Below are 72,089 nucleotides of genomic sequence, written 5' to 3'. Positions count from 1 at the left end.
ATGTTACAACAGGCCTAATGCCATATGGGTCCATGTATCTTTTGAGTCTAGGGGAGAGAGGGGTGAGGGAACGAGACTGCTATAGACTGGGGAGGGCGGGTGGCGCATGTGGGATGGGAAAAGGGACTGAGGGAACGAGACTGAATCTCTGGCTATAAATGTCACCACATGCCACTGCTTTAGCCCATCAAAAAATGTAGAGAGCAATTTTCAAATTATTCGCCTTGGGTTAAAGTCTGTTGCTACTTTTAATCCTTGGACCATGCAGCAATCTTCAAAGCGAATAAATGGGCATACGTTTGCTTTCAAGTGTGCCATGGGTATAAAAGTACCTGTATACATTTGCACGTGTCTTTTGTGCAGGTAGCAGTTTGCAGGAAAGGTAGGCAAATAGAGTCGAAAAAGCTACCTCCGTGCACGTTTATCTGACATTTTATCACAGTGTGGCTCCTGTCCCAGTTGGCTCTTGGGCACGGGGCACACGGGGAAGGTCAGGAACCACGCAAGGCCCCATCATTTCCTGGGGTTCCCTAAAAGGAGGAAAAAGCAAGTCTTTCCAAGGCCCTCAGGGTATTATACTCTCTGGGGCTCCTCTGCACACCAGTCCAGTCACACACAAAAAAATCACTCTTCACTCCAAAAACTGTTGTTCAAAATAAAGGTTTTAACTGCAAACTAGTGACAGGAAGCAAATGAAAGTCCAAGAGTACATTAGAGAATAGCGCGCCACACTGTACCCAAAATCCCAAAATCCAAAAACACAAAATCTCAGTCTCTTCCCAGTACCTTTTTGGTGAAGATATTTTCCTCTCTGTTCCCCTAGATCTCTCTTATCTCTTAATACAGTGGTTCTCAACAAGTGTGTCTGGACACACTAGTATGTTGCGAAGTCCCGGGAGGTGTGTCGCAATTTGCCCCCTCTGGGAAACCTCCTCTGTGGTGCAACATGCCCATTTTTAGCTGCATTGAGGAAGGGCAATTTTCAGATGGCCGATTTTATAGGAGTAAGATTCTTTTTAACTAAGTAAATGTCTTTGGAAAATTGCCTTCCCCCTGTGTATTGGACTGACCAGTCTATACATTGACCTGAACAGACACTTTCAAGAAAAACGAATCTCAGAGAAGTGGATTTCTTATAGCTACATACTTTAGACAATATTTAGAACATTTAGTTTTCCCTAATTTAAATGATAAATGAATCCTTCAGTGAAAGATGTTATCAATAGCAAATTACATCATCTTACATTATGGCTAAAAAAACAAAATGATGAAAAGGTCAAGCCAAATTCTAGAGAAGGGATAGGAGTACTGCTTGTTCTCTGCAAAAGCAGAAAGCAAATTTTGTTGTGGTTGAAATTCAATCGGCGTTCATTTGCAAGCCTAGCTCCAACACCTGCTGGTGGGTGGATCTTAATCTGAGGTAGTTTAATGGAACTTAGTTTTTTTGCCAGTTTCAGCTACAGAGGAATGAACCCTCATCTGGTGGAGGAAAATCAAGTTCTGTGAGCTTCCTTATTCATGCACCATCAGCAATTACTAATAATCACATTCTGAAATCAGAATCTTGATTTGCTCCATTTCAAATCATGACATGGGAACAGAGAGAGAACGCAGCCTATCCTATAATAAAGACATGCTTCCACTTGCTATCTGGCCAAAGTGCATATACTGTACTGGCTGCTGAATACTGTAGCTAGTGCTGAAAGTATTTGTGTTGTATTAATTTGCTCCTCTACATATCTCCCCTCTGATTCTCTCCTTTCCCTTTCACTTAGGGCTCTATTTATCCAAATTATTTTTGACCAGAGAGGCTGAACAGTGACACATGATCAGAATTTGGTGAATATCAGCTGCCACGTATTACCATGGTTTTGAAAATATATTTTTGTTATGTATGGGGAGGAGTAATCAGATGCACTTCACTAATGCCTTCAATTCTGCCTATGGACTCGCCTATCTGGAGTGACTTATCTAAATGGGTAACATTTGCAATATACTTGGAGGCCATTAGATCCAAATATATTTACTTCTGCCTCAGATAGGACTAAACCCAGCTTGGAAACTGCCTCGGTCATTTCTGTGAGCACATTTGTGTTATTATTTATTGTTATTAATCATTCATAGAAAAGACAGTCCCTGCTTAGTGGAGCTTACAATCTAGTCAAGACATAGAAAGAAGACAAATTAGAGGTTCTGGTTTACTTAGAAATGTTTGAAGTCTACTTGGTTCTGATTATGAATTTTCTCAAAAAGTCTCAGTAGCTCAAAATGTCTTTGGTTTCTAACCATACACAAAAGCCTTTTAATTTGCCTTGACATTCTTGGTTTTTAAAATTTGTTCCTACAGTACTGTTTTTTGTGTGTTTCCTACTTTGATCATATCATGCCTCTCTTCTAGATATTATGAGCTTGCCATTCCTCCTCAAATGCATTTTAATACTTAACTTTCAGTTACAGGCAACTCCTGCTTTTGCTGTTTGCGTCATGTACAATTGTCACTAATGCACACAAACCAGGGAGGATAACGTTCAAAGAAATGTGTGCAGCGCATATATGCGCATATATGACTGCAAGCAGATCTATGCTAGTATTTTATAACCTGCACATATGATATGTGTGCTTTATAAACTACATGTACCTGTTGCGCCCGTTGGTCGCAGGTGGCTGTGACCTCTCATGCTCACCTCTTTTTTTTCCCTGCACCGTCAATCATTGGAAGAATGGTGGCCTCCGCCAACCAACGCTGACTTCCCTGGCGTCCCCGGGACAGTGTGGGCACTGCCGACCACCATCTTTCTTCCGGCATCACCTAGGCACGCATGCGCACAGGGCCTCCTTATGAATACGTCATGGTGGGAATCTTGGGGGCGTCCCCTACCGATGACGTTAACACCGCTAGTGTACTTATACGGACTGGCCCATTGCTAAGACAAGTTAGCAAGGAGTTCTCTCGCTTGTTAAGCCGCTCTACTTGGATCTTCTGTTCCAGACTACCTTCCTGGCAATTGGACGCTCTGAGTACCTGCTCCTTGGGAGCTCTTCCATGTCTTGGCTATCTGCTCCTTGGAAGGCCCTCCTGCCTGGGACATCCTGATCCGCTCCTCGGATATCTCTACTGGGACTTTTGTGTGAGTACATTCTCCAACTTCTATCATCTCTACTGAAGATTCCACAGCGTACCCCATCCTTGGGCCACTACCGTTCCTCAGTCCATCCACGCTACTCTATCTGGGCCTCAGGATACTTCATCTACTACACTGGGTCTACGGCCTGGTTCCTGTATCATCGACCTCTGCCTCTTTAACTTCTACAGTACAGCTTCCTCGGCATACCCCCGTGTTGCGGGCCACTACCGGATCTGCACTCAGAGGTATTTACATCAACCTACAGGAATCCCCGGATGTACATCACGCTGCGAGTCACTACCAGGACCTTTGTGTATACTTCACCATCCTGACCATTGTATTTGCTATAGACTGTGTTTATCACATTTCCCGCTCCTCGGGTTATGTTCTATCTTTCTCCTTAATAAAGTCTCTCTCACAGTTGTGACCTACGTCGCTGAGACCACGCCCACCGACGGTGAGGTCCACAGGGCTCCTCCCTGTGGGCAGAGACATCTTTCACCTCGGCCCGGGGTTCATTAATTCATCAAAACCATAACAGTACCTCTACCCCCGCAATATACACATGGATGTAGGTTTACACGTGAGTACATGTAATGCACTGAAAGAGCATATATCAAAGCATTGAGCGCATGTAGTTTTCTTACCTATTTTAAAAATATACGTGAAGTAGGACTCACTCATTGATGCATGCATTTTAAAACATGCACGCATCGGGGGGGGCGCTGTTCGCATCCAATGTGAGAGGACGCACGTTAGCTCAGCTCCGCTCCCTCCGGGCCCTATAACCCTCTCAAAGGCACTCCAAAACCCTGCTAATTTCGGCGAAACTTGCCTGAAATCTTTATTGGTTGCACCAGCCTCCTACACCATGACCAGCAAACGGAAAACGCTGGATTTAAAGCAGTATTCGTACGGTAAACAAGCTCCGGGGGTAAATCAAGATGGCGCCGAGAGTGGCGTTGCGGAACCGAGCGCGCCCGGAGAGCCGGTGGCTGAGAGAGGGGAAGCCCCGGACCCGGATTCGGATCGTGAGACCCCAAGCACAGCTTTATCTTGTGAGGAAGCCAGACGCTGGTTCACGGAGCTGAGAGCTGATATGAAGCAATATCGACAGGATATCATGGCCTCGGTGGCTGATCTCAAAGAAGACCTCGCTGCTCTGGGGAATCGTGTCGACGAGGCAGAAACCCGCATGGACAGCCATGGGGATGCCATAAACAATCTAGTGACTCGCCAGGACACTGTATCTGCCGAGATGAAGGCTTTACACGACAAGATCGAAGATTTAGATAATCGAGGCAGACGTAACAACATGAGGCTCAGGGGTGTGCCAGAAACCCCTGAATATGCCGATGCGCGGCAAACTGCTGCTCAAATTTGCAACTTTATTCTGAGCAGGGGAGCTGAGGGCCAACCAGAGGACGCGGACATGACCTCTGCAACCAGCTTTGAAAGAGCCCATCGGGCGCTGGGTCCTCGCCGCGACCAACAGCCGCGTGATATTATCCTCTGTTTTACAAGCTTTACTCTAAAGGAACGGATCCTTAAGGCAGCCCGCATGCAGAAATCTATACAGTGGGGTAATTGCCAAATTTCCTTGTATCAAGACTTGGCACCGAGCACTCTTAAAAAACGCTATGAGTTGCGGGAAGTAACGGCGGCCCTGAGAGATCGCGATGTTAGATATCGCTGGACTTACCCCTTTGGGTTAACTTTTTCACATCAAGGGATTGCCTACAGAATCGCCTCCTTGGAAGACGCTGTGGACGCCTTTCAGAAGGCCCAATTACCTCTTTCGCTTGTGGCTACCAAAATGGCGGATCGGCAGTTGAATCGGGACTCTGCGCCCCGCTGGCAGAGAGCAGGGAAGGGCGGTAAGCGGTTGAGACGCCAGTCTGGCGGAGCGCGGTAGGGATGTGAATCGTGTCCTCGATCGTCTTAACGATCGATTTCGGCTGGGAGGGGGAGGGAATCGTATTGTTGCCGTTTGGGGGGGTAAAATATCGTGAAAAATCGTTAAAAATCGTTAAAAATCGAAAAATCGAAAAATCGAAAAACCGGCACATTAAAACCCCCTAAACCCACCCCCGACCTTTAAATTAAATCCCCCACCAAATAACTTAAATAACCTGTGGGTCCAGCGGCGGTCCGGAACGGCAGCGGTCCGGAACGGGCTCCTGCTCTGAATCTTGTCGTCTTCAGCCGGCGCCATTTTCCAAAATGGCGCCGAAAATGGCGGCGGCCATAGACGAAAAAGATTGGACGGCAGGAGGTCCTTCCGGACCCCCGCTGGACTTTTGGCAAGTCTTGTGGGGGTCAGGAGGCCCCCCACAAGCTGGCCAAAAGTTCCTGGAGGTCCAGCGGGGGTCAGGGAGCGATTTCCCGCCGCGAATCGTTTTCGTACGGAAAATGGCGCCGGCCATACGCGTATGGCTGGCGCCATTTTCCGTACGGAAAATGGCGCCGGCAGGAGATCGACTGCAGGAGGTCGTTCAGCGAGGCGCCGGAACCCTCGCTGAACGACCTCCTGCAGTCGATCTCCTGCCGGCGCCATTTTCCGTACGAAAACGATTCGCGGCGGGAAATCGCTCCCTGACCCCCGCTGGACCTCCAGGAACTTTTGGCCAGCTTGTGGGGGGCCTCCTGACCCCCACGAGACTTGCCAAAAGTCCAGCGGGGGTCCGGAAGGACCTCCTGCCGTCCAATCTTTTTCGTCTATGGCCGCCGCCATTTTCGGCGCCATTTTGGAAAATGGCGCCGGCTGAAGACGACAAGATTCAGAGCAGGAGCCCGTTCCGGACCGCTGCCGTTCCGGACCGCCGCTGGACCCGCAGGTTATTTAAGTTATTTGGGGGGGGGTTCGGGAGGGTGGGGGATTTAATTTAAAGGGTCGGGGGTGGGTTTTAGGGGGTTTTAGTGTGCCGGCTCACGATTCTAACGATTTATAACGATAAATCGTTAGAATCTGTATTGTATTGTGTTCCATAACGGTTTAAGACGATATTAAAATTATCGGACGATAATTTTAATCGTCCTAAAACGATTCACATCCCTAGAGCGCGGCCACCCTTATCGGACCCGGATTGAAAGAGACTTGCATTGGTGGTTCTTATTCCTTTCAGATGAGACTGTCAGTTTATACTGCTACTACAGGGCTGGAGCAGGTGGGGCACTCTTGTGCTGGGTTTTGGGTTTGAAAGAATTGCTTGTTGCACTGTTACATGTTTGCGCTTCTATTATGCTTTACTAATAATGGAGGGTTAATGTTGTGTACTTCTACAGTTACTTAATCATAAGGGGCTCGGGGGGGGGAGAGGGGCGGGGACTCTTATGTTCATTCCTCCGGTTGGATGGCCGCAGGCTCTCCTAACTTAGTATCCCATAGTACGACGTGGGATGCTGTAGGACCTATAGACCTCATGACAGGTTACATTGGCAGCGATGCTAGTTGGCAGAGAATTCAGGGGCAGTATAGCTACATTTGGCAGGGGCTTGAAGCATACAGGGGCGGAGACTGGAGGTCCGCTGTAGCTGGGGGAATACGGGGGGCCCTGGGGACGATAGTCTCATATCAGCATGGCGGTTAAATTGGTATCCATAAATGTGAAGGGTTTAAATTCGCCTCAGAAAAGGCAGCTGCTGCAAAGGGAACTCACCCGTCAGTTGGCTGATATTGTCTTTATCCAGGAAACGCATATTAGACAGTCACATGAACATTTGCTTAAATACCCTCGATTTCCCACTGCGTTGTGGGCTGCCAGCACGCTAGCACATAGATACACGGGTGTGGGCATTTTGTATTCTCCGTCACTTGTCCATGAGCAAATCCTGGTAGTTAGGGACCCTCATGGTCGTTTTATACTCAATAAGATCAGAATAGATAACAAGGTCTTCACTGTCCTCAATGTGTATTTTCCCCTACAGAATCAGGTATCTTTTATCCGCCGTGTGCATACTCTCTTACAGCAACACGCGGAGGGGGAGGTGATTGTGGGAGGTGACTTCAACCTGATTATGGACCCAGCCAAGGACTCTAGTTCAGGTTTCCAGGCCCACAAGGCGGAGCGCAAGGCTTGGCTGGGGGTGTTAGAGGACTGGGGATTGGTGGACATATGGAGGGCTAAACATGAACACTCCCGGTCTTATACGTTTTATTCTACCCCACACTCTACGTATTCACGCATTGACTACCTCTTTGTTTCGGCCACTATGCAGGCCAGGGTAAGGCAGGCGGATATTGATATTATTACATGGTCCGACCACGCCCTGGTGTGGATGGTCTGTACTATGGGAGAACATGGGAGTGGGCTTCGCACATGGAGACTTAATGACATTCTCCTTCAAGATCCTGCCTTTGCCGCATCCATTTCCCAACAATTGCAGGAGTACTTTCGGCTTAACCAAGTGGAGGGGACGTCACCTCTCACAGTGTGGGAGTGCTCCAAGGCTGTGATCCGTGGCTCTTGCATAGCTAGGGCGGCTTATTGTAATAAGGAAAGGGAAGCAAAACGAGTACAGCTCACTCAGGAGCTCACTGAGCTAACTCGAAAACATTGCTCCACACAGTCTGGGAGGATCTACCAAAAAATTTTAGCAGTGCGGGGTCAGCTTAGGGCTCTGGAAGATACAGCCATTAGTCATTACCTGACCCTTCTTAAACAGAAATATTTTGAGGGGGGCAACAAGGCGGGTAGACTTCTGGCCAGACAACTGCGAGCAGCCCAAGCCCAGACAATCATAGCTAAGATAAAGGATTACCAGGGTCAGGTGGTTACTTCCTCTGCGGATAAGACAGTCATTTACTGACTTCTATTCCAAGCTTTACTCTAGGGATCAGTCCATAGAGCCCACCACAATTGATGAGTACTTGTCTAATATTGAATTGCCACACCTTACCCCGCTACAAAGGGAGGTACTGGATAGGCCTATATCGCAGCTGGAAGTGTTGGCAGCTATCAAGCTGTTGAAGGCGGGAAAGGCACCGGGGCTGGACGGCTACACGGGTCTTTACTATCGTAAATTCGCCCAGACTTTGGTTGGACCCCTGACCCTTGCCTTTAATTCAATGTTGGCAGGATCAGACTTTACTCAGGATGCGAACACAGCAGGTATCACTGTGCTGGCAAAACCGGGCAGGGACCCAGAGCTCTGTAGCTCCTATAGGCCGATCTCCCTAATCAATATCGACCTGAAGATCCTTGCTAGGGTCCTAGCAGCTAGGTTGAACGGGGTCCTACCCGGGCTTATCCATAATGATCAAGTGGGATTTGTGCCGGGAAGGTTGGCGGCAGACAATGTTCGTCGGATAGTAGATATTATTGATCTTGTCCACCGGGAGGCCCTTCCAGCCATACTTTTGGCATTGGATGCAGAAAAGGCCTTTGACCTTGTTCATTGGGATTTTCTCTTTCGCACACTCCGGATTATGGGCTTTGGTGATTGCTTTATTGAGTGGATTTGTAAAATGTATGCCAATCCAGCGGCCAGGGTAAAGGTTAATGGGAGTTACGGTCCACGGTTTTCGATCCAAAGGGGGACTCGGCAGGGTTGTCCACTCTCCCCTCTTTTATTTGCCATTTTTTTAGAGCCTTTTGCCAGACGGATACGAAGCAATACAAATGTGCGTGGCATAGTCAAGGGTACAGACAACTTTAAAATATCGCTCTTTGCTGACGATGTAATGTTCACCCTCTCTGATCCCGAGCATTCGTTACAGGGGGTCATGAGCGAGTTGGATGAGTTTACGTCCAGATCTGGTATGAAAATTAATTTTGAAAAATCTGAAATCCTTAATTTGACCCTGCCTGCTGATTTGGCCGTGGCCCTCCAAAAGAAGTTTCCTTTTAAATGGGCCGAGAAGTCTCTCAAATATTTGGGGGTTCAGTTGGGGATGCATAATGATTCCTTATATGACTTGAACTATCGCCCCTTATTGGTCAAAATACAGAAGGATCTGGATAAATGGTTAGCCCACACACACTCCTGGTTAGGCAGAATGGCCATCCTTAAGATGAACGTGCTGCCACGCTTTTTGTATTTCTTCACCACGATTCCTATATATCTCCCTGATAAGTTGCTTCGCCAATGGCAACAGATTTTAGGGCACTTCATCTGGCGGCGTCGACCCCCCAGGATAGCCAGAGATACTCTTTACCAGACTAGAGCTAGGGGTGGCCTACAGGTGCCTAACTTAGTCTGGTATTATAGCGCTGCGCAGTTGAGGGCGCTGGTTGCTCTACACGTCAGCGCTGAGGTACCGCAGTGGGTTAAGTTGGAACAAGCTCTTTTGGGTCCCTTCCCGGTGGCTGCTCTCCCATGGCAACCCCAATCTTCCTGGGGCGTCTCCACGCAGTTGCCATTTGCTCTTCGCACAACCATGCGGATTTGGCGTAGATGGAAACCGGTATTGGTGGGACCCGAGTGTTTCTCTCCCATGACCCACTTGTTTGCCAATGTAGTGATACCCCTGCAGGACTGTAAAGGAGCCCCTCGGCAGTGGATGAGGGCGGGGATCTATAAGATGGGGCATGTCTATCAACAGGACGCCCTGTTGACATGCGCACAATTAAGAGATAAATATAACTTAGACAGAGTGGATTTTCTTTTATATGCCAAGGTATATCACTTTATCAAACAGGGGTTTCGTAATGGTAGGATTAGAACCAAGGGTACCCTTTTTGACATGTTCTGTAAATCTGCCAATTCCCTGAGGGGAGTGATTTCTAAGATATATGGACTCCTGAACGCTCGTAAATTGGGTGCACTTCGACACCGTTCATTATGGGAACAGGACTTCCAATATTCCTTAGCCGATGAGGACTGGGAACACATCTATACTACAGCCCATAAATGCTCAATCTCTACGGGCCTGCAGGAAAACTGCTACAAACTTCTCTACAGGTGGCATTATACGCCTGTAGCCCTACACAAATTTGCCCCAGATATCTCTGACACTTGCTGGAGAGGGTGTGGTAATAGGGGCACTTATTACCATCTTTGGTGGATATGTCCCATTGTAGCCCAATGTTGGAAGATGGTGTTTGAGTGGTTATGTCAGATACTGAACCATAGTTTTGCCTTTGAACCTTGGCATGCACTCCTGGGTTCACCAATTCCCGCCACATCACAGACTGTACAAAAACTGGTTCTGCAAGTTTTTATTGCTACGCGGGCGGAGATAGCATTACATTGGAAGCAGAAAGCTGCACCATCTTTAGCCAACATTTTACATCGCTTACATTCCTACTACCAGTTGAATCGGCTTACAGCGGCACATCAAGATCGCCTTCCTGCCTTCCAGAAGATATGGTCTCCATATTCAGCGTGGCTGGAAAATCAACAGGCCAGTATGGAGTGACTGTTGACAAGTATCTGGCTGGCATTCCAGGGGCAGACCCCGGAGGCGTTCCACTGCTTCCCGGAAAACTTCTGGTGGACATGCGTTTTCTGCTCGGCTTTGTTGCCCATTCCTTGCCTGCGGGACTACTATACTGGACTTCTCCAATATTTGTGCCCCAATAGACTTGTTACTTTTCTGTTTTTTGATTATTGCAATCAGTTTTCAGTACTGTAGGCTGCTTTCTGTATATGGTGATAGTTGCCCTGTGATCTGTTCATGGAGGACTGGGGGGGGGGGGGGGGAGGGAGGGAGGGAGGGTGTACTTCAGAGGACTAAAATTTGGTATGCCTATGGTGCTCTCAAGCTGCCGGTTGTGATCAACATTGCTCTTAACGAGTGCTTCTATTTGTGGAACTGTTCTGTTGTGCTTGATTGTGTTTTCACTATTATGCTGTTCCAATATGGCTGCCAATAAAAATTGTTTATATATAAAAAAAAAAACATGCACGCATCAATGAAATCACCAGTTTCACTAATTAGTCCACCAGTTTGCTGAGTCCTTCTCCAGGTCATCAAGACCTTCCCGATTCTTCAGCCTGAACTCTCCTCCATTTCGTCCTTACTTCTCAGTCACTCAGTACTACACATTAAACACATTTAATATCTGTTATGACCACACCTTTAGTACTGTGTGCAGTTCGGGTCTTCACATCTCAAAATAGATATAGCAGAATTACAAAAATTACAGAGAAGGGTGACAAAATGATAAAGGGAATGGAATGATTTCCCTATGAGGAAAGGCTAAAGGGGTTAGGATTCTTCAGCCTGGAGAAGAGAGAGCCTGAGGGAAGATATGATAGAGGTCTAAAAAATAATGACTGGGGTGGAACGAGTAAATGTTAATTGATTGTTTACTCTTTCAAAGAGTACAAAGACTAGGGGACACACAATGAAATTACTAGGTGATAAAATTAAAACTAATTAAAGAAAATATATTTTTACTCAATACAAAATTAAGTTCTGGAATTCATTGCCAGAGGATGTGGTGAAAGCTATTGTTGCGCTGGAGGTGGACCCTTGGCCTGGTGCAGGATTGGTACGGTACTCTGGTCAGACCCAGAGAGCGTCTGCCACCAGGAGGTGGAGCACAGGAGGAGACAGAGGCTAGCTGGAGCTTCGCCAATAGCAACCCTGGGTTTCCGCAGGTTGAGCCCTTGGGTACTCGGGCTGCCTGGTCTTAGGTGGGTCTTGCAGGGTCTCCTAGAGAGGAAGCGCACGGGAGTGCCCACCACGAACAAGGGTGCGTGGTCAATGTCCAAGCAAGAATATCCAGAGGACGCAGGAGGCCAGAATAGAGTGTCGATTGGATAGCGAGGATCAAGGCCAGAGTATCAGTCCAGAATGGTCAGCCAAAGCAGGGGTCAGTACCTGTAGTCAGTCCGGGAGTAATCAGGTTAGGCAAAGGTCAAGTTCCAGGCAGTGGTCAGACGTCGTCGGTAGACAAGCAGAGGTCGGTTCCAGGCGGCGATCAGATGTGGTCAGTGGACAGGTAGAGGTCGGTTCCAGGAAACGGTCGGACGTGGTCAGTGGACAGGCAGAGGTTGGTTCCAGGCAGCGGTCAGATGAGGTCAGTGGACAGGCAGTCGGTTCCAAGCAGCTGTCAGATATGGTCAAGAGCAAGCAAAGGTCAGTACCGTGAGATCAGTCTGAAGGGTACTACCAGGCGAGACGAAGGAACAGGGGATGCTGGAACAGGAGACACTGGACCAGGCAAACAAACGATACCAGAGTGTATGACCTGATTGCCAAGGCGAGGAACAGGAAGCAGGGCCTTGCCTTAAGTATCCGGCCTACATGACGTCATCGGGAGGTGCCCCTGCGGGTTTTCCCGCCCTTGGCCCTTTAAAGTGCTGCAGATCGGCTGCGCGCGCACGGGGCCGAGACACCGATGACACGGAGCCCCAATGGGAGCTCTGCTGTGAGGCCTGCATGGGAGACTGCGAGCGGGGGAGCCAAGGATGCTGCGAACTGGCTGCGGCTGCGGAGGAGGAGAGCCCGGAACTCGTAGATAGGAGAGCGAGGTGAGCAGGGCTGGCCACGAAGTGGACACGGCTGGGATGCGTAACAGCTATTAGTGTATCTGCATTTAAAAAAGGTTTGGACAAGTTCCTGGAGGAAAAAGTCTATAAAGCATTATTAAGGTGGAGTTGCAGAAATTCACTCCTTATCCCTGGGATAAGCAGCATGGAATCTATCTATCCTTTGGGATTTTGCCAGGTACTTATGACCTAGATTAGCCACTGTTGTAGAGAGGATACTGGGCTTGATGGACCTTTGGTCTGACCTGGTATGGCAAATCTTATGTACTTATGTAATTAGGAGCAGTGTTATAGCTACAGAAATGGAATCCTGGGCTGAAACAGCAGGAAGCACCTTCACCTTTAGCCAAATGAGTGGCAATAACAGTTCAATCACCATATACCATCTCTGATAGCTCAGTCTACATCCTGCTTAAAGAGGTGCTCTATACCACCGTACTATCCGCACCCCACTAGCTTTAACCTTAGTCAGGAGGTTGTGATTTAGATGGATGAAGTAAACCCAGAAAGCGCTCTGAACATATACCTAACAATTGCCTAACATGCGCCTAATATACCTTTAGCACAATCTCTGAGAGGGTCAAGAAAGTAAGACCTATCATTACTAATAGTCTTTCCTCTTGACCCTAGAGCATCCAGTCCCAAGCATGTAATAGTACAAATTACCTGACAGTGACTGCATGCACGTTCATGACTGAATTTCTTTATGAAGAATGTATGTTGTCTTTACATTATTCTAGGAAATACACATTGGAATCAGAAAGATATATATAAACATAAGAAGGGATCATGGGAATAAATATTTTAAAAAATGTATTAATCAAGAAAATAACTGTGCAATATATCAAACTTCTAAGGACTAATTTAAATATTAATGAATAATTTGAATACATAAAAATAAATGTATAAGTGATAAATTATTATTTAAAGTGCGCTTAGAAACTGAGTGGCCAATGATAAAGGTGAATCTACACTATAAAATGCGTATGACAATCAAGCAATAGAAAACGGCACAACATTTGATAAAGGTAATGGTATGTAGACAAAACCTTAAAGACCTCAATATGCAAAGAAAAATCTTGGAAACATCATGGAATAACTTCGGAGACCTCAGCACCTGTTGTGGTTTATGCCTGTTTCAAGAGGAAATGACTGAGGTGTGAAAGATATATGGAAATCCACAAAGGGATGTGAATACAATGTAAATGATACGAAAAAAGCACATTTGCAATGAGTGCATTAAGTGAACATATTAAATAAACTAAGTGAGGTGCAAATTTGTTTATTTCATATCATTTTTCCCTTGATCTCATCATCTTCATTATTCCTACACATGATTGGTACATTTCGTACATGCCCATGAAATGCTGCCTAGGCACATCAGATGTTACGCCTGTCGGTCGCAGATGGCTGCAACTGCTGCTGCTCACCTCTTTCTTCACTTCCCTCACTCCATGGGGTAGACTGGCAGCCTCTGCCAGCTGCTGATGGCCTGCTCCCAGGCCTCCCGAGGTGGCATGGACAGTGCCGACTGCTATCTTGCCGTTGGAATCCTCATGGCGGGAACTTCGGGGGCATCCCCTCCGGATGATGTCATCCCTCCAAGACATTTAAACCAGCTGGCCCTGCCTACCGATGACTTGGGAAAGAGATCCCTCCTTGCTAAATCCACCTCGCTCTCAGAGGACCCTGTGTTCCAGTTCCTGCTTCCTGGCGTAAGACGTCTCAGGTACTCGCTCCTTGGGCGCCCTCTCCACGTCTTGGCTATACGCTCCTCGGAGGGCCTATCGCTTGGGACTTCAGCCTGACCCGTTCCCCAGGGCTTCCCTGCAACCATCACTACTCTTTTCATGAGTACCCCACTCTGCGGACTACTTCCTGTTCTACCGAGGACCTCTCTGGTGTACCCCGCCTCGCGGATCATTACCATCTCTACAGAGGATCCCCTCGGGTGTATCCCGCTCTGTGGGCCTTTACCAACTCTACTGAGGACCTCCTTGGTGTTCCCCGCTCTGCGGACCACTATCATCTCTACTGAGGACCCTCACCAGTGTACCCCACTCTGCGGACCATTACCATCTCTACTAAGGACCTCACTGACGTACCCCGCTCTGCGGACTACTACTGTCTCTGCTGAGGACCTTCTTCGGTGCACCCCGCTCCGCGGGCCACTATCATCTCTGCTGAGGACCTTCTTCGGTGTACCCCACTCCGCGGGCCACTACCGTCTCTACTGAGGACCATCCCTGGTGTACCCCACTCCGTGGACCATTACCATCTCTACTAAAGACCTCACTGGCATACCCCATTCTGCGGACCACTACCATCTCTGCTGAGGACCTTCTTCGGTGCACCCCGCTCCGCGGGCCACTACCATCTCTACTGAAGACCTCATCTGTGTACCCCGCTTTGCGGACCATTACCAACTCTCCAGAGGTATCCTCTCTGGGTATCCCCCATTCCACTGACCCTGTGTCTCTGGGTCTGTGGGACCTCCTCTCTGGCATCCCCCACTTCAAGCGTGGTGCCACTCTATTTCTTTAATAAAGACTCTAGACTGATTCTGTGTCTGACATCAGCTGAGACCTCGCCTCCTGATGGAGAGGCTCATGGGGCTCCTCCCTGTGGGTGGTACCATCGCTCACCTCGGCCCAGGGCCCACACACTAACTAACCCTAACATCAGACACATGGTGGCAATGGCAGACTATTGTCGAGCATGATTAGAGAACACATCTCAGTGAAATGTTGAATCTGCTGTTTCTGGTGAGAACTCAGGAGCTCAGCTTGTTGGCTCTGCTGAGCCTGGAAACATTCCACATATCTCCTCTCAAGGTCCCATAAAATGATGAAAGTTATAATGGACAGATTCTCTGACAGGACCCTTTTGTGCCCTTCTCCTTCTCCTTTTGACTGACTTGAGACATACAGAAAGGGAGGACTGCAAACTGGGCAAGCAGAGAGTCCTTACTATTCGAGAGGCCTGAAGAGGTTCCAATTACTTCTCTTCCTGCAGTGATTTTGTGACTGCAGGGTTGCCAACTGTCTGGAATTTCTTTGTACAGTGTGGATTTTAGGAGTAGGTTCTGTAAGATAGAAGGAAGGATAGCATTTCTGGAAAATGGTAACATGGACATGCCGTTCCCCAACCCAGGTCCTTCCATACCACCTCTTCTCCATCTGACCCTGTTTTCATTTCTTCCCCTCCCCTGCCACTCCACCCTTCCTCCACTTTACCCAACCTGTCCTTGTTCTTGCTTTTCTGGACAGCACGAGGAGTGCTTTACTTTACCAGTTATAGTCTCCTCTGTTGTTTGCAGGCAATTCTAGCAGACGTTTGACTTGAACCACGTAAGACTCCATAGATTTCATATTGTCAATGGAAAATACGTTTATGTTTTAATTATTTACAGATCAAAAGAGCCCTCCTTGTATATGTTATACTTACTGTAATGACCATCAAAATCCACTCAAGGAAAAAATGGGATCATCATATTCAGAGCCATGAAACATATATGGTCAACAGTTTCTTTGCGTAATCATCAGTTCCAGTTAGTAACTGAAGGTCATGTATCTACATGAACCATAGCCCAAAACATATTTTTTTCATAGATCTTTTTGGTATGCAAGTAAAAGACTATTCATTTTAACTTAACTCATCCTGATGTTTCTCAGCCCTGATACAGATCTATGTTTTGATCAAGTCTGTATCTGAGGGTACAATATTCATGCTGTAAGTACTCTGTGGTTACTGGGCATCCATCTTCTTGCACATTTCATTCCTATACATATAGTTCAAGAGAAAAGATAGATTGCTAGATTTAAACAGAACAGCATCCAGTCTTGTGCATGCCTAACAATAAGCTTGTTATTGGATGAGAATAACAACATTGCAGGAATATAAAACCATCAATGAACAATCTTCCATCAGTGTTTTAGCTCAAAAAATGCATATCTTGGTATAAGAAATGGAAATCATATAACAAAAATTAGATAATAGAATGTCAGTCAATTCCTTTATTTGAATCTGCAGGCTGATGACTTAAGATCATCTTCCAAATGTCTTCTTGAGGTACCAAATATGCGAGAGCTACATTTGCTAGAAGTGCACAATCATGCAATTTCATCTGTTGGCCCAAAGTTATGGAATGCTTTACCGGATGACCTTAAAATCATTTCTGATCTTGGGGTTTTTCACAAAAAGATTAAACATAATTTTGTTTAAATAAGCCTTTTTAACTGTGTTGACTTAATTTTATCCTTTTATTGTTTGTTTATTGATGTTTTAATGATGAAGTTGATTTGATGTATTGTTTGTTGTATTCTTTTGTTTTTATCTGTAGGTACTCCGTTTAGCATGATTCATTATAAGCGGATTATAAGTATTAGTCCTGCAGGCACATAGGCAACTGGCATAAATAACAAAGATAGTTAAACAGTTGGTATTTCTGAGCTGAGGAGTAAGGATTCAGTGGCTTATCTTAATTATTGGAAAGTGTTTTGAGGACTTGGTGTAAGAAGAAGGGCATGGATGGGGGAGGAGAATGGGGACTGGGGGGGGGGGGGTGAGCACACAGCAGCACCGGGGACACTGAGGAGAGAGCGTGGACTGGTGGAGATGTTTGGTGACTGGGATTTGGTATAGGTGAGCAAAGAGAGTGGGGACTGGGAGATTTGGAGGTGGGGAGAGAGGGAATTGGAATGAATGTGAGCAGCTACTGGAACATGCATAGGTGGGGGCATGGAGAATGGATGCTGGGGATTGAAGGGTGGGGTGAGCTGGAGGTTGGTGGGCCCAGCATGGGAGTTTGGAAGTTGTGAAACTACAAGCTGGCAATGTAAGTGGTAATGTGTGGCACAGGCAGCTTATAGTGAGAGTGCGGTATATGATATAGAGCTAGGGGATATGACTGTTGGGGGGGTGTGAGACAAGCTAGTGGGTATTAGTAGTGGTGTGTGAGATGAGGCTAGGGATGTGAAATAGGGGTTGAGAGGTAGGGAGAGGGCAAGAGATGGTGTGAAAGAGCTGAAGGGTTGGGGAGGAGGTGAAAGATAGTGAAAAGGAATGGGAAGACAGTGTGAAAAATGGGGGGGGGGGGGGGGGGGCTAAGAAAAGGGTGAAAGTGAAGAGGAACTGGAAACTGGATAGATAAGAAATATAAAGAAAGGACTGGAGCCAAGGGAGAGGGTGACATGGAATGAGCTTGAACTAGTGAGGGAATAAGAAGCAGAAGAAAATAGATGAGGGCAGGGGATAGGGGTGAGTACAGAGGATGGACATGGGGGCCTAGGGAGTGGGTGAAATAGAGGGGAAAAGTAAGACTGCGGAAGGATTCAAAATGGGAAGGGAATTAAAGGACTGGGGAGGAGGTGAAAGATGGGAAGGAGGGTGCAGGGGAGATAAAAAGTAGAAATTAAAATAGGGATATTAAGGGCTATAAAGACAATGGGGGTAAGAGAGAGATAGGATGGGGAGGGGTGAGGGAGGGTGCAAAACAATAAAAGATATGGAGAAATGGTAAGGAGGGAGAGGAAAAGAGATGAGGAAGAAAGAGCTTGAATGAAATGGTTGGGAAAATGAGAGCCAATGGTTGGAGAAAGAGCTAGCTTGGGGATGGTAGGAGTTGAGATGGTGAGAAAGGAGCAGCAGTTGGGTGAGGAGGGGGAAGAGGGAGGGGAAGAAAGGAACCAAGGTCAAAGGAAACATGTATCTGGAAATTGGTGAGGAGGAGATGAAGGACTGGGAGACCAAGAGGGAGGGGAAAGTGGAAAGCTGAGAAAACTAAAGGAGAGAAGGGGTGAAAAAACAGTTTGTGGAAAATAGAGAAGCGGAAAATACTGAAGGCAGGAAAAAATACCAATACCAATACAAATAAAAAAAAGATGCCCAGATACAAGAAAAAAACATTTTATTTTAAATTTAGTGTTGGAAATATGTCTGCTTTGGGAATGTTCATTTCTGATACTTTCCTATTTTGCATATGTAAGGAACCCTTGGTTTCCATACCAAAGGATTGTACTAGTTGAGGAGATTCAGAATGATTTACTAAACGGTGGGTTGGATTTTACAACCCCTTGTGGAAGGCTGAGATGGTGTTGCCTTATCTTTTTTCAGTACTAGGCATAATTTTCGGTGATGGGATTTTTAGTTAGATTTACTGGAGGCAGGAGCTCTCTGCCTTCTGTTTGTTAATTTTTGTAACTTAACGAAGAGAGAGGCTTGAGACCTCGGATTAAAGACGAGTTGGCAGCTTGTGAATTGCCTCATCTCTGGACTCTGATTGACCTCACAGGGCGCATCAACTGTCGACTACAAGAATGCACTCTTGAATCCAGAGCAGTCTGGAAGTCTGCACCAGGCTTTTCCCAAGTCTGGCGTTCTTCCTCTCCATGAGTCAGCACCCCACAGAATCCATCTGAGGAAGAACCCATGAAGATGGGTAGGAGTAGACTTTCTCCTAAGGATCGACGCCGTCGACAACAATTCGGCCTCTGTCTGTACTGCGGCCAGCTTGGACATGCGTGCCCAGTCTGTCCAGGAAACTCCTGGGCCTAGGTTCTGATGGAGGACTATTCCTAGGCCTGACTTCACCCTCTCCTCCACTGATTGTTCCCGTGTCCATCAAGATGGGTTCACGACTCTTTGACCTCTGGATATCCGGGTCAGTCCAGGACTCTTTCCACTCTGCAGCAATACTACTGGTGGCCTACCATTCAGAAGGATACCCAAGAGTACGTTGAATCTTGCCCCACGTGTGCCCATCATAAACCTCCTACAGGAAGATCTTGGGGACTCTTACAGCCACTTCCCATTCCGAGCGAACCTTAGACCCATATCGCTACAGACTTTATTGTGGATTTGCCCGTCTCCAAAGGGAATAACACCATATGGGTCATGGTCGATCGCTTCTCTGAGATGGCACACTTTGTGGCTCTACCCGGTCTCCCTTCGGCGCCCCAGCTAGTCAAATTATTCTTTCAATATCAGAGAAAAAAAACCTGTTATTGTGAGAAAAGAAAATAATATATATATATATATATGTAAAGATTTCTCACGAGTGATGGGACTTATAAAGGCAAATTTAACTGTGATGATAGCCCTGCAACCATCATAATGCACAAGGTTCTAGTATGTGTGTATCTGGTAACCTATAAGAGCTTTTATACTTCTATGTGCTGACAGGTATAATCATCGGTTGCTTAGGGCCTTTCAAAATTATTCTTTCAGCATATGTTCCGGCTCCAAGGTCTTCCCAAGCATATTTTCTCGGACCGTGGGGTTCAATTCACTGCACACTTCTGGAAATCTCTTTGCAAGAAGTTTAATATTTCCTTAGACTTCACCTCGGCTTACCATCCTCAAGCCAATGGCCAAACAGAGAGGACCAATAGAACTCTAAAGCAATTCTTGCGAGTCTACGTGAGTTTGCGGCAGGACGATTGGGCTGACCTCCTTCCCTGGGCGGAGTTCGCATTAAACTCCCATCTGTCTACTTCCATTGGGTCGTCACCTTTCCAGGTGGTCTATGGGTGCCAATCTTTGCCTCCACTTCTGCTCCCATTCTCCGTGGCCTCCCCAGCAGCACAAGCTACTGCTCAAGAATTGCATCAACTATGGCAGAATACCCAACAGCTACTTAAGCAAGCTGCTCAGAAATCGAGGAAGGCCTTTGATGCTCACTATCGTGCAGCACACCAGTTCCAGCCTGGGGATAAGGTATGGCTCAGTTGAAGAGACTGGGTGTCTCTGGGTCAGAGGCCTTGTTCTACCAGAGCCCACTGTAATTCATTTTTTCCTGGGTTTTAGAATCCTATGTGGAAGTTGGCATTAATATCCTGGATGCTGTGAGGTGGATTTTTGAAGTCTAGATGAGTGTTAGATTTAATTTTTAAAATGGTTTGGGAGGTATTTATTTCGTGTTTCCCTACTTTCGGAGTTAGTGCACATTAACTAGTTTTCCTAATTTCAGAGTTAGTGATCTGGAAAGCGGTACAATGAGTGAGGTGATCAAATTTGCGGGTGACACAAAATTATGCAGAATAGTTAAATCACAAGTGGATTATTTTAAATTGCAGAAAGACCTTGTGAGACAGAAAGATCCAAATGGCATATGAAATTTAATGTGGACAAGTGCAAGGTAATGGATACAGGGAAAAATAATCCATGCTGTAGTTTCACGATGTTAGATTCCATATTAGGAGTTACCACCTAGGAAAAATATCTAGGCATCATAATGGATAATACATTTAAATTAACGGCTCAGTGTGCAGCTGTGGTAAAAAAAAAAGCAAACAGAATGTTAGGAATTATTAGGAAGGGAATGGTGAATAAAATGGAGAATGTCATAATGCCTCTGTATCACTCCATGGTGAGACCGCGCCCACCGCATCTTAAAAAATATATAGTTACACTGGAGAATGTACAGAGAAGGGTGACCAAAATGATAACGGGGATAGAATAACTCCCCTATGAGGAAATGTTAAAAAGGTTAGGGCTGTTCAGCTTGTAAAAAAAGACAGCTGAAGGGGGATATTATAGACATCTATAAAATCATTAAAGGTCTTGAATGGGTAATTGTGAATCGGTTATTTACTCTTTCAGGTAATACATAGACTAGGTGGGCTCTCCATGATGTTAGCAAGTATCACATTTAAAATAAATCAGAGAAGATTCTTTTTCACTCAACACACAATTTAAGCTCTGGAATTCGTTGCTAGAGGATGTGGTTAAGGCAGTTAGTGTAGCTGGGTTTTAAAAAAAGTTTGGATAAGTTCCTGGAGGAGAAGTCCATATACTGCTATTAGTCAAGTTGACATTAGGGAATAGCCACTGCTTTTTCCGGCTTTAGTTACAAGGGATCTACTTGCCAACTACTTGTAACCTGGATTGGCCACTGTTGGAGACAGGATGGATCTTTGGTCTAACCTAGAATGGCAACTTCTTATGTTCTTATATAGTATTCAGTGCAGAAAAGGTGAAGAGCGATGCTATACTGGTGAAATAGGGCCAAAGACAGATACACAGTTAACAATTAACATATCACAGAGAAGAACAAGTCAACACTTCCACAGAGGAACATTTTTGGGAACCAGATCACTGCACCTTTAATCAAGATACTGAAAGGGAAGTTTTGAACAATTCAGGAATGTAAGACATTTGAAATTAAAATGATCAAACATGTGGGAATTGAAACAAAAGGACTTAAGAAACTTGGAGTTTTTAATTCACTACTAGAAATAATTCTACTACCTTTCTGTCACCTTCTTATCAATAACACATGAAACCCATCAATTCCCCTTCTCCTTCACATACATATTGTATTTTATGATTCACTTGTATTTTCTGGCAATGTAATCTATTGCTCTGACTTGCTCATTCTGCTTGGTCCTGAGGAAGTGAGTTTTAACTCTAAAAGCTAGTAGACAGTTAATTAATGAAAACATGTTGGAAACTGGGGTTTGGAGTACTGGCTGGGAAAATCTAAATCCTTCCACTATGAGTAAGCTATTTTTTTTAGCGGAAAGGTGAATCACATGTTAGTAACAACAGTACAAGAGAAGGTGCATTATTGCCATGGGGTGGTGCCACTTGTTTGTATTGGACCCTTGGCTTTACCATTCCCTTTACAATGTACATGAAGTGTGATAGTATTCTTTGGCTTTGTCTATAGCCCTATCGTGTTATTGCTTCAGTAATATATTTTTACAACATTTATGTTGTTCCCCATATGATCCATCACAATGTATAAAGAATCTAAATCAGTGCAGAAATCCAAATATTGCCTTGTCTGCATTCTCCTTTCGAGAAAGGTAATTTTGTTTCCCTGTTCAGGAAAGAAGGGAAACCAATTAAAAATTTCAAGGGAGCTCTCATAAGATTTTGTTACTCTTGTAAAGCATCTTCGTACTGACAGCTGTAAACAAAATGTTCAAGACCATTCACAAAAGAAGGATAAAGCTCCTCCTCACCCTCACTGTCTGAGGTTGGCATATCACCCAGCATCTCCTTCCTTCTTAAGAAGCTTTCAGCTTTCAAGAGAGACATGAGACATGAAAGAAAAAAAAAAAAAAAGCAATGCCATAAGGTTGATGACAACAGCTGCCAGCACATCTTCTGCCGCATACGAGTGAGGGCTTGATGCAAATTCTAGCCAGCTGGTTTGTTTTAGTAGCATCAGTGACATGCCTGTACGGGTTAGAGGCTCAAGGTGCATTCCTTAGCACAAGTTCTCAGTCTGTCTCTGGACATTGTGTTCTCAGTGGCCATCTGCCAACAGCACTGTTGTAATGAGCAAAATAATTGCAGGATATTTAAGAAAAGGCTGTTCCTTCATGTATAGTATAATATCACCTTTCCAGTAAATCCAGCATTAAAGTTTAAAGAGAGGAAAGAGATGAGCCTTCTTTTCTGGTTTATAGGCCCAGAAAAGTCATAGTTGACTAAGGGAACAGTGATATACCTCAGGGAAGCACAGGCCAAGGCAGGTCCCTCAGAAATGCTGAGTGCAGTGCCACACCATGCAGTAAAATACGGCACAACACAACTCAACACTACGCAGCCAAACACAATGCAACAAAATACAAGCAGATCCATTTTTTTCACCATTTGATCTTAGTTGACTATTTAATGATGGCAACAAATGTAAACATTTTAAATTTCTAATTATTTAACTTTTTTTTTTATCAGTACTGCTTTCTGTCGTAATGATTCAACTGTCATGATTAAGCAGATATGTATTGTTAATACTGGGCCATCTTAGAAATGACTTCAACAAATAATAAAATATGAAACATATAAACATAGTCAGGCCGATGCAATATCGGCTTGCGTAGAATGCCACCTCTCCTGGGTGAGTGATGCATTATTTAAATGAAGGGTCGTGCTAAAATGGATGCGCTAGGGGTAAATTGTGCGTCCCTAGTGCATCCATGGCATCGGGCGCCCAGGAGAACTAGCTGTGCGCTGGTTAGGAAGACGGACGCTCAATTAATGAGCATCCATTTTCCTAACCCGCTTACTGCCACGGGTTAGGAAAACAGACACTCAATTAATGGGTGTCCATTTCCCTAACCTGACCGCCAACACTTTTTTTTTTTTAATGTTGCTTTCTGTGGTTCCTCCTACTTAGTATCAGGACAATACTAAGTAGGAGGAGCCATAGAAAAGCAGTATTTTCGGTTTTTTGTGGCTTTGTGTGTGTGTGTGTGGGGGGGGGGGGGGGGGGTTTAGACGGCTCAGTGTGTGTAAGACTTAACACCAGCCCTAGGGCTAGCGTTAAGTTTTCCATGTTAAAATGTGCGCATCGGGCACACGGTGATTTTTTGCATCAAGGAGTATTAGCCAATAGCCTCATCTACATGCATTTACATGTGATGAGCGCTATTAGCTACACACTGGTTTGGACGCACGTTTCGGATGCGCTAATCCCTTTATTGCATCAGGTGATAGCCTAGCACAACCAAAAGCTCATTAGCCTGTGCGATAGGCTCAGCGCACGATATAGCATCGGCCTGTTTCTGAGAAGACCTAGAAACATGTAGTTAGACGTCCTGTTTCATTGCCTTACAGCAGGATATCTTAAATCTGACCAGGGAACCACACAGTTTTCTACAGTGAATATGTATGAGATAAATTTGCATATACAGGATTTCCAATGTATGCAATTTAACTCATGCATATTCATTGTAGATGTTCTGGCTGTGGGGCTCTGGGGTCCAACTTGCTTTGAGGTTCCCAGGACAGGTTTGGGAATTCCCATCTTACAGGAAAGAAAGTATGCAGCAAGATTTGCAAACAATATATTTATCAAGGCAATTTTTATGTAGGGATCTAGAAATAAAGTACACAATAATCCTAAGGACATAAAATTGCTGCTCCAACACTTTTAGTGTATTGTAAAAAGCATGTAGCCACTTTAGATTTTGTGATGTTTTATATACATAAACACTGACCAGTATAGTCACAATGTTCTACTTTAAGGTGGATGAATATCTTAATTTACTGTATATTTTCATAACAGAATATATACTTTGAGGGCCTGAAATCATATAAAATGAAAATAAATCAAATGATTGAACAAAATCAGAACTGAAAAGCTTACTTTGGGAAACCAGTAGGACTTTTTTTTTTTTTTATAACTATCTGTGCAAAGGAACCATGAAAACCTTCTGAAAGATAAATGAATGTGGGGTTTACACTTGGAATGAGCTTCAGCCATAGAGCAGATATTTATATTTAATGTCCCATAAACTCACTTATCTTCTCAGTCATCAGTGGCCTGGGAATCAGAATTTCTCTGGGCTTAGAGATCAGTCACTTCTTGTGGGGCTATGAATGCCTCACTGTCATGGTAGACAGAGGAGAAAACAGATGAGTGAAATTCCAGCCCAGACGATACGCGTAAGTGATCGCACCTTACATGAGCCGAGCGGAATGCCTTTCCCTAAACATTGACAAATGCATTTTTCAAATTAAAAAGAATACCTTTGGTCCAACCCAACAAAAACGAAGCCAGAAATGTGTATGCTGCTAGGAGAAATGGAAGTTTGATTGTACAGCTGAAAATTACTCTTTTTGCTTCTATATTAAACTGAATCTACAGAATATCCTACTCTATGCATCTATAAAACAGAATTGCAAAATAGCACCAGAGTAACCAAAATAAGTTATATGAGTGACTCCGGGATACACTGAATTTCTACAATGCTAGAAATGTTTTCCCAAAAACATTCTAATGATGATATTTAAAGAAATTTTAATTTCAACAGCAGTCTCATACAACATGGGATAGGAAGGAAGAATACAGTAGAGAGCTAGAAATGTCATCTCTTTCTTACCTCCCCAACTGATTCCCCCTAAAAAACCAGAAAGCAAATCCATAATACAGTCTCATGCTTTCAGCATAATTTTGTATTCATTCTGGTAATATATTTATTGGTCAATGAGTACAATCATCAAACTATAAATAATACATTATGGGCTTGATTTGTCAAAGTGGCTTCCAAAAGATATAAAATATGGAGAAAACCTTCGACAAAGCAGATCCAGTGTTTGAAGAGATATTGCAGTCTTTTACTAGGTTTATGCCAATGGGGAGGCAACTAACTCAATGTAATTATTATACCGATTCCAATATCAATTCTTGCTGGCAACTGGAAGTAATCTAGTAAGATTGAATGCATTTGAATTATTCTGTAGCTTTAAATTTCAATGGCACAAGGCCATTGACTGATGACCATGACTGAGATACATCTAAACATATGCCAGAGCCATTATCTTGGTGGTATAAATTCCCACCATGTTGGGAGTAAAAAATTATTTTAAGAATAGAACATTAATTACTATAGTAATAAGAAATTAAAATAACAATTAGGCATCTGAGCTGTAGAATCAGGATATTTTATTCCTCAGATGAACACAAGCAAACAATGTTTGCGGAATATTGTTTTTAATTGGTCAAAGAAATTCCACTCCCAAGGTTCCAAGATGGCTGCATGGAACAGCGGCTGTTAGGCTGGGCTCTGCACCTCTCTTTGAATAATTGGCTATCTTTCCTTCTATGAATTTGTTTTGAACCGTGATGGTAAAGAGGATGGTAAAGATGGTAAAAAGGCTTCTCTTCTGCCAGTACCGGGAGTGATGGATGCCTCCGTAATTTGGCTGATGGCAGGTGTTTTGAACTCCAATGTACTTTGGGGAAGAGTAGAGCTCTTCCCTTCCCTGGATTTTAATAATATTGTATTCCCAGAGCAACAAAGACCACAGAGACCAGTCACACCTGGACACCCTGGGAATATAGTTGGGTCAAAAGAACCCAAAGTTGTGCTTGTGTTTTCCATGAGCAAATGGGACACGCCAGCAGTAAGCTCTCTCTATAGCTATCAAACTTAGACAAAAGTTGTAGATCTATGATGCACTGATGAATTCCCTAATGCAGAGATCGTCCCTTGAAACACTGAAGTTGGCACATTTTTGGTAAGGCAGTTATATGAGAAGTCTGGAACCATGCCACCCAACTTAAAAAAAAAACTGAAGACTTGGCTCTTCACTCAAACCTTCCCTGACACCTAATCTCTGCCTCAGACTGTTTTAACAGCCGTGCCCCTCCCCATTCTTCCCTCATCATCTGGGTGTCTGCGATTATTACCCCTTCAGCTTCCATGAAGCTTTCTACTTCACCTTCATTTGTCTTCTGTTACCTTTCTCTGGTAGTAACCCCTCCTCCATTTCCTCGTTGCGATTCCCCAATCTGGTCTCACATTTGCTTGCTGTACTTTACATCCAACTCTAATACCTGCCCTGACGCTAATACCTGCCCCCTGCTATATTTCCTCTCATTTCTAGATACTAACTGGACCAATTCTTGTATTCCTCCCTAACAGTTGGCATCAATTGTACCCGTTGTACCAGCTTTTGTCAATTCTTGTTTTTTTTGTTATCTGCTCCGCCTGCGAACGAAGTTTTCTACTGTTTTGTTTTCTATTGCTCTATGTACAGCCCATGAGCAAAGTTAATGTACCCGTTGTGTTGCGATTCCGGGCCGCCCCCGGAATCGCCACTCACCGGCTCGCGGGTTGGCGTGGATCCCGCGCTCCCCAGGGCCCCGGGGACGCCGCCGACCGCAGGCCCGGCGTTCCCCCAGCTCGCCCGGGCCTACAGCCGCTTCTGCTGCCGCTCCCCTGCCTCGCCGGAGCAGCCGGCGCCTCGCGGCGCTAAGCCCCGCCCCCTAGACGCACGCGCGTGTCTCTTTTGATTATTTAAAGGGGCCAGCACGGGAAAGCCTTGGGGACGCCCCTGATGATGTCAGACGCCTCCAGGGTACTTAAACCCTGCAGCCAGGCCTAATCGTCGCCTTGCAACGAGGTTCCCAGGCTTGCTCCTGTCTCCAGTTGCTGCGTTCCTGCTGTCTCGGCTTCCACTTGGTTCCTGACTCGGATTGGCATACGTTTCTTCTTGGCTTCTGACCCCGGACTGGTAATTGGATTTCTTCTGGCTTCTGACCTCGGACCGGCTTCCGTTGACCCCCTGGCTTCCGACCCCAGACCGGCTTACGTGGATTCTCTGGCTTCTGACCCCGGACCGGCTTACGTGGATTCTCTGGCTTCTGACCTCGGACTGGCTGACGGTGATCCATCGGTTCCTGACTCCGGATTGGCGAGCAAAGACCCTTCGACACTCAACCTTGGACTGCAGCGGACCAGGCCCCCGTGGGCCCTCCTAAGTCCCAGCGGCCGGGTTCCTACGGGCTCCTCCTGGGGGGACTCCGGCTTCCAGGGTGAATCTTCTAAGTCCCAGCGGCCGAACTCCTACGAGCTCCTCTCGGGGGAGGATCGGCTTCCAGGGCGAAGGTTCTCTCAGCACAGTGCCAGCGCCTTCATCACCGCCTTCCTCGCCCGAGCTCTTGGTCGCATAGAGCTCCCAGGATTCCACCTTCGACCAGCCACTAGTCTGTCAGCTCCGCCTCCCGGTCGGGGTCGCTGCTACAGACATCTACAGCAGCTCCTCTTCCGGCTCCGATCGGCCCAAGGGTCCACGAATCCAACAGATTGCAAGGCCATGGACCCGGCGGACCTTGCCGGCCTAAAAGCCATTCCGGGTATTGCCCAGAAGCTGCAGCAACAGCAATCCTGCCTGGATACCTTGATGTCTGCCGTCCAACGCCTGACGGACCGGGTAGGAGGGACTTCTGCAGCTCACTCCGCAGCTTCCACGTCTCAGATCCACTCAAATTCCCCTGTTCCGGTACAGATGCCAGCACCTCCTAGGTACTCTGGGAATCCGAAGACCTGTCGGGGATTCCTTAATCACTGTTACATTCGTTTTGACCTCCTGCCAGCACAGTTCACCACAGACCGAGCAAAGACGACATACATTATTTCTCTGCTGGATGGGAAACCTTTGACTTGGGCTTCCTCCCTTTGGGAGCGCCAAGATTCCCGTTTAAATAACCTCGTGCAATTTGTCAAGGCTTTCCGCAGGATATTTGACGAACCATCCCGTGCCTCCACAGCTGCCTCAGAGATCCTTCAACTGAAGCAAGGAAATCGCCCCCTTGAAGAATTTGCAATGGAATTCCAAACCCTGGCCAGCGAACTGGGTTGGGGCGAGGACAGCTTGCATGGGATCTTCCTGGAGGGTCTGTCTTCTCGGCTCCAGGATGAACTGGCGGCCCGAGATCTTCCGGACGACTTGCAGGAACTTATTGAATTGGCCGGGCGCGTGGACCGGCGTATCCAGCGCCGGTTCCGAGAGCGAAGGCCCGCCCAGGGGCTCTCCGCCCGTCGGACCACTCCGCCTCGAGCTCGGCCTTCACCACCTGCAGCCACAACTCCATCTACAGAGGAACCTATGCAGTTGGGCCGCGGCCCTCTATCTTCCGAGGAGCGCAGACGCCGCCGTACCTTAGGACTGTGTCTTTACTGCGGGGCCCAGGGGCATTTTCTGGCCCGTTGTACCGAACGGCCGGGAAACGCCCGAACCTAGAGCTCAGCGGGGAGTTGACTCTAGGCAACATTTCTCCCAGCTCCCCATGCACCGTTCCTGTATGACTTTGCCTTCCAGAGGGAGACTTCGACACCCTAGCCCTAATCGACTCTGGATCCGGGGGGAATTTCGTCCTCCAGGAGCTGGTACAGCAGCTACAGCTCGAGGTCCGTCCGCAGGAACCGCCTGTGCGGGTTTCTTCCATTCAAGGGAACCCCCTTCCTGGGTTAATATCCACTCGCACCAGTCCTCTGAAGCTCCAGGTTGGAGCCCTCCACCAGGAGGAAATCTCGTTTCTTATTCTCGAAAAATCCATCCACCCAGTCATCCTGGGTCTACCCTGGCTTAGGGAACACTCCCCGGTGATTGATTGGAGGTCCCTTCAGATCGTCTCCTGGAGTCCGGCGTGCCGCCGTCATTGCCTTCCCGCACGCCCACTACAACCCGTCTCACTCTGCACAGCCCCGTTAACGGTTCCTCCCCAGTACCATGCATTCCAGGATGTCTTCTCCAAAGAAAAGGCAGAGTTGCTCCCGGAGCATCGACCATTTGATTGCGCAATTAATTTACTTCCAGGAACTACACCGCCCCGTGGGAGAGTTTACCCTTTGTCTCTGCCGGAGACCCAAGCCATGTCAGCCTATATAAAGGAGAACTTGGATCGGGGTTTCATCAGGCCATCGAAATCCCCGGCCGGAGCCGGGTTTTTCTTCGTGGGAAAGAAGGATGGGTCTCTTCGCCCCTGTATAGATTATCGGGGCTTGAACCAGATCACTCGCAGGGATCGTTATCCGTTGCCCCTGATTCCGGAGCTGCTGGACCGCCTCCAAGGCGCTCGCGTCTTCACTAAATTGGACCTCCGAGGCGCCTATAACCTCGTCCGCATACACCCTGGGGACGAGTGGAAGACCGCTTTTAATACCAGGGACGGCCATTATGAATACCTGGTCATGCCTTTTGGCCTCTGCAACGCCCCCACGGTATTCCAAAACCTGATGAACGAGGTGCTCCGTGACTTCTTATACACTTCCGTCATCGTATATTTAGACGATGTACTGATATATTCTCAGGACCTCGAGGCACATCGGCAACATGTGCGCCAAGTTCTACTGAAACTAAGGGAGAATCGTTTATACGCCAAACTAGAAAAGTGCCAATTCGAACAGGAGTCTCTGTCATTCTTGGGGTATATTGTCTCCTCCACTGGCTTCCGTATGGACCCCGACAAAGTGAGCGCCATCAGGACCTGGCCACAGCCGTCGGGGGTGAAAGCACTCCAACGATTCTTAGGATTCGCTAATTTCTACCGACAGTTCATCCCGCATTACTCCAGTCTGGTAGCCCCCCTGACGGCCCTTACACGAAAGGGTGCGGATGCGCGAAACTGGTCCCCCGCTGCTACACAGGCCTTCCAGGATCTCAAGGATGCCTTCTTACAGGACACCTGTCTCCGTCATCCAGATCCTCAGCGTCAGTTTATCGTGGAGGTGGATGCCTCTGACGTCGCGGTAGGGGCGGTGCTGCTCCAAACCTCCCCGGCAGGCAAAACCTGGCCTTGCTCATACTTCTCCCGTAAGTTCTCACCGGCAGAGAGGAACTACGGGATTGGGGACAAAGAATTACTGGCCATAAAGTTGGCCTTTGAGGAGTGGCGCCAGTGGTTGGAGGGAGCTCAACATCCGGTTCTGGTGTACACCGACCACAAGAATTTACAGTATTTGTCACATGCACAGAGGCTCAACCCTCGGCAGGCCCGGTGGTCTCTCTTTTTTAGTCGGTTCGACTTCTCGCTTCGCTACCGACCCGCAGCCAAGAATGTTCGGGCGGATGCTCTCTCCCGCACTACCGAGGTTGAAGATGGGGAGGAAACTCCTCAATACATTCTAGATCCAGCTAAAGTGCTACTGGCGGCCACGGAACTGGGTCCCGAAGGGAAGACGGTGGTTCCGGCTCGTTCCCGGAGAAGAGTCCTGGCATGGGCACACGACTCCCTGACGGCGGGCCACCCCGGAGTTACCCGAACCCTTGACTTGCTCACCGAGTTCTACTGGTGGCCAAGAGTGAGGGAGGATGTTCGGCTCTATGTCCAGTCCTGCCCCACATGCGCTCAACAAAAGCCACTTCCGGGCCGCCCCTGGGGCCTGCTCCAGCCACTCCCTATTCCCACGGAACTGTGGTCCCACTTATCCACAGATTTTGTGGTGGACTTGCCGCTCTCTGAGGGGAAAACCGTGATTTGGGTCACCGTTGATCGGTTTTCGAAGATGGCTCACTTCGTCCCGCTTCCCAAGCTACCTACGGCCCCTGAGTTGGCTGATCTATTTGTTCAACATATTTTCCGATTGCATGGCCTACCGTCGCATATTGCCTCAGATCGAGGCCCGCAATTCACAGCCAAGTACTGGAGGGCGTTATGCAGGAAATTCGGGGTACAACTGGATTTTACCACGGCATTCCACCCCCAGGGTAACGGACAGGTGGAACGAACTAACGCTCCCTGAAGACATTTCTCAGAGCCTTTGTAGATGAGCTTCAAGACAACTGGGCCTCTCTCATCCCCTGGGCGGAATTCTCCTATAATCGCCACAAGCACTCCGCTACACTACAGCCTCCCTTCCAGCTAGTTTATGGGAGGGTGCCTAGACCTCCGTTGCCATTACCAGTGCAGGTTACCTCCCCGGCGGCACAACTAACAGCCAGTCAGCTCCAACGCCTCTGGCTTACTACTCAGGAAAAACTTCGCAGGACGGCCACCCGCTTTAAGGCTTATGCAGATAGGGCTCGACGGCCCGCTCCGGTCTTCCTACCCGGGACGAGGGTATGGCTAAGCACTAAACACATCCAATTGCGGACTCCGTCCATGAGACTAGCGCCGCGTTACATCGGACCTTTCCCGGTGGCCGAACGCATTGGGGCTGTATCCTACAGACTGCGCCTGCCATCCACGCTCAAGATCCATGACGTCTTCCATGTGTCCCTCCTCAAGCCACTGGTGCTCTCCCGATTCCGGCCATCTCCGCCAGAACCCTCCGAAGTTTCCTCAGATCCGGATACCACCTACACGGTACAAGAGGTGCTGGATGTCCGGTTTCATCGTCGTCGGTGGGAATACCTCCTGTCCTGGGAGGGTTATGGCCCTGAAGAGAACTCGTGGGAGCCCTCTACCCACATACTCGACAAAGCGCTCCTTCGTCAGTTTCATTCGGCCCATCCGGATAAGCCACGGCCTCCCGGGAGGGGGCGTAGGAGGGGGGGTACTGTTGCGATTCCGGGCCGCCCCCGGAATCGCCACTCACCGGCTCACGGGTTGGCGCGGATCCCGCGCTCCCCAGGGCCCCGGGGACGCCGCCGACCGCAGGCCCGGCGTTCCCCCAGCTCGCCCGGGCCTACAGCCGCTTCTGCTGCCGCTCCCCTGCCTCGCCGGAGCAGCCGGCGCCTCGCGGCGCTAAGCCCCACCCCCTAGACGCACGCGCGCGTCTCTTTTGATTATTTAAAGGGGCCAGCGCGGGAAAGCCTTGGGGACGCCCCTGATGATGTCAGACGCCTCCAGGGTACTTAAACCCTGCAGCCAGGCCTAATCGTCGCCTTGCAACGAGGTTCCCAGGCTTGCTCCTGTCTCCAGTTGCTGCGTTCCTGCTGTCTCGGCTTCCACTTGGTTCCTGACTCGGATTGGCATACGTTTCTTCTTGGCTTCTGACCCCGGACTGGTAATTGGATTTCTTCTGGCTTCTGACCTCGGACCGGCTTCCGTTGACCCCCTGGCTTCCGACCCCAGACCGGCTTACGTGGATTCTCTGGCTTCTGACCTCGGACTGGCTGACGGTGATCCATCGGTTCCTGACTCCGGATTGGCGAGTAAAGACCCTTCGACACTCAACCTTGGACTGCAGCGGACCAGGCCCCCGTGGGCCCTCCTAAGTCCCAGCGGCCGGGTTCCTACGGACTCCTCCTGGGGGGACTCCGGCTTCCAGGGTGAATCTCCTAAGTCCCAGCGGCCGAACTCCTACGAGCTCCTCTCGGGGGAGGATCGGCTTCCAGGGCGAAGGTTCTCTCAGCACAGTGCCAGCGCCTTCATCACCGCCTTCCTCGCCCGAGCTCTTGGTCGCATAGAGCTCCCAGGATTCCACCTTCGACCAGCCACTAGTCTGTCAGCTCCGCCTCCCGGTCGGGGTCGCTGCTACAAACATCTACAGCAGCTCCTCTTCCGGCTCCGATCGGCCCAAGGGTCCACGAATCCAACACGTTGTACCAGTTTGTGCCAATTCCTGTTATCTTCTGTATTGGTACCGCCTACGAGCGAAGTTTTCTACTGATCTTGTTTTCTACTGTTCTATGTACAGCCCATGAGCGAAGTTAATGTTTACTGTAAACCGAGGTGATCTGTATCCCATACAGGAACCCCGGTATATAAAACCTAATAAATAAATAAATAAATAAATAAGTGATTGGGATATTTTTGGTAAAGCAGCTGGAAGAGACCAGGATATTTTTGGCAAAGTAGCCTAATGTGAAGAGACCTGTGCTGGTTATAAGATACACTTGCATGAAGATTCTCAAGCTAGATATTCTTATGTTTCATCATTCAAAATGATTCATGGCTCATCTCTTTTTGTTGGCCCAGTACATGGCTCATCTCTTTTCGTTGGCGCATACAGGGGGTTACGTACGTAGCCAGGCCATTTCTAAAATGTGCTCGACACGCACACAGCCCGGCTACACATGTAACCCCCGGATTTTACGTGCGCAATGTTTTGAAAATTCAGGCGTTTGTAAACTAGTTCTATGGTGGAACCTTCCCTTTTGCTATGTAGGATGTGGCTGGCTGGAGCTTATGGGACAGCTGGAATAGTGGTAAAACCAGAAAGCAGCTGGAGAACCATCTGTAGATACTTTGGTCTTTGGAGGAGAGCTGCAAGAGATGGCCATTGCAGCAAATAGACCTGGAAAAGAGAGGAACAAACTTTGGTGCTGTTTATGCTGCAGCATGTAACTCTGGAGGAGATTTGGAAGATGCTAGCACAGCTGGAACTATTCAGAACAGATCGCAGTGATTCAGCTGAAAAATCTTTGGTAGAATTTAAGTCTGCTGTTAAGTCTCAGGAGGTTACTGCGAAGGATCTATGTTCTAGAGTGGAAGTTCTCAAAGATAAGATGTCAATAGTACAGGACTTAAATAAACCATTTATTAAGATTTAAATGATCATTACGAAGAAGGTAGAAAACCTTGAAAAATCTGTGAAAAACAGTCTGAGATTTATTAATTTTCTCCATTTATCCAATGTCCTCCCTTAAGCATTGTTTAAATGTTACCATCAAGAGATTTAGTGCTTTGTGTCCTGGGGTCATTTCCTTGGAAAGCAAATTTTTTCCTGAGCTTCCCCTCAATGGTGCAGCCAGAAATTATTTTTTGGGGAGCCCAAAGTTAACGTGGGTGGGCAGTTGACAGGCGAGTCTAGGCCCTACTATTTGTACTCTTATCAATAAACAATGCCTTAGAGTGCATCTGACAATAGATTTCTGAGTAGTTTAATCACGAGTGATGTTTTAACATATTTTAATTCTATTACTTCAAGCACTTACCAGCATTAAAAATATCTTATTCATCTATATTAATTTATTTTATATTTATTGCAGTTTATAAATACACATCATGTAAAAAGTAAAGTTTAACAGAAACATCAGATCCAATTATGTAACAAAACAAATATAAATGTATTCTTTTATGAATCCTCTTTCTAAAAAATGCAGAGAATATCATAACTACAATAAAACAGCAATAATTGTCATAATCATCATAAGAACTCAAGATTTGCAACAGGTGCAGAACAGAACTAGGACATGCAAAAAAAAAAAATATATATTCAAATGCTGGAGCCACCTCAGTGACAGCAAAACAGATTCCCTCCAATGCCAAACACTTTGTGAAGTAAGACAAGACCCTACAAAATAAAAAAGCCAACACCTAGAACCGTCCCATGCCAAACCATAAGAGCAGTGACTCTCAGGACTCAAACAGCAGCAACCTTATCTACAAAAAAGGCAGCAAAGGCAAACATAACATAGGTAGGCAAGACTTATAGCTCGCTGACATCTCCCCCACCCCCTATACAAAAGACAAACTCAGGTATGGCTTAAAACATTGGGCCGCAGTTTAGTACAATAAATTAAGCCGAGCCCTTAACTTGTTAATACAATAAGGTAAAAAAAAAAAAAAAAACCCAGCTCCTTTTCCCCCTCCCCCTTCCATCTTTGCACTTCACTTACCACCGCGTCCCAATGGGTAAGGCAAGTCGTCACCCCTCTCTCACTTACCCCGCCACGGCTCCAGTGAGGGTATGCATGTGGCCTGAGCATCGCTCCCCCCCCCTTGCTCATCGGCCGTCCCGTGTAGCAGCCTCAAACTACATGAGATTCTCCCCCCCCCCCCCAATGTCCTTTACAATCCAATACACAACTTATAACTTAGGGCTCGGGTTTCCGCCACCAACAAAGCACTGGGTAACTCTGAGTAGGTGGGCCTAAGCGCGGATGCTTCGCCACTGCTTCTCATGCAGATATGTTATTAAATATCAGGAGAGTGCATATATATTCATGGAACCTGATCATCTTGTAGATTTTGGAATAATAGAGCTAGTTTATCTTCCTCTACCTTCCAGGATTAAGGAAGTACTGTTCAATTTCTAAATCAGCATATCCTGGATGGATTGTATATTCTATACAGTTTCTTCACGATATTAATAGTTTTTGACTTGCTCTGTCATGGTCCGTTGTCTTTTTTTGTTTATTTATTTATTTTTTTTAACTTTGATTTTCTGCAGTTATTCAGCTAGGAGTAATTGTGCTTCATCTCCCCCTTCTCCCCTTAAGTTGAAGACTTATTAGACATTAGACTTGATATTTTAGTGACTATAAATGTATATTTCCTGATAATCATACTTTGTAATTATTCTCTAATGTTGTGAGTTGCATTTCACTGCAAGTTCTACTTGTTACATTGTTTTGGAAATTGTAAACAAAAATGTAAAACCAAAACAAACCAGAAATTCTACTCTCATAAAATAGATTATAATCTGTCCTTTATTGATTGTTTACTGCATTTACTGGCTATGGCATAGCAAAAATTTACATGCATAACACAATAATATTTATTTCACTTTTTTCTTTCTTTCTTTTTATTATATTGCAAAAACATTTTACGCATGTCTCTTTTTGTTGCGTGTAGGCGTTAACCTAGTATAGCTGGTATTTAATACTCTTCTGTTTTAAACCTGAAGTGGACCTTTAAACCTTTTGTCTGACTATTTTAGTTCGGCATAGGAACATCCAAGAGCCTGGCACAAGAGGAAGGAACAGGTAAGGTTTTCACAGGAGAACTAATACAGCTCTGATCCAGCAGCTGAAAGGCAAAACTCCAAACGACCCAATTAAACAGGTACAGAAATTACATAACCTATACCGGTATCAGAATGTAAGATTATCCTGATTTCAGAATGAAGGTCAGTGACACTGAAAATCCAAATAATGGAGTTTATTTGGGTATCCAGAGATATGTGGAGCCTTAGAATCCCATTTTTAAACACAGGATGCAAATATATTTCTTTGCTGAATTTGATGAATGAAGAACTTTCTGTGGGATGCTTTTCTAAGACCCGATTGTATTTCAGCAGGGGGAATAGGGCCTGAGGGCATGAACAACTGGAAAGTGTAGAGAGAATAGGGAGATTTCACATTTTCTCCTCCCAAATCCTGTTTGTCCCTCCATCTCTTCCTCTTCATTCCTTGTCCCTTCTCCCTTCTATTCCCTGTGCTTCATTCCTCCCTTACAAAGTTTAATCCAATTTTACCCCCTCAAGGCTCTGTACATTTTGTGAGCTGCTCCTTCAGTCCTCTTGGCATGGCTGACTCGAGCAGCACAATTTCACAATTGATGCTATTTTCTGATTATATGCATTTCTTGGGGTTTCTTTTCTTAAAGCAACTAGTGCTAAGGGTAGTATTCCAAGTACACCTGGACAATATATTTTGTTGTAGGCTACTAGATAGCCTCATTTCATTATAGACAGGCTAAGGGCCTGATTTACTAAGGGGTAGATTGTAAAACATACGCGGGGCTCCCAGCGCACACACATGGATGCGCCAATTTTATAACATGTGCGTGCCAGCGCATGCATGTAATAAAATCTGTTGGCTGCGCGCACGTGCCCAGTCCGCTCCAATTAAGGAGTGGACTGGGAGGGAACTTCCCTAACCCCCTGCCTAACCTTCCTTCCCCTTCCCCTTTCCTCCCCTCCCCCTAAACCTAACCTACCTTTCACCATTTTTTAAATTTTCTTACTTACTGCTCCTCAGGAGCAGAAGTAAGTTACGCTAAAGGCCACTGTCCCGGCTGGCCTCTGTCCTGCCCTGCCCGTCCCTGCCCAGACCACTCCCCTGGCCCGCCCCTTTTTTAGGGTCCAGCACTTGTGCGCGTATCGCCACTTATGGGCGTGGCAATTTAATTTATGCATGCTGGGCTTTTAAAATCATGCCTTAAGGCTTTTCTCCCACTTTGAGGTAAGTATTCAAACCTAAACATTTAAATGGATAATTTGGCGTTAGATGGATAAATAGTGAGTTATCCATTTAAATGGCTTTGAATATTGACCTCTGGGTTTATGGGGAAAATGCTTAGTAAATGAGGCCCTAAGTTAGTCTTGCGAGTTCCCCTTTGCATGTTTGAACTTGTAGTTTTGATTTTCCCTAGGAGAGCATAGTAACATAGTATTGTCGGCAGAAAAAGATTAAAATGATCCATCCAGTCTGCCCAGTTAGCTTCTCAAGGCAGCAACTGCTGCTCCATACAGGTTACCCCCATGTGTCTGTTAAGAGTAGTAACACCCCATGCCTTACATTAAGAATAGCATACTTACAAGACCAAGCAACTGTCAGTGTATTAGTACCTCAGACCGTAAAGTCGGGACACAGTGTTAGCGGTCTTCAGAATCCAATACTCTTTTTTTATCCCACCCCGCCATCAAAGCAGAGAGTATTTATTTATTTATTTATTTATTTATTTATTTATTTACTTTTATATACCGGTGTTTGATTTTACATATCACATCGGTTTACATTTAAACAAAATTTGCAGGAACTTATGCGTTACCTTTGTCAAATACATTAAATATTTAAATATGGGGATTGTTAACAAGGGATATAAAAGAACATGGGGAATGGCTAACACTACGGGATGCACGAAGGGATGCACAAAGGGGAGTGCCCCTTCAGTGCGCGACGCCTGGTGTTCTGGCGCCGTTTAATGTCCGTCACAGTCCTCAGTGACATCAGAGGGGGGACGGGTCTCCCAATCAAGGATCACACACCGCCCCTCCCCTCTCAGTTCCAGATGGATTCTTTCACTTTTTTTTTTCTTTCTGTCTTTCTCATCACTGTTAGTTATTTATTAATGTTGCAATTGTGTCTAAAACATCAAGGCTAATTGGTTAAGGGTAGTAATCACTCATGCCTTCTGGTTAAGTGTACTAACTGCAGGTTACCCCCATGCACCCTTTTCCTCATTATCATCCTCGAGCCTTTAGGGATCCACAGTGTTTATCCCATGCCTTTTTGAAGTTTCCTGTTTTTGTTCTCACCACCTCTTCCAGAAGAGCATGCCAGGCATCCACCACCCTCTCCATGAAAAAATATGTTCTTATGTTGATTCTGAGTCTTCCCCCCTGGAATTTAATTTTGTGACTCTTACTTTTACTATTTCCAACAAAAAGGTTTAAAGTTTGTGTGTTGTTAAATCCTTTGAGGTAGCTGGATGTCTGTGTCATATTCCCCTTGCACCTCCTCTCGTCCAGAGTGCACTTATTCAGATCCTTCAGCCTCTCTCATACATTTTCCAGTACAGACCCCACACCATTTTCTTTGCCCTTCTTTGGACCACCTCCATCCTATCTTTAGCCTTTTTAAGATACTGTCTCCAGTACTGAACAAGTACTCCAGATGAGAACTCAACAAGGACCTGTACTACCTCCTTTTTCTTACTGGTTATTCCTTTCTCTATGCATCCCTAAGCATTCCTCTCTCAATGCCTTATCACATTGCCTCGCTGCCTTCAGATCGACAGACACTGTGCCCCCATGGTACGATGCTGCTCGCGGAGCCCATCCCACGAACAGGCCCTTTACTCACCTGGCCCGATGCTGCCAACTCCGGGGCTTTGCTCTGCGCGGCTGAGTGCCACCAATGTTCCTCTTCATGGCTTGCAAAGCTGCCGCAGATGTCCTCTCCAAGTAGCTGGAAGCCGCCACCACCGCTGCCTCCACCCACGCGGCCTAAGCATTGCCACCGGAATCCTCTCTTCATGGCAGAAAGTTGCCTCCGGCCTTGCTCCATTGCGGCTGGGATGCCGCCAATGCCGATCTGCCTCCGGGCTCCTCTAGGTATCGGTGCGTGCCTCTTCATGCTATTTAAAGGATCAGCAGCGGGAAAAGCCCACGGCCCCACCAGATGATGTCATCATCTTGCTCCTTAGTCTAGCCCTATAAAAGGGCTCAGATTCATTTCTTCGGGGCCTTTGAATTGGGTTCCATGGTCATCCATGTTCCTTTTCTCTGGTCAAGGTCTTCCATTATCTACTCCTGTCCAGATGGTTCCGTGTTCCATGTTCTTCACGTTCTTGGTCTCCTTCGTCTGATGTTCTTGATCTTGTTCCTCGTCGGAGCCTTTGTCATCTGTTCCTTGTCCAGAAGTCCTGACGTTCTGGGTCCAGAAGTTCCTGATGTTCCATGTTCCGTGTTCCAGATGTCCCTGGTCCAGAAGTTCCTGATGTTCCATGCTCTGACCTCCCTGATGTTCCGTGTTCCAGTCCTGGTCCTGATGTCTTCGCCTTCGGCTCTTCATCCTGCTTCTAAATTTCTTGCTTGTCCACCCTTCCTAGCGTGCCACCGTTGTGGTCCGTCGGGTGCATCGTGGCACAAGGCCTACCTTCACGTCTGCAGCACAAGCCTCTGGAAGTCTCCTGTTTTTAATGCCAAGTTCTGAGTCTGAATCCTGTTCCCGGTCTTCGGGGTACCTTGTGCCTGCTTCTGTCCATGCCCAAGACTCTATCAGAACCTGCTCCGCTTCAGTGTGGTCCGCGACCAACCACAGGCGACTGTGTAGGGCGCACTTCGGTGCAGGCCTCTCCTGAATCTTCAACATGTTTCCAGCCTCAAGTTCCACTGCTTCGCCTGGAATCTGCTTCGCTTCCGGTGCGGTCCGCAACCAGCCATGGGTGGCTAGGTAGGGCGCGCTGCGATGCAGTACTCACCCAGTACTAATGCCTGAATCCTGAATCCTTGCCTGAGACTTCCTAGTTCCTGAATCCTCGTCTGAGTCTTCCAAGTACTCTGAGTCTTCCAAGTATCCTGAGTCTTCTCTGAGTCCTCCAAGTATTCTGGGTCTTCATCCGAGTCTTCCAAGTTCCACATAATCTTGTTTGAGTCCTCCAGTTCCGAGTTCCTTGTCTCATCTTGTTCCTGCCCTCAGCCTCTGTCTGGCCTCACGTACTCGTCATTCCCAAGTGGCAGGTCTGGAAGGGCTACCAAGTGGGGACCAGAGGGCTACTCCTGAGATCAGCATTGCATTGCTGGGTCTCATTGGTGCGTGTAGGTCTTACCAGCTACCATGCCACCCCATCCACTTCCGGTGCCCTAGGTCACTGCCTATCCCGCCAGCCCTAGCTATATGATTTCATTGGGGATCAATACTCTGAGTGGAAGGTAGATTCTGGGTGGGGTGTTATGTATTTGATCAGTTGAGTGGGAGTGGGATAGGAATGAGGGAACATTTATTATGCTTAACTTCTAGTTCGGAGGGTTGGAGGGAGGTGGCTGAGGACCTACCCCATTCACATAGTAAACTGCTAACAGGTTAGCTTGGCATGCTAGCAATTTACTGCAGATCTTGATAGAAGCAAAATGTAAAGTACTCAAGGGGTGCTTTAAATGCAACTTCTGTTCAGAGGCTGTTAATGACATCATTAACATGCTATATACCTGTTTAGCACAAGCTGATATATTAACATTTAACAAACTGGTATACTGGCTAAAGAGGGGCATTTTTTAAATGGGAGCTTTTGTATATAGTATATCAATTTTAATGCACATTTGATACATCTGCCCTTTTATATTTTCGAACTTCATTGGCCTGTAAAGGTTGACTGATGGAGTGATTTTCCCCATCCCTACTGGAGTTCAATCTATGAAGTGGATTTTTTTCTGAACTACAGTGATAGCAGAGAATCAGAAGCCACTATTTTAAGCTGTGTGGGACTAAAGACTCACTTATGACCAGTGCTGTTGCGCTCGATGGTCTGTGGGTTACCCCCATGAACCGCCGTACTCATTTCCCCCAGCTGGGCAGACCTTGCCTCGCCATTGTGCGGCGGGCACTGCCGGGCTACTGCATGCCAGGACACCATTCCTTGCCATGATGGGATGCCATCAACACACACGGCACGATGCCACCATCATCAGAGTGTTGTGCCTCTCCCTAGGTACGCACGTCTCTTATAGGCACCTAAAGGGACCGCGGCGGGAAAATCCCTGTGGCCTCTACTGATAATGTCAAGACCAAGGCCCTAAAAAAGGTCAGGTCTCCAGTCACAACTTGCCTCAGCAACAGGTCCAGCTATGCTTTGTAGTTGTGTTGCTTCCCAGCATCTTGTCTTTGCTTCAGTTCCAGTCTTGTTTGTCTTCAGTTTCAGTATTCCTTGTCTTCATCCACGTGGCCTGCATGTTCTTCTCCTCGCCTACCTGCCTATTCATCCCTCCTCCCTTCCCTTGGATGGAAACCTGGTTTGACTTCGGCCTGGTCTTCAGATAAGATTGACTGCTGCCTGCCTCTGACCATTGCCTGAACCCCAGATATGCTGGCTGCTGCCTGTCTACGACCCAGCCTACTATGGACCTCTCCTGCCATCAGCAGAGACCCCACCTAAGTCCTGCTGGCTCCAGCACCTAAAGGCTCAATCTGAGGGGAAAGAGGGCTGGTATAGTTAAAGTCCTGATGGGTCTCTGCTTCCTCCTAGTCCGCCTGCCGATGGTAGGAACCTGCAGGGTTCCCCCCTGCAGGTAGAGCCAATCCTGCCTTGGCCCGCTACAACATGTGCAAGGCAATCTGTGATACAAGAATAAGGACTAGGAAATCATGCAATGATGAGTGGGCTTTTCAAGGGGATCACATTCTTGTCTCCTTTTAGTGGCGTGAATTAATCCTGCATAAAATCAACAAGTAACCCCTGGACCACCTTTGTTTTATTGTGTGTAGTTTGGGCCATTGTTTTTGATGAGTCGTATATTCTGGGCTTATTCCCATAATTATTAGGGGTGTGAATCGTGTGATCGATCGTCTTAACGATCGATTTTGGCTGGGGGGTGGGGAGGGAAATCTGATTGTCGTGTTTTTTTTTTTTTTTTTTAATCGTTAAAAATCGTAAATCGGGGGAGGGCGGGAAAACCGGCACACCAAAAAAACCCTAAAACCCACCCCGAACCTTTAAAACAAATCCCCCACCCTCCCAAACCCCCCCAAAATGTTTTAAATTACCAGCGCTACCTTTGCCCTCACTATGTCATACGGGCGACGGTCGCCCGTATGACATAGTGAGGGCAAAGGTAGCGCCGGCACCATTTTGAAAATTGGCAATATGGCCCGCGTGCAGGAGGTTGCTCCCGGACCCCCGCTGGACTTTTGGCAAGCCTTGTGGGGGTCAGGAGGCCCCCCCAAGCTGGCCAAAAGTCCCTGGGGGTCCATAAGAACATAAGAACATAAGAAAATGCCATACTGGGTCAGACCAAGGGTCCATCAAGCCCAGCATCCTGTTTCCAACAGTGGCCAATCCAGGCCATAAGAACCTGGCAAGTACCCAAAAACTAAGTCTATTCCATGTAACCATTGCTAATGGCAGTGGCTATTCTCTAAGTGAACTTAATAGCAGGTAATGGACTTCTCCTCCAAGAACTTATCCAATCCTTTTTTAAACACAGCTATACTAACTGCACGAACCACATTCTCTGGCAACAAATTCCAGAGTTTAATTGTGCGTTGAGTAAAAAAGAACTTTCTCCGATTAGTTTTAAATGTGCCCCATGCTAACTTCATGGAGTGTCCCCTAGTCCTTCTACTATCCGAAAGAGTAAATAACCGATTCACAACTACCCGTTCTAGACCTCTCATGATTTTAAACACCTCTATCATATCCCCCCTCAGTCGTCTCTTCTCCAAGCTGAAAAGTCCTAACCTCTTTAGTCTTTCCTCATAGGGGAGTTGTTCCATTCCCCTTATCATTTTGGTAGCCCTTCTCTGTACCTTCTCCATCGCAATTATATCTTTTTTGAGATGCGGCGACCAGAATTGTACACAGTATTCAAGGTGCGGTCTCACCAGCGGGGGTCCGGGAGCAATCTCCTGCATGCGTGACATCATGAGCCAGGAACCAAAATGGCGCCGGCGCTACCTTTGCCCTGTTATATGATAAGGGCAAAGGGCCACCGGCGCCATTTCTCAACGCAGCCGTGGCCAGAGAGAGCTGGAGATCGCGCCGGGACCCCCCCCCCCACTGGACCCCAGGTAATTTAAAACAATTTGGGGGGGGGGTTCAGGAGGGTGGGGGATTTGTTTTAAAGGTTCGGGGTGGGTTTTAGGGATGTTTTGGTATGCCGGTTTTCCCGCACCTTATTTAACGATACGATACAAATGCCCCTGACGATAAATCGGGGGCATTTGTATTGTATTGTGCACTCTAACGATTTTGGACGATTTTAAAATTATCTGACGATAATTTTAATCGTTCAAAAACGATTCACATCCCTAATAATTATATGCTTGCTTACAGGCAGAAATGTTTTGTCTACATCAAGCCTAAAGGTTTTCTCACAAGTTCTGCTCCTGCAAAATATCCTGAAAGAGTAAGGTCCTTCTACTTTTATAAATAGTTTTCTTTATCAAAGCAAGCAGTAATTCTCTGAGTCAGAAAGGGTGCCTACAGCTTGGCTTGTTTTGTATTTACTTTGCTCTTACATTCATGGGAAACCTCTTCAAGACGTCAGAAACAATTGATTCAGTGTGAAGCTTAACTGGGAAGGTATTTGTTCATGCATCCATATCACTTTAGGAATGTACCCAAGATGGGGACATTATACCCAGCACTTTTGCTGAGCAAGTTGCACAACTTTCCTATGCCAGTTTCCTGCTGAAAGGCTTCTAAATAGACTCTCCTGACAGCTGGATATTGAGATTTTGTAGAAGTATACTTGTTGTTAGTACTGTGACATTTCCAGCTGGGGTTTCCTAAAGCTCAGAGTCTTCCTTTGGATCTATGAACACAGCCTATGCTTCCACTGGTTGTTCTCAGTCTAAGTGGGCTTTATATTCAGGGATTGACCCTTGATGTCTTTACCTTAGTCCTCTAAAGAAGGTCTGAATTATTGTTATCTTGAATCCCAATACTGTTCAAAACAGTTTCTTTAGCTGGCTAAAAAACTCAGTCAATGTAGCCAAGCACAGATTTCCTCCAGCTTCTTTTGCTGGCTGAAGACTAGGTCAGTGTAGCCCAGCACAATGATTCAAGTGAAGTTCAAAACAATACCTTAGTTTCACCAGCCTCAAAATGGCTCCCCAATCTCTATGAGTACCTCTGTAGATCCTGTTGGAAGGAGCTCAATCTTCTTCTGTTCAGACAATGGCACTTCTGTGGAAGGAACTGCAATATCTCCTCTTTCTGTTCCAGACTGCCTTTAAATGCCTCCCCTTTCTGATTGGGGCCCTTGGATTCTCCATTCACTCTTCCCTTAGAAGTCCCTCCTAGAGTACCCTATGAGATGTTCCAATACTGGTCCTCACAGATGGGTGGAGGAATCCACTCCTTTCTCTGTTCATTACCAGGGAATGTCCTTCTCTTAGGGACTATGAACCATTTCCCTTCCTCAGAACTCTTTCTGTTCGGGCTTGATGAGCTTTCTCCACTTCATTACATATGACTATAGCACACTGATTGAACAAAATCCCTCTACCTCATAGTTCCGGATCATCAGAAAACAGTTATATCTATAAAAACAGGAATATAAGTTCATGAATACAATAGGATCGAAGTTTAAATTCAACATTGGCTCAATCTAGCTCAAATAACTCTACTACTTTCCTTCTCCTGTCTCCTGAGTTTACAGTTTTTTTCTATGAAAATGGACCTGGGTTTTTGTTCTAGTTTGAAGAATGTAATTTCTGGCCCAAGATGGCTACTAGGGCCTCACTGCAGGAGCTCCAATATTAGACTGGTTTGTACCACTGGATCATGCTTTTAAGCTCCCTGAGCATTGACAAGTTATGTTCTTATCCTGCTGAACCATTGTTCACTGCTGCAGAACTGACAGATTCATTTGTGCAGTGGGCAGCAAAGCTGCAGCTATCGGAGGTATAGCCAGATGAATTTGGGATTCTTCTGTTGAATCTCAAGGTCTCCTTTAGATTTGAGGAGCATAACCCACCCCTACTGTGAGCTTCAGCAGCAATTAATTTACTGCTGAAGCCTGCATCCTTGGTTGCAGCAAGTTGATGAGGCGATCAAACAGCTGAGGAAAATGTGGAGAATGTGCCTGTGAGGGAAAAGGTTGTTTTTGAGTCAAAGCTTGGACTAGATCTCATGGAAAGCAATTATCTGGAGGTGGCTGAAGTGGTGGAGCAGACAAAGAAAGGGACTGAGCCTGCAGAAAAGTCTGTAGGAGTGTCACTTATAGTGGGAGCTTGGACCCAGGTTAGTGGCTTTATGGAAGGGTTTCCTATGCCTCATATTGTGCAAATATTGTCTGCCCCAATGACTGCAGCCACAGCTGTTATAACTTTGGAGGAGATATGGCAGATTTCCTCGAGAACTGAGGCCTCTCTGAAAGAGTGTGTTAACCTATTTTGTTTCTTTTAATAAAAAATGGTTCTGAAATTGCAAGATCAGGAGGCAGAACGTAAAGATCAATAAACTTGTGTGAGAGGGACAGAGGCAACTCAGCCAGTTCAGTCCCTCGGTGCTTCTTCATTGAGTCACCTCTGTTCCTTGACCTGGCCACCTCCTTCTAATTATTCTACCTTGCTTTGCAGCCTACCCAGGCCTTCTGCCTTGCCTTGTGGACTACTAGGCCTCTTGACTTGCTTCTTGGCCTCTTACCTTGCTCTGTAGCCTCTTGCCTTGCTCTGCGGCCTCCCTGTCATGCTCTGTGCCCTCCTGGGCTTTTCTGTCTTACCATGAAGACTTCGGGCCTTCTAGGTTCGCCTAGCCATTCTTGTGTCCTGTTTAGGCTTTCTTGTTTCCTGTTGCTTGTCTAGTCCTGTCCATTGTCTAATCCTTGTCTAGTCCTGTCCTTTTTGGTTCTTGTTCAGTCCTGTCCTTGTCTTGCCCGGTCCAGTCACTTGTATATTTTCCCAGGCCTTGCCCTTGCCTCTGGTTTTGGCCTTGCCTTCAACTCCAGCCTTGTCTTCAGCCCAGTCTGCACTTAGTTCCAGCTCCCAGTCTGTACCTAGTCCCATCTTTCAGTCTATACCTAGTTCTAGCCCCACTCAGTTCCTGCATCCTGCTCCCAGCCTGTGCCTGCATCAATTCCCAGCATGTGCCTGACCTGAGCATTCAGCCTGTGCCTGACTCCAGCTCCCAGCCTGTACACAGCTCCCATTCCTTGCCATGATGTTCTGCAGATGACACGTCCTACCAGCCCCCAGAACCACAAGGGCTCAGTTTGCGGGGGATGGGGTTGCTTCGGCAGAAGACCAATTCCAGTCCTGCCCTGCAGGGGTGCTTCCTGACTCCAGCTTGCTGTTCTGAGACATACTCTAAGGCCTCCCGCTATCTTCTGGGCTTTTTTTTTTCTAGACTTTGCCATCCTCTGTTGCTGTCCTCATCTGACATGGGACAGGCTCTGTGTCGACCTATCATGCCTCAGTTGTATCTTTGGCTGCCATGGAACAGGCTTTGTGGAGGCCTACCTTGCATCAATTGTGGTTTTTGGCTGCTGCGGGACAAGCTCTGTGATGGCCTGCAATACCTCAGTTTGTAGTCTTCATCTGCCGCATGGTTGGGCTCCAGAGTGGCCTGCTGGGCCTCAGTAGTAGTCTTTGGCTGCCATGGTTATTTGCTCGGGGATCAGGAAGGTTTATGCAGGTAGGCAGTGCAATGGCTTTGCTCTGTGTGTGGGTTTCTGGATTTTTGTGCACATAACCATGCACAGCATAGAGGAAACAGTGGCTGGGAGTGAATAACACTGCTCTAGCACTTCACCCTAAACCCCAACCAGTTCGCCCAGACCTCCCACCCAAAAACTACAGACAAAAGACAAGTGCAATGTTAATCGCAAAAATCAATTAGCAGGTGAAAAAATGTTTGGTTAAGTTCAGTAATATATGCCATGTATATCTCTGACAAAACAGAAACTTGTGCATGCACTTTTGAATCCACCCCAGAATGCCCAGGCCATTCCTTTTTCCCTACTTAAAATGTACATGCCATACTGCAAGTACGCGCATTCTCTCTAGGTTTATACAATAACATATACGTGCATACATGCTATTTATTGGCGCACATGGTATTTGTATATTTGAAACCCTTTTGAAAATTCACTCCCATGTTACTTGCAAGCAACTACAGGTAGGAATAATGCTGGGTTCCATTTTAGGAATCACCACCCAGGAAAGGATCTCGGAGTCCTTGTGGATAATACTCTGAAATCCAACGCTCCGCGTGCTGTTATGAAGAAAGGTTAAACAGGTTAGGGCTCTTCAGCTTGGAAGAGACATAACTGAGAGGCGTTATGATAGAAGTTTATAAAATCATGAGAGGGGTGGAACGGATAAATAAAGGACAGTTATTCACTCTTTCAAATACTAAAACATGGGCACATTCCATGAAACTAACAGCCAGCAGATTTAAAACAAATGATAGAAAGTACTTTTTGACTGAACGCACAATCGAGACGTGCAATTTGTTGCAGGCGGATTTGGTCAAGGCTTCTAGCATAGCGGGGTTTAGAAGAGATTTGGACAAGTTCCTGGAGGAAAAGTCCATAAGCAGTTATTAGCCAGGTAGTCTAGAGAGATCTATCCCTGGGAGTGAGTAACAAGAAAAAGATCTATATTTTTGGCATCTCTTGGGTACTTGTGACCCAGATTGGCCATGGTTGAAGACAGGAAGCTGGGCTAGATGGACCTTGATCTGAACCAAGATGGTTCTTATATTCTTATTGAATGGATATCTTTATCCTGGTATTTTTTTCTTAAAACTTGCACTTTTCTTTCTTTTTTGTGGGCTTGAATGTGGTGGAAAAGATTCTGGCTTGAGCTTTTTTTTTCTTGTGGTTGTAAGAAATTCTTTATATTTCTGTATGATATATTGACAGATTCTTTCTGTCTCAAGTGTTTGTATGTGGCCTATATTGGAAATTATATCAGTAGAAAAAATAACAACAAACAATGAAAAATCTAATTTCCAGAATTTGCAATGAAAATTAGGTTCATTCTTATAAAAGTTACAGATTAGTAGGCAAACACTATAAATATACTGTACTGTAATCATCACCTCATTAAATGTAGATGGCTTATCTAGTTCAAACTTAATAGCTCTACCACCATCTAGTGACAGAAGAAAAGATGAACCAGAATCCCCACACAGTTAACCGTTAATTGCTAGTAGTTTTGATGTGATTAACATTGTTGATTTGCAATATTTTTTTCAATCTGAAAACAAAAGAAAGAACACAAATGCCTTTCCACAGACAAACATGTAAGAGGAGGAATACAATTGCAACAGAAGGAAAACTAACAGTGATGCATTAATAGAATGTGGTCTAGGTACTGCTTAGGAAAATGAATTCAAACTTAAGATGAGAATGCTACTATACATTGCAAACCCAGTTTCACTACAGAGGGGAAGACTGGTCCACAAGTTTCAGGACATGAAATAATTTGTATTCCTTTGTTGAAAATGTATTGTGTAAACACTTACACGAGGGCCTTGTTAATATATGTAATGTCTTAGCATTGGCAGAATATAAATGAAATAAATAAATACCCATAGCGTCCACTCAAGGCTAACTCTGTGGATACTTGCCAAGCACTACTCAGGCCCTGCCTGCACCTGTGCATGTGCCCCTACACTGGCAATTTCCTGACTGCCAAAATGCTGCTTTGCTTGCAAAAACAACAAATAGTGCACAATCTTTGTGATAATACACTAAAACGAGTGTGAAGTGACATTTGCAAAATTTTTCTTCTTCACAAAATGTAAAATTTCACATGTATAATTTATACTTGCAAAATTTTTTATCAAATTAAGTTAATGATTGCTGGGATGCAAAATCATGAAAAGCAGCTCATTAATTATTAATATATAGCATAACTACATGCCAAATTTGCATTGTAGGTAAAAATGGAAACATAATTCCAACTACATGTACACAATGCTGGGTTCCATATTAGGAGTCACCCATGCAGGAAAAGGAGCTTTCAGTTATTGCAGTCAATACATCAAAATCATAGTAACATAGTAATGAAGGCAGAAAAAGACCAAATGGTCCATCCAGTCCTCCCAGTAAGTTTCTTATGGTAGTAACTGCTGCTCTATGTGCAGCAGCAGTTTAAAAAAAACAAAAACAAATAGAATGTAGGAATGATTAAAAAAGGAATAGAGAATAAAATAGAAAATATCATATTGCTTCTATATTGATCCATGGTGTGATCACACCATGAGTATTATGTGCATTTCTGATCACCCCATCTCAAAAAATGTATTTATTTTGATTTTAGCTTATGCCTTTTCATTGGTAGTTAAGGATGAGTTACATTCATGTACAGTAGGTATTTCCCTAAAAGGCCTATTTACTAGGGATGAGAAAAGTAAAAATGTGGTTTCATTTTTTGTTCCATTTTTGGGGGAGGTCCCCCCACAAATATCAGTTTGTTTAATGTTTATTTCATTTATTTAGTTTAAAAAATGAAATAAATATTTAAAAAAAGCAAAAACCCAAAAAAAGAAAAAATGCTGGGGCCAGGATGTTCCCTGGCCCAGACTTACCTGAGGGATCTGACGACGAGGCCTAGGCCCAAGCTAAAGCCTCTGCCTTGTACTTGCCGAGGCCGCGGTAGGTCGCCACAACCTTGGCCTAGGCCCTATGCAAGGCCCAGGCATGGAAGCCTGGTTCCAATGCCGGGGCCTAGGCTTAGGCCAAGATTTGGATCCTGGCCCAACACTGGTGCCTGTCCTGAGGTGCGGTCCCAACACCTGTGCATCGGCCTAGACTAAGATCCAGGCCTAGGACGGGGCCTGGACCAGGCCCGGAGGTTAGGTCCCAATGTCTGGATCAACCTAGGCCAGGCCTGATGCTGGGGCCTTGGCCCAGAGTCAGGCCCAGGCCAGGCCTTGGGATCCCAGGCCTTGTAGGTCAGCTTGATCTTTATTCTCTCTTGAAATGATGCTGTCTTCTGGGGATGCACCAGAGTAAATTAACTCTACCACATCCTTCTCTGTGGAGGGCACCATTTTCTAGAATGGCAGTTAATGTACTCCGGTGCATCCCCAGCAGGTAGCTTCATTTCAAGAAATAAGAAAGAAGACAACAGAGCTTCGAGGCCTGGGCTCCAGCAGCTGGACCTGGGCCTGACCCTAACCTGGGCCAAGGCCCTGGCATCAGGCCTGGGACCAGGCCTCGGCCTAGGCTGAGGCCCAAGCATTGGGACACAGTTTCCAGGCTGGGCCCCGGCATCTAGCCTGGGCTTGGGCTGAGACTCAGATGTCGGGACCAGGCCTGGATGCAGCATTGGATTCTAGATAGATAAGGTAAGTGGAGGTCCCGTTAAGTTCCCGGGCATTGACCTTTGCTAGGGTCTCGGCAAAGGCCCTGGCATCAGGCCAGGGCCTAGGCCGTGATCCTGGTGTTATGCTCTGGTATAGGCCACGACCCCTGTGTTGGGCCTAGGCCTAGGCCGAAGCACCAGTGTAATGCTCAGGTGTAGGCCAGGGCCCCTTCTTGGAGTCTTGGCCTGTTGCCTACGCGAGGCCCTGATATCGGGCCTAGGTGTAGGCCTGATGAGTGACTTTTTTTCCCCCAATTCTCAAACAGGATGAAATTCTGACATTTTTGTCAGAATTTAAATCATTCTTTTTGAAAATGACCTAAAATGAAATAGGAAATTTCATCTGATTTCCTATTTCATTTCTCCTGAATGCCCATCCCTACTATTTACTAATTTTTCTCTCATTTTGGGTGGATGGGAAAAATTCTTAAGTTTGCAGCTGAGGCAATGGATGGTGATGTGGCATGATGTGCCCAAGGGGCATCAGCAGGATTTGAATTCTGGCTTCTTTGCTTCTCAGTCTCATAGAGGACCCTCCATGAAAATAGCAAATGGTAGATTTAAAACAAATCATAGGAATTATTTTTTCACTCAGCGCACAAGCAAGTTATGGAATCTATTGCCGGAAGACGTTATCAAGGCAACTTGATACTGTGCTTGATGGAGCCTTGGTCTGATCCAGTATGGCAATTCTTATGTAACATTGTGCAGTTTAAAAGGGCGGGACAAATTCCTGAAGAAAAAGTCCATAGTCAGATATTAGCTATGTAGTCTTGAGAAAGCCAGCACTCATCCCTGGGAGTGAGATACAAGACATGGATCAACTATTGGGGATCTTATGGATACCTGTGACCCAGACTGGGCACTGTCAGAGACAGGATGTTGGACCAATGGACCTTGGTCTGACCCAGCATGACATTTCTTATGTTCTTATGAGTGTAGTATAGCTTTGACCTTGAAAATGGGAGAATTTGATGCATTTAAGGATTCTGTGGCTAAGGACAGTGTTATTACTTAGTAACATAGTATATGATGGCAGAAAGCAACAAAAAGGCCCATCTAGTCTGCCCAGCAGTGATTTTATGTACATTTTCCCAAAGTAGATCAAATTCTAACATGGAACCCAAACCCCAATTCCAATGTGTCCCCTTCAGAGTTGTAATTGCCACTTCATGCAGGTTTTCCTATGCCATACAGGACACGCTGCTGGGCTGCAATCATTGCTCAGTGAAGTCTGTGCATTTCCCTCATTACCATTCTCTTGCCACCACAGGCCCTCTGTACTTATCCCATGCCTTCTTAAATTCTGCCACTGGCCTTGTATTTACTACCTCCTCTGGGAAAGCATTCCAGGTATCAACCATCCTCTCTGAAAAAATACCTCCTGACATTGTTTTTAAATGTATCCCTTTGGAGTTTCATACTGTGACTCCTAGTTCTACAGTTTTCTTTCTATTGAAAAAGCTTGGCTTCATGTGCATTAACACTATTCAGGTATTTTAATGTCTGTGTAGAGACCCCCAGGTTTCTGCCAGGTGGCCATAGGAAATAGAAGCAGAGAGGGAGACACCATCCCATTAGCACCTCCCCAAAAGGATGCCTGAGATGGCTGGGTCCCTGCCTAGAAGTGGGGGCTAGGAGCTTAGTGTGTGTGGTTAGTTTGAGTTAACCTTTGAGGAGTGAGGAGCTATTTTGGATTACCCTGCTGAGTTAGTGCCTATCACCCTGACATGATATTTTCTGTTAGAGGAGATTCCTGATAGTGCATTTCCTGCATATGAGGATCTGCCTCTCTTTTGGAATAGAGGCTTTTGTTAAGATTTTGTACACTTAAGAGGATTTTGACTGGAGGTGAAACCTGGGTCCTTCCTGGTGATGGGCTTTCCTCAGATCCAGAGACAAGGGAACTGAAGACCTTCTAGCCCCTTCAAAGGGGCATGGGATAAACACTGTGGATCCATAAAGTCTAGAGGACGTGAATGAAGAGTGGGTGGCTCGCGGGAATGACGGCTACTACCTGGAGATAATACCCTTATTCAATAAACATACACACGGTTAATGAAACTCCAACATTGCTCTAAGCTTCAACGGCAAGAGGAAATGTGGAAAAAAGGATTTGCATTCACATAAAAGCCGGGAGTAGCTTGCTTGTTACAGTAGTTACTACCCCAAACCAAATAAGCCTGATACTTTACTTTCAATGCATATTCAGCATAACTCTCTGCTTCAACGGCAGGGGGAATGAAGAAAAGTGGATCTATATAGAGACAACAACCAACAAGAACTGAATTACATAGCCTGGGTAAACAAGCAATGGTGTAGCTTGCTTATTGCGGCGGTTACTACCCCTATCTAAGCTAGATATTTCACTTAGATGCAGTTCTAATACTGCTCTCTACATTAATGGTGGGGGTGGAAGGGAAATAGAACCAAAAGATTACTAAGAGCCAAGAGAAACAGATAAGTATGAGAAAACAAAAAGTAAAAAACTTGCTGGGCAGACTGGATGGGCCATTTGGTCTTCTTATGCCGTCATTTCTATATATGTTTTCTATGAGAAGAAGCTGCAGTGACAGTCTCAATCCAGAGGAGATTTTGGAGATAGTTTCCCATTTTTGGTTTGAGAGGAGGATTTGTGCTACCCTTCTCCCATTGGAGCTGGGGCTGTGATAGCCTGCTTCCTGTTTTCATCAAGCTTTTCCTTCAGAGAGGTCACCTCAGGAGGAGTTGAAGAAGAAGGAGCAAGGTCTGGGCACCCACAACTGGATCTCCATTATATGGGATTGAGGAGACTGGCTGGGGTAAAACGGCTGAACTTTTTGGACTCAGGTTTTTCAGGATATAGGGGATTCTTTCACCAATAGGATTTCCCTGGCCCACTGGGACAGCTTATGCACTCAGTACAGGAGTGGTAAGCTTTATTCCCAAGGAATCTGAGATTTAAAACACCTATACAAAAAGAAGTAGTAAGCGAGTTCAGTGGAAGAAACAGTGTAAAAACAACCCATCTGTAAATGGACCAAACATATCTACTGATTGGACATTTATTTTAATGTTGAAGAATCAAAATAAATTTTATTTGAGCACCCAAACGGTGTCCGTCCCATTTGTCCCAGCAGCACATCATCACTAAGCAAGAGAGAGAGAGCGAGAGTGTCAAACACACTAAGGGGCCATGAAGGTCTGCCTTCACCCCCACAGAAAAAAACCTACATCTTGGGGACAAGCAAGAGGGGAAAGAGTGCTTGCAAAGACATCCCCAACATAAATTATTTTGTGTGCCCTTTGGAAACAGTCAAAATCCATGGAAAATTGGTTACATCAGTATCATATCCCCCCCCCCCCCCCGTCTCGTCTTTCTTCTAGGGTGTACATATTTAGTTCCTTCAGTCTCATCTCATAGCGCTTCCCACAAACCCTGCCCTTCTCTGGACCGTCTCCATTGTTTCTATATTCTTTCTGAGAAACGGCTCCAGAACTGAACACAGTACTCCAAGTGAGGACTTCTAGAGGAATTGAGACTCTATAGAATGTGGTGCATCAAAAGAATGTTCTTCATTTTGCTAATTTATCTGAGTTGGAGTTATTTAAAATTTATTTAATAGAGTGTACGTTTAGGCTTTTTCTTGTGAAAGTTTGCCACCAATTGTTAAGGCTATATATGTTTCTAAAGTTTCTTCTCCCATACAAATACTCTCTGTTACTACCTATGAGATGAGCTTTTATTTGTGATTGCAAAGTCAAAGGGAACTCTACTGGTATCCCTTATCTTGGAACCCGATAAAAATACTATAATGCAACTTTTCTTCCAATTGTAATCACACCATCTTTGTGTGGTAGACTGAATAAAGGGGGCCACACAGTTCGCAGGATGCTATCAGTGCCTTGGACCTCTTATTCCCTTTGCTATCACATCAAACAAATAACTCCTGGGATACTGGGGTTCACTGATGGGGAAGAGGTATAAGAACATAAGAAATTGCTATGCTGGATCAGACCAAGGGTCCATCAAGCCCAGCATATACTGTTTCCAACAGAGGCCAAACCAGGCCACAAGAACCTGGCAATTACCCAAACACTAAGAAGATCAATGGATAAGGTATAGGCATCTTAGGGCCTTAGTGTGGTGGTGGGGCTGCAAATTACAGTCACTCAATCTCACCCACATCTCAAATCAATGACCAGTAGATACTCACTGAACAAGAGTTCATTAGGCTGGGAAAGGCACTAAATAACACAGCAGGGAACCAGTAGTGTTGCTCAACAAAAAAGAAAGAATTTAATTCAACTTGAAAAATAAAATCCAAGCCAAGATTGTAAAGATCATAGACAATAAAAGAAGGATGACTACTCCGAAGGCACTGCCCTTTTGTCCATGGCGTGCTTTATCCCTGATCTCCTTCGCTGGTCTAGTACCCCCTTCCTGTAAAGGGTGGAGAAATTTTCCTCTCTCACTATCATAAGCCAAAGGGAAATCTGCAAAAAAGGGAAGAACTCATTGGCTTTAAACTGGAATTAAAAAACCTCCTTCCAAACCAGCAAGCTCTGACCCCATGGTTAACTTAGCACAGGGACAAACACTGGTCTAGCCATCCCATTCCACTGTTGGGAAACTGATCAAAAAAATCACAAAAATCCCAACTTTGTGAAACAAATCACAAATCTTCAAAAAACGTCTGAAGTCTCCCACTGATAAACTGTGAGGTCTACTAAAACATCATCTCCTAAAACATTCCTCCTTTCCAATCTCCAACCTAAGAATGCCTAAAAGGGATATCTCCTTGATTATGCACAGAAAGAATATATATATTTCCTGAGCCCAACCCAAAAAGAGAAGGTAAAAAATGCAAAACTCTCCTTTAGCCTAGAAAAGTTTTGGTAATAGTGCAAGAATCACCATTACACATGCAATGGATAAGGAACTTATGGGAACTAAGATAAGAATGTACACAGATATTTCCCAAATGACTCAACTAAAGCAGAACATGTTTTTTTTTTTTTATCAATGCGAAGTGCAATGCAACATAATGGGGCAACGTTTTCCTTTAAATAGCCTGCTAAACATTATATAGTTTATGAAAATTCACATTATGTGTTTTGGGATCCTAATCAACTTTCTGAATTTCTTGTTAAACTTCAAGCACCTCCACCAGCATTCTCTACCAGCTTAGTTCTGGTTCAGTTTCTAAAGACGTTGAGTACATTTTCTGAGTGGCATCATTGATATTTGATAGTATTAAGATTATTTTAACCAAATGTATTCATGCCAACACCCTAATATTTCTTAACATACCGGGATATAAATCTTTTGTGCAAACAGTCCAATAATCAAAAACAAAGAATTTAAAAAAAAAAAAAATTTAAAAAATGTTTTTAAGAAAGAGAGTGGTAGTTTCATATTTTGAACTCTTCATAATGTACTAAATTAATGGTGCTATTACTGATCTAATGCTTTTTCATAATCATTAACATAAAACTGAACTATAACCTTACACATGTTATCCCCTTTGCTTAATAACAGTTTGTACCTTGAAACCCTTGTTTAACTCCTCCCTTATCCCTGTAATCTTATATTTTGTAAACCGTTATGATGACATTATTTTGACGTTTCCAAATGATGGTATATAAAACTCATTCAATAAATAAATAAATAAATACCAACTTCCTCCCTTTTCAAAAAAGCCAGAAAATCCCACTAATGACTACTTGAATACTTTTTTACTTATTTTTATGTGTACACATCAAGTGACATAATCTTCTTGTGAAAAAATCCAAACCTTTTTTATCTATCATTTTTTATATAATTCAAAACTGTTACTCAATCTTAAAAGTATGTTTGAAAATCTTCCCGTGCTTAGCTTTAGTAATCTTTCATTCTGCATGAAGGTCCTCCTGACACAGCCATGTTTTCGAAATCTGTAATTCCTTCATCAGGGGAGACTGTATTCTCCTGCTTCCTTCCAGAATTGTCTTCCAGAATTCCTTCCAGAATTGTCTGTTAATTTCTTGACTGTGAGCCTCACCTCTCTCTTTCCTTTCTTTGTCTCCCTGCTTACCAGAATAGTTATCACTATCTATTCCAATGCTTTACCATCCCAAAAAAAGCTTCCTTCCCCCTATCCACATTACCCTTCCTCCAACCTTCCTTTAACTAATACTCATTCTTCACCATAGTAACATAATATTTGACAGTAGAAAAAGAAAAAAATGGCCAATCCAGACTGCCCAGAAATATTCATTCGTATTAGAGTCAGGCTGATGTCTTCCTTGCAATATATGAGTCAACTCCAGTTCAAAAGCATATACAGGGGTTTATTCTAAGGTATTTAAGCAGAATCAAAATAGCAACCTGACTTACTGAAACACAAACATATACGTAATGTGCATAAAACATGATTTGTGTACATAAATCCTGAGTGCAAGACCCCATAGACTAACACTGGCCCCAGAAACTTTACTCCAGCTCTATCCAGTTAATCCTACATACCTCTCTGCATTGGGGAATAATAGCTAATTCCTTAATTCACATAGGATTTGCCTGGAGAAGTGCTAATTTGTGCAAACATTTTTTAACACTAAACTGAATCAATTGTTCTGATTGACAGATACAGACCAGTCAATGAAAAAGCTGTTCTGAATATAGATAGAGCTCCTAGGTTTTGTCCATGACCAATGAGAGACAGAGAGAGAGAGTGAAAGAGAGAGAGATGAGAGAGACTCTTTTTAAGCCCCTCATATAAGTAAACTATTTATACCACTGTAAGAGGGGCAACTAGTAACTCGGGGTCAGATTTTGGTGGGGGCCTTGGTTTTGAGGGGCAGATTTACATGCACAGTGCATCAGACTAGGTCGAGAGTACTTTGTACAAATCTCATCTTTGTGTATCTTTCAATACTCCAAATCACATCAAATCTTCACTGATGTGAATTGTGCTGTTCGTACCTCTGATTGTGCATGTAAAATGCCCCTTAAAACTTAGGCCACCACCAAAACCTCACCCTTAGATGTTGCACCTCTTACAGTGGTATAAAATGTTGACTAACATGTGTATCTCCCTCCCCCCTCCCATCTCCCATCCAAAATGGGATTTACAATTTTTATCGCAAATCCCATTTCGGGCATAACGCCAGGAAAAAAAGGAGTAGTTATTTCTGGCATAAAATTGTGTGATAGCGTGCATTTAGCTATCACACGCAACATTAAACACCCCTCATTTTCATAACCTCTATCCAAACTCCTCCCTTTCGACTAAACTTTTAAAATTTGCATACACATCACGATGCTTTATTTATTGCATGCATTATGGCGTTATCATGGGTGTTAGAGTCCTAACGCCTGTGAAAAGGCCCTAACACAATTTGATAAATGACCCTAATTGTCTGTAAATTCCAGGCATCTGATACTTTTTCCACCTCTATTTATTTTATTTTATTTATTTATTTTGTATACCGACATTCGATCGAGATATCACATCGGTTTCCAGATAACAGGTTGAATAGGGCGAGAACTGCCCTATTTTACATTGTAACAAGATAACAATTAATTAAACATTTAATATAAGAAACATTGCAACAGCTGAATATAATTAAATGTGGGTATAGAGATATGGCAAATAGTCAAATAATTTCTTTTTATGTGCATGTTTTATATTTGAATTATTGTATATCTGGGTGGGACCTATTGCTGCTATGTTACTTTTCCTCTTGCCTCCTGCTACTGCTATAGCCATGGATTGGAGAGCAGAGCTGCCAGCGCCTGTGGTCCGTCCTCTAGCTCTATTGCATACATGTGTATGGAGGCACAGGAGAGGGGAGGCAGCTAAAGACATGAGAGGAGAACTTGTTGGAAGACACTGCAAGGGCAGCAATGATTACAGAGAACTCAGAGAAATAGATGTGAACTGTGATTTATGTAACTGTGCTAATTTACCGTGCATTTAGAAGCAGCTAGGAAATGTCATTCAGGATGATGGTATACCGTGCACTGACTGCAGAGCACGGTTTAACCTGTGATTGGATGTGCATCCATATCTGCCATGCAAAATGGGGGTTAGCGTATCCAATTGCGTGCTTAGATAATAGCCTCATCACATACAAATGCAAAAAAAAAAAAATGTGCGCCAGAGGAACACATTTTTACTCTCAAAAATTAATGCCAGCTCTAGAGCTGGAGTTGCCTTGAGGAGCCCAAAAAGTGTACAGAAAAGCAGCAAATACTGCTTTTCTCTACTTCCTCCGGCTTAATATTGTGGCAATATTAAGTCGGAGGAACTAAAAAATGAGAAATGTCCCAAAAACATTTTTTTTAAAAAAGTGTGCTGGTGGTCAGGTTAGGAGAAATTGAGCGTCTGTTTTTCTAAGTGGCTGACAGGCACCTCTCCCGGGCACCCGCTCCCGAGGAGACGCTAGGGGCGTGCAGTTTCCCCCAGTGCCTGCTTTTTACCACGGCAGCCCATTTGCGATTAGCATAGGGCGCTCCAGAGAGGTGGATCGGCATGCGTTAAGGGAGTGGGCGCTCAATCATGAGCACCCCTTTATCGCACACCAATATTACATCGGCTTGATTGCAAGGTAGAGGTAGGAGAGCCTGAAGCTCTGCAGGTAGGTGACTGGGACTGTCTAGAAGAGAGGTTGCTGCACTTACTAGAGGGAAACCTGTGCTGGGAGTAGAATACTGTGGTAAAGAGGCAGGGAGGTCAAGCCAAGAACTGGACGTGAAGAGGCATCTACCTCAGGAAGGACTGGTGATATCCATTCGTGCTTGTCAGTGCCTGCAACTGTACCTGTCATCGTTGCAAATGAACCAGTGTGCTATGGAGTAGCCGCTAATCAGCTGGACCAAGCTGGTAGCTCAAAGCTGTTGGGCAATGCAGTACAGAGAAACCAAAATGTTTAGTGTTTTGTGGGGTAGCAGATTCAAATGCCTTGCCATTTCTTGTTGTGAATCGTGCATATGAAATAAAGAGACCACCACCAAACCCCCAAATTCAGAACGAGGAGAGCAACTGAAATGCGTTACACTATTTGTGACCCTCTCTCAGTCTCCATTTACCATATACTGCACTGCCAAAGTTTGTGACCACTGGGATGGGACCCACAGACTAATTGGGTCCCAGAGAAGAAGACTGGGAACTGAGTTTGTGATTTGAAATTTCTGCCATATCAGCCAGTTTAGATAGGGTGAAATCTGATTCCTTGGAGACTGTATCTAAAGTTAGGGGATTCTCTGACCCCTGGGGTCTGTGCTTAAAAATCCAAAGGAAGGCTAAGAACTGTGATTCACAGTTAGGGGAAGCATTCCTTAATTTCACTGAAAACTGCAGCAGTCAATGAGGAAGCGGAAACAGCAGAAGGACCCCAGTCCTCTGATTGCCAGATAGTGGAAACTGTTCTTTTTTCTACTTTGACCTGAGAGTCACAGGCATTGGTGAACTATAGTGACTTTTACTTTCAGTTTTACTGTGACCTCTAGTGGACAGTTGGTAGATAACATTTGACTTTAATTAAATACTGAGACCTCTAGTGGTTGTATCTCATAATTCACTCTTGCTATTATTTTAATACTGTGAAAGTGAAACTGGTTTATTTGTGTTAAATACCTGTAAATAAATTACCTAGTTTAATTCATTTATTTATATTTATATTGTCTTTCAGGCACTTCAAAGCAGATTACAATCAGGTACTGTAAATATTTTCCTGTCACCAGAGGGCTCATCTAACCTGCTGACAGCCACTGCTTCTGTCAATAAAGAGGCGCTAGGGACGCGCTAGTGTCCCAAGCGCCTCCTTTTTACCACGGGCCCTAATTTGCATAGCTTGGCTTAGTGAATCGTGCGCCCAGGAGAGTGGCCGGTGTGTGCGTCGAGAGCACGGGCACTCGCCGGCTCTCCTGCGTGATTTACTGTATCGGTCCGAAAGTTAGGAGCTTAGCCCTGATTTTCAGAACTAGGCACCTATCTAAAGAGCCTAAATCTAGGCAAATGAATAGCAGGCTTCAATTTAGGGGCCTAATTTTTAGGTCCCTAAATTTTTGTGAATTTTCAGCTGAAAACCTAGGCTTCTAAGTTTGGTTGAAATAGGTGCCAAATCTAGACTCTTAACTTAGGATCATAAAGCTAGGGGCTCAACTTTTTTTGAATATTGACCTCTCAATGTCCCTTCTACCTTTGATTGCAAGGTAACCAAAAAGAAATATCGTAGCGTTTAGAAAGCAATATGGTATAATGGTATCATCTTAATTTAATTTTCTGCTTAGTTCATTGTAAACCGTTCATTGTAAACCGAGTTGATTTGATTTGTATCAAGAAAGTCGGTATATAAAAGCCTTTAATAAATAAATAAATAAATAAATCTTCCTTAGAAATAAGCAAGTAATTCCTTACGTACGATAGAACTTTATAGTCAGCTGAGTAGAAGTCTATTCCCTCTAAGTATCAAGAGTTATTTCATCTTTTATAATGTCTTCAAATTGAGAAGAGAAGATAATACACAACTCTTAGTCATAGTTAGCCCTGAGGAGACTGAGCAAGTAAATTAAATATTTTATCAAATTTTAAGTCATCACAAGAAGATGGGCTGCCAGCAGAGTATTTCAAAATGCTACTATAGTGTATATATCCTGATGACTGCTGGAAGCTGATTGGCCCTGGTTTCTATTATAGTTTTCCAGAAGTCATATCATCTTTCTGTTCTCTGCACACAGTCTTCCCCTTTTCTCTTTGGGGATGGTGTTTCTATGTCTCCAGGCCCCATCTCAGGCTGTGCCCTCTTTTCTTTCCTCTCCCTGACCTTACTCTGGTATCCCCGAGGACTTCTTTCTGCTGCTTTTGTGTTAGTCTCGGGGCATGCTCAGAAAGATGAAGCTTGGGTCCCCACTTCCCCACAAAGCTTTTCCTAAAACTCTCCCTTCTGTGTTCTAGCTCTAATTTTGTCTCAGCTTTATTCATACTGGTCTTCTCTTGAGCCTTGGTTAAATCGTCACCTATGTCCTTGTGTCACAAGTATGCTCAGCTATAGTGATCTACAGATCACCTGCATAAGCTCTTGCATTTGATCTGGAAGGCAGGCTCATATTCAGGCCAATATTTATTTATAAACTTTTATATACCAACATTCGTAGGAACATCACACCGGTTTACTGATATGTACTCATTTCTAGGGATGTGCAGAGGCAAGAATTTTGTTTTGGTTTATTTATTTTCATTTTGTAAGTCATTCACTTTGTTTGGTTCATATCAAACGAAAACAAATTCATTTATTCATTCCATTTGTTTATTTCAATTTCTGTTAAAGTGAATGGGGGGAGGCAATGCAGCCTATTTCAAGCTTCAAAATTGGTGTTTTCTAATAAGTTCCAATGAAATTTGTGGGTATACACAGGGCCGGTGCAAGGGTATTGGGCACCCTAGGTGACCCTTGTGCTGCCCCCCTTCCCGGTCGCGTCTCCCCCTTTCAGCACACAGTCGCTATTTCTCTTTGCCGCGAGCAGGATAGGCCCCGCTCGCGGCACCACATGGCTACACTTTGGCGCCCCCTACGGCTCAGCGCCCTAGGCGACCGCCGAAGTTCGCCTAATGGACGCGCCGGCCCTGGGTATACATCATCGCCTAATGGACGCGCCGGCCCTGGGTATACATCATCAGAAGGGGGAAGAGAACTCCAAGGCACCAAGACTGTGGCAGAGTGGCACCAAAAGTGGCCTAAGGCACCACAAAGGGGCAAAAGTAATGGCAGGAGTACCCTAAGGCATCATGAGAGGTGCTAAACTGCATCAAGAGTGGGAAGAACACCCTAAGGCTTCAAGTGAGGGCACCAGTAACAGTGACATAAACCCCCAAAGGAAGCAGAAGGGAGAGAACGTGACACCAAGCGTGTCAGGAACATCCTAAGGCAGCATGAAAAGGTGAAAAATCAGTAAAGTTGACAGAAACCCCCCAGTTCACAGATAGAGGGATGTGATCTGCCCTGCCTGACACTAATAATTTTGCCTGTGCTCATCTGGGGGGGGGGGGGGTTGCATTTTTGGGGTCCTCTCCCTGCTTTATCTCCTCCATTCTGTAGGATGTATCTCAGGGATATAAATTGCCACTTGAGCATGCTCAGATTCAGAGGGTAAGGAGATATTGCAAGGTGGACAAGGTCTTTCCGCTCCCTGGTGTACTGACCAAGTTTGGAGGGTCTTTGCCTCTTGCCAAAAGGTCTGAGCAGAGGATTTCTTTTTGCTTCACAGTGGACTGACCCAGGAGTTGGATTACAGAGTTATTGGATGTTTTGGACTTTAGATCAGTTACTAAAAAGGGGGCACCCTCCCCCCCCTCCGCCACTCTTGAAGAGCTGTATCTTGGGGTTTTCCTTGCCTTTGCACCCAGAAAAGAGCAGAGGAGAAGAACAAGGATATTGTTGATGTTTCTGAGAAACATTTAGTGATTATCTGGTTTTCTACAAACGGATTTTTCATTACTACCCAGCACCTGGTTAACGCTGGCTATCTCCGAGGATTACCCTTCTCGCCAGAAGGAAGGTATTTTTTTGAGTTGGACACTGGTTCAGTTGCTAGAGGAAGAACAACTTGAGGATGCACCATGGGTAAAGAGATTCTTGTTGTTGTATTCTGATTTTCCTGATGTTATTTTTGATTTTCATCATTTTGGCCCGGATCTTACTTTGCAAGCTTTAAGTAAACTTTTATTTGAACACTGCCTTGGTCATGTCAAAATCAGTGAGGGTCTATTGAGACCCCGCTCACATCCTATGAGGGGGCCAAAGTATTAAAAATAAAGGAGAACATTTTAAAGGGTCTATGACAGGGTTGTTACCAGGCACCTCTCCCATCTTAAATTCTGCCCCCTTCCTAAATCCTGTCCTCTTTCTGGTTTAAAATGTATCCCCTCACTTTCCTGGACTTCCACAACCCCGACTCACTGACCCTTCTGATGGATTACCTTTAAGCCGCTGGTGATCTAACTGGATTGTGAATGCCCCCAAAGCATTTTCAAAATGGCACCAGCCAGCCTCAATGATAATATCTATTTCCCCAATTGGGGTAATAAATGTTATCATTATAAAAATGCAAACAAGTCCAACTCTTTATTCAATCCCTATGGAGACACTGTAAATGAACTGCATGCAATCTGTTAAAACTGAAGCCCAAATTGTGACCCACTGTGTTGAGAAATCATTCTTCTGAGGTATTGCTTTTCATGGTGATAGAAGTGTTCAAATTAAGACCACATGGGGGAGGTTTGGTTAAGAAATTGTTCCAATGATAACAAAAGGGCAGGCAACATACACTGCAGATCCTTAAAAGCTTAAAAGAAGGGGTGGTGTAATATTTCTGCATGGGGGCAACCTGCACGGAGCGACAGTTACTACCCTTAACAGAATGCATGGGGGCAATCTGCATGGAAACTATTTGGTTTTTATTTCCCATCATTACTATGTTACTGTGTTTTTCTGTTGGATCTATGGACCTTTGGGCTGAGGTGAGATTAGCTCTACCTGCAGGGAGGAGCTCTGAAGGTTCTCACCATTGGCAGACAGACCCAGGTGAAGCAGAGACAGGTCAGGACCTTCACCCTTTACCAGCCCAGGTTCCCCTCGGGTTGAGCTTTTGGGTGCTGGGGCTGGCAGGAGTTAGGTGGGGTCTCTGATGGAGGCAGAAGAGAAGGTCTGTAGTTAGCTGGGGTTGTAGGCAGGCTGCAGTCAAGCATATCCGAGGTCCAGGCAATGGTCAGAGGCAGGCGGTGGTCAGGCGTATCTGAGGTCCAAGCTGAGTCAAAACCAGGAATCTGTTCGAAGGAGAGGTAGGCAGGTAAGGGCAAGAACAAGCGGGAAATTAAGATGGTGACAAGCTGGATGAAGACTGAAGACAAGCTAGGGAAGCAACACACACTACTAGAGAGTGGCTAGATTCATTGCTGAGGCAAGTTGTGTCTAGAAAGCTGCCTTCTTATAGGGCATGGGGCTGAGGTCATCATTAGGGGCTACGGGGACTTTCCTACCATGGTCCCTTTAAGTGCTGGTGAGGGGTATGCGCACGCACCTAGGAAGACGCAGTGTGTTGGTGGCAGCATTGTTCTGCCGCACGGATGGCTGATGGCGTTCTCTACTCCAGGAGGTGATATGGTGTACCAACGGTGCTTCTCCACGTCGGGACATGATATGACCAGCCCAGGGATGGACATAAGAGCAGTGGTTCATGGGGGCAGCCCGCGGACTGCTGAGTGTAACAATAACATTTACTAATAGTGCCTCCATACGACTTATCTTCCTTCAGTTTTTCTATAACTATGTAACTGTTCCATAACTATGAAACAAATATTACTCTGGGTAGACCAGATGGGCCTTATGGTGTTTAGCTGCCATCGTATTCTATCAGGTCGATACAGTAAGGCCGCGGTAAAAACAGTGCGGCAGTGTCAGGCGCACCCTTCCTCCCCGCACGCACAGTTCTCTTCACTAACTCCCCGATACTCTCTTCTAATCGCATGCAAATGCATGCCGTGGCTTTAAAGCGTTAGGGAAAGGTTATGCCCGCGTAACCCATTTTACTGTATAGGCGCTTAATACAGCGCCTATACAGTAACCTGGGTGTGCTGGTACCTGTCATTTCAAATGGCATTTGGAATGACAGGCACCAGGAAGTGTAAAAAACACGAAAAGTCGGGAGAGGAGAAAAAGCAGAGCCGAGCCGAGCAAAGCGAAAGCGTGCAGCAAGCCGGCGAAATAGACCTGCGAGCAGAGGCAATAGCAGCGGTTCGGTAAGCCTGGCACCCTCCTTGATGTAGTACGTCCCGGATGCCCCCCCCCTCCCCAGCGCGCCCGCCACTACCCCTTTCATCAGCTGCATCCACTGCGACCCGGCAGTCCCGTGAGGCCCTGCGAGCAGAGGCAATAGCAGCGGTTCGGTAAGCCTGGCACCCTCCTTGATGTAGTACGTCCCGGATGCCCCCCCCTCCCCAGCGCGCCCGCCACTACCCCTTTCATCAGCTGCATCCACTGCGACCCGGCAGTCCCGTGAGGCCCTGCGAGCAGAGGCAATAGCAGCGGTTCGGTAAGTCTGGCACCCTCCTTGATGTAGTACGTCCCGGATGCCCCCCCCCTCCCCAGCGCGCCCGCCACTACCCCTTTCATCAGCTGCATCCACTGTGACCCGGCAGTCCCGTGAGGCCTACAAAAAAAAAAAAATCCCCAGCTCCCGCGCCCCCGCACTGGCCCGCCAACTCTGTCTAGATCCCAAAAGTAAGTCGAAAAAGTAACTTACTTTTCTGAAGCCATCACGATCGTAGCTCAAGACGAAGATGGCCGCCTGCACGGGGGAAAGCGTGCAATTGGCCGCTGAAGACGTGACGTCACATCTCGTGACGCCAAACGTCATGACATCACGTCTTCAGCTGCCAATTGCACGCTTTCCCCGTGCAGGCGGCCATCTTCGTCTTCGTCCGGAGGTGCTAAGATCGTGTTCCTGATGGCTTCAGAAAAGTAAGTTACTTTTGCGACTTACTTTTGGGATCTTGACAGATCCCAAAAGTAAGTCGCTTTTGGAAAAAAACAAAATTGTCGCTTTAAGGCTGGAGAAATTATTTTATGCATTGTGTGATGTCGCTTTTTGAAAAAAAAAATTGATTTTGTTTTTTTTTGCTTTTCGCCGCCGCCTACCCGCCTGATCGGGAGGAGGGGGTTAGAGTCGGCGGGCCAGTGCGGGTGTGCGGGAGCCAGGGATTTTTTTTTTTTTTGTAGGCCTCACGGGACTGCCGGGTCGCAGTGGTAGCATGGCGCTGTGAGGGGGGCGAAAGGGTATATACCCATGAACGGATTTGAGTGGGAGCGCTCTGTGAAGCGGGACATGCCCGTGAGGGACATAATGGGTGGATGCAGCTGATGAAAGGGGTAGTGGCGGGCGCGCTGGGGAGGGGGGGGCATCCGGGACGTACTACATCAAGGAGGGTGCCAGGCTTATTGTTTTATTGTGTTTGAGTATCTTAAGCGGTGTCGATGGATTTGTTACTAGACTCACAGTCCTAACTCCTTCTAGGGGGAGGCGGTAAAGTAGCAGGTTAAGGCCGCGGCAAAACAGCGGGTTACTGAGGAGATAGTATCAGCGCCCGTTACAGTATCGGAGGGGAATAGCTAATTCCTTCATTATACAGCTTTTTCGTTCATTTACATGCTGGGTGCGGAAAGGGTTATGTGTCTATTTTACGAAGCGCTAAGGACGCGTGAAACTGGAGACTGTATCGCTGGATGGCCTTACTCGTCTGTATTGTGCGCTCCGAGCACGTTACAGACGGGCAATCTTCGACCGGACGATACTGTATCGAGCTGTATGTTTCTATGTTTTTGTGTTTGTAAATAGAAGAAAAGTTCTTTTCTTTTACAGTAGATGGCAGTATAGCTTTAAAATTGGTAGATATTTCACAAAGACTCTGTTTATTTTAGAATAGGCTTGTCGATTTTTACTTTTAGCGGTGCTGGTTTGTCACCCAGTATTAAATCGGTATGTTTTGATATTTATAGAGAAACGGAAAAAAAACCTTAAGGAATACAAACTGTTAGCTCAGCAGTAGAAATGAATTCAGTATATTATAGAAACTCATTATCCAAGAATGCTAGCCTTCTAGTGGTGAAACAATTTTCAACTCTATATATCAAGTACAGTTGTAAAATAAGGCTCAGACGTTTCATCCATGGAATTTGCAAGATAATGCTAATGTACTGAAAGGGGGTCAGGTACTGCATTATTGTACATAGGCGTGCAGTTGCTGATATTCAGCTTAGTAAACCCTTTGGGGGAAAATACCATGGCTTTGTAAACCCTCTGGGGACAAGGAAATACCTATAGTACTTGATTGTAACTCACCAATGAAAATAAATGAAAATAAATAAAGTTAGTACATTCATGTATAAGAAGGTCTGTAAATAATTATGCTTGTATTTTATAAACTGTGCAGTGGTAGCCATACAATCTATAGAAGGCTGCACATTACCTTCCTGAAAGTACACACATATGTGTCAGTACGTGCACAAGTTTGTAATGGAGTGGTGCTTGTAGCTTTTGCAATTATTTTATCAAAATACATTTGTATAATTTATGCGCACAATAATTTTAACCTGCACATTACAACCCTCAGTTTATACATGGAAGCAGGCCTTTTATAAAGTTGGCTGATATATGTGCATATCTTGTTATGAAATACTTGTGCACGTACTTCCAAGAACTAGCTGGCCAAGACATCCACCAGTTGACCAACATACCCTCTGCCACTTACCCCAGGCCCCCTCACCCAAAACTTGCAGACAAAAACAGATTGTGATAAATTGCAGGAAGACCTTCTGAGACTGGAAAATTGGGCATCCAAATAGCTGATGAAATTTAATGTGGATAAGTGCAAGGTGATGCATATTTAGGGAAAAATAACCCATGTTATAGTTACACAATGTTAGGTTCCATATTAGGAGCTACCACCCAAGAAAGAGATCTAGGCGTCATAGTGGATAACACATTGAAATTGTCGGCTCAGTGTGCTGCAGCAGTCAAAAAAGCAAACAGAATGTTGGGAATTATTAGAAAGGGAATGTTGAATAAAACAGAAAATGTCATAATGGCTCTGTATCGCTCCATGGTGAAACCACACCTTGAATACTGTGTACAATTCTGGTCGCCACATCTCAAAACAAATATAGTTGCGACCAAAATGATAAAGGGTATGGAACAGCTCTCCTATGAGGAAAGACTAAAGAGGTTAGGACTTTTCAGCTTGGAGAAGAGACGGCTGAGGGGGGATATGATAGAGGTGTTTAAAATCATGAGAGGTCTAGAATGGGTTAATGTGAATCAGTTATTTACTCTTTCAGATAATAGAAAGACTAGGGGGCACTCCTTGAAGTTAGCATGGGGCACATTTAAAACTAATCGGAGAAAGTTCTTTTTCACTCAACGCACAATAAAGCTCTGGAATTTGTTGCCAGAGGATGTGGTTATTGCAGTTAGTGTAGCTGTGTTTAAAAAAAGGATTGGATAAGTTCTTGGAGGAGAAGTCCATTACCTGCTATTAATTAAGTTGACTTAGAAAATAGCCACTGCTATTACTAGCAACACTAGCATGGAATCGACTTAGTTTTTGGGTACTTGCCAGGTTCTTATGGCCTGGTTTGGCCTCTGTTGGAAAGAGGATGCTGGGCTTGATGGACCCTTGGTCTGACCCAGTATGGCATGTTTTTATGTTCTTAAAGGATCAGATTTAATGATTGTGACTTTATTAGCAGGTATAACAGCATGCAAAAGTGCTCAATGACATATACGCGGATTCCATTTGGCATACTCTCAAAATGCTTTCTTCGCATGTGCAAACTTTTCGGTGGGACAGTGAGAGTACACTCGTACTTCTGCCCATCTGAAAATTCACTCATCATATACAGAGGTTTTTTATGCATGTATATGGAGATTTTATATGTACAACTCCCTTGTAAGTTTTTGAAAATTCAAACCATAAACAATTGTAGTAATTCATACGCCCCATAGCTGATGCATGGATTATAGTGGCAAGGTTACCCTATGATAAATATGAATGCAAGCAGCAAATCACCCATATCTGGTTAAAAGAAGCATGAACCTCATTACAAATGTGTGAACTCAGTTCCAGTTATTGAAGCTCAATAAATATTTGAAAGTTTCGGCCATATTCACTTTACCCTTCTTTCTTCCACTGGGTATATTTTGAGCTTCTTAAGTTTCTCTACATAGGGATAGTGTTTCAGATCCTGAACCATTTTGGGAGCTCTTCTCTGAACTGTTTCTATCCTAATCAATATCTTTTTAAAGGTATGGTATCCAGAACTGTGTCAGCGTGTGGTCTCACTTTTTCCTTTTGGTGATACCTCTCCTTATGAATCTGAGCATACTGTTAACTTTTCCTATTAAATGTATTTATTTTGATTTATATTCTACTTTTCAGACACCGCAAAGTAGATTACATTCAGATACCAAAGGTCTTACAATCTGAGGCCCAGATGCACTAAGCCATGATTTTTTTACATGGGAGAGATCCCTCTATTTATTTTATTTTATTTATTTTAAAACTTTTCTATACCGTCGCTAAGTTAGGTACCATCGCAACGGTTTACAAACAGGCACAAATAATGTATGTATAGGTATGTTATCATACATTCTAACAGGTGCCAATTAAGTATGGTTACAAACTCATTAATAAAATCAATGTTTGAGTAGTAATGGTCAATTCCAGGTGTGTTATTGAGTTACTCTTCATAGTTATGTTAATATGCATTTTTAAGGACTGTTAAAAATCTTCATTCTCAGTTGCACTTCTCTGACTTGTTTTCTCTCCTCCTCTCTACCCTCCCGTTTCTTTAGGAAAGGCTTGTTTGAAGAGCCATGTCTTTAAGGTTTTCTTAAAAAATTTGATATCACTCTGTAATCTGATTTGCAGGAGGGCATCTCCATAATACCGGGGTTGATGGAAGGCTAGCTACTGCGGCGTCTCCTGGCCGTCCTCCTCCGGTGTTCCTGGACCGGCTCGACGCTGCAAGCCGCCATATTGACCAGATGCCTAAGGGTGCACGTGTGCGTGCGGCCCGACTGATGTACCGGCGTTGGCACGAACCTCAGGGGCGTCCCCCTGAGATGATGTCATCAGCTCCAGATATTTAAGATCTCAGTTTTCGCTAACAAGACGAGTTAGCAAGGTATGGGATTCGCTACCTCTGGGTATCGTTGTGGATGGGATTCGCTCTCTGCAAACCTAGCTACTCTGCGTCCTCGGACTTCACTAGAGGTACCCGCTCCTCAGGGGCCTCGCTCTCTCTTTTTTATTCCAGGTCACAGTCCGGAACCGGTACTCGCTCCTCGAGGGCCCATGCCCCGGACCTGCTCCTGAATACCACTTCTACTAAGAAGTAATCGCTGCTTACAACATTAGTGAGCTTCCATCTATCTCTCAGAGCTTTCTCTGGGACCAGGTACTCGCTCCTCGAGGGCCTACTGCATATCAACTCCTGGACTGCCTCAAGAGACTATTGTGTGAGTGTTACCATCAAAGACTTGTTCCTAAACGCCGCATGCTTTGCTTACTCGCTTTCTTAGTTTCTCTACAGCTTTAGCCAGCTTGGGATCGCTGTTCCAGTACCTGAGGGACTAAAGCCCAGCCGGGCACTTCCAGCTCACTACTGCCACCTCTGGTGGTTTACTATTTTGTCTAATGAAAGAACTAGTGTGTGACTGTCTCCTACACTAAGCCTGACCAGTGGTCCCTCTGGGATTTCCCCCGAGGGCGTGGTCACCTGCCACTGGTCCAAGGATCCACCCACAACTATTCTAAATAATAACAGATTGTTATCTCCAGCAACTCCGTTAATAACAGATTGCTATCTCTCAGCTTTAACAACAGAGCTCTAATAACAGATTGCTAATTTCCAGCTTTAACAACAGAGCTTTAGTAACAGTCTGGGTGGGGTGGGGGCAGGAAATGCCACTGGTCTGTTGCTCAACCAGTTTCTCACCCAGTTAACAGCTGCCTGTTCTAGATATATAGGGTCCAATATTCAAAAAAAGATGAGCACCTAAATATAGGTTGCTAACTTAAGCACCTATTTTCAGCTGACGTTAGGAGCCTACATTTTAAGCTGAGAATTCACATAAATTTACAAGCCTAAAATTTAGACCCTAAGTTTAGGCCTGCTTTTCTTTTCTCTAAATTTAGGATTCTAAATTAGATGCCTAGCTCTGAAAATCAGTGCTAAGCTTCTAACTGTCTCCACACTCTAACTCTGCCCCATAGCCACCCACTTTTAGGCCAGTTTTCAAAGAGTTTAGGCTCCTAACTTGTGGAGTTACGCTCCTAAATTGGGCCTTTTGAAAATTTATTAGGGCTGAGTCCCTAAATTTAGGTTCCTAGTTTCTTTAGGCTCTTAAATTTAGGACCCTAAAGAGTGGGTGGATACAGGGATGAAGTTAGGGTGGAGAGACAAACAGGAGCTTAGCAATGATTTTCAGAACTAGGCACCAAATTTAGGTCTGCTCATAATGGAGAGACTGCTAAAGGAAAAGATACGGGATCTGAGACAATATGGTTTAAACAGAGGAAGGTCCTGTCAAACGAATCAGATTGATTTTTTTGATTGGATGACTAGAGAATTGGATCAAGGAAGAGCCCTTAATATGGCTTAGCTGGATTT

The sequence above is a fragment of the Rhinatrema bivittatum genome, chromosome 2 (genome assembly GCF_901001135.1).
Source record: "Rhinatrema bivittatum chromosome 2, aRhiBiv1.1, whole genome shotgun sequence".
NCBI classification, from domain to species: Eukaryota; Metazoa; Chordata; class Amphibia; order Gymnophiona; family Rhinatrematidae; genus Rhinatrema; species Rhinatrema bivittatum.
This window is presented reverse-complemented; position numbering follows the sequence as displayed.